Here is a 70349-nt window from a genome sequence, read left to right on the forward strand (position 1 = left end):
GTGGCTGAGAGGAGTGTGATGTCAGACGTGAAATTGCTGATAGATATCAAGAGTGTCCTCCACAGGTGTGAAAGCCTGAAACCCCCAGCTGTCTATGGCATCCAGTTAAGGAGAGAAGGATGCAGCCTTCCTCCACAGTTCTCAGCTCTGCAGAAAATTATACAGAAATTTAGAGAAGAAGTTACTCTGGATCCTGAGACAGCACATCCTAATCTGCTTGTGTCTGATGATAAAAAGTCTGTGACATTTATGAGGACAAAGCAGAGGTTTCTTAGGAATCCAAAGAGATTTACGGTCGATCCAGTTGTCCTGGGTTCTGAAGGGTTCGACTGTGGCCGACATTACTGGGAGGTCCAGGTGGATGACAAGCCCCAGTGGGCTGTGGGGGTTTGTAAAGATTCCCTTTCCCGGAAAAGGAAGCAGCCCCTGTCAGGGCACAACAGATGCTGGGTGATTCAGCTGCAGAACGGTGACTATGTGGCACAAGCGTGTGTTCCTGTCACTCTTGTGCTGAAGGAAAAGCCCAGAGGCGTTGGCATTTACCTGGACTATGAGTTGGGTCAGATTTCATTTTACAGTTTGAATGACAGGTCTCACATCCATTCTTTCACGGATACATTTTCCGAAGTACTAAAGCCTTACTTCTGCATCGGAAATGATCCTAAACCTCTTACAATCTGTGCCATAAGAGATTATGAAAAATGAGCGTGACTTTGCTTCATTTTCCTCCTGTAATTTATGGACAGTGGGTAGACTTTTGTGCCACTATCAGTGAATGGAGCACCAATATTTTTTAAATGCTTATTTGACTTAACATACATGAAGAAAGTTTTTCTTTGTTTTTTTATTTTTTAGAAATTGTGTCAATAGCAATAGAGATGTTGTGGGAACACATGGAGAAGTTCAGGATAACTGTAAAGTGATTCTGGAATTCTAGGATTAGAGTGTATATATTGTAATTTCACAGCTCCAGTAAATTTTGTGTACATTTCAGGATGTGAACCTCCTAGGCATAAGTACCTTATAGATTCCGGGTGGAAGAGAAGACAGTTGTGGGGAGACAGTTTTCAGTGGGCCTCTTATTTCTGCATGTGTTGGGAGTAAGGCACTGATTGCTTCATACGCTATTTTCCAGGATATTTTTAGGGGGAATAGCCTTGGAAGACACAGATGGTGTCTTTATCAGACTTTTAGAACTCACCCTTTTCTCCACACCTGGGAAAGCTGGTGAGAAAGCCCAGGTGCTCCATCCATCCTTTGGTGCAGGTGGGAAGTTCAAAGTGAAGCAAGCTACTAGTAGTGCCAGAACCTCCCACCAACACCCAGTAACCAGCATAAACACCCCCAAGCTAGTTTCCTTTCTCTGTACCCTCAAGCCCTCAAGTCATTTTGGACCTACTTTGGTAACCATCCTGATCTCCCTCATAAACCTCATTGCATGAGTATTAAACCTTTTCATATCTTTCTGGTGTGTGTGGCATCATCAATCCTCACACTGAAACACATTTTTGGGTGGGAAACGACCCTGTCTTTACAACCTGATCTTAACGTTTGGCATTCTGAGCAGGCTTATGGAGATGTTGACGACCATCTTCAGGGGGTTTCTCCCTCTTTCTTTAGCTCTGCTGTCAGAAGTGAGTGTGCACTTTGAGCATTTATGTTTTATTAGCAAATCAGCCCATATTTAATGCGGTCCTCTCCAGGAAAAAGCTAGAATCTATGTTACCAGGATCAGTAGGTAGACTATCCGTTTTCTGTCTATCCCAACCAAAAGATTTTGCTATTAAGCACATAGGGAAGCCTGGATTTACTCCCATCTCCATGCTGCTCCAGTGAATATCAATGCAGTATGTTCATGGGTGTAAGTGTCCAGTAGACCCTGTTCTGCCTGGGAGCCTTAGAATGAAGAACAAAGACGTCAAGATGTCAAATGAGAAGATAGCTAGAAAAAGAAACCTAGGAAACATGGGGGTGGAGAGTGGGGTGGGGAGTAACCTGTTAAACAGACTGAGAAGTTGCAGTCTGGACCAAAGTGCAGAATACAAGACCAACACTCAAAAATCAGTTGTATTTCTATACATTAGCAATGAACAATCTTAAAAAATATATATAAGAAAATAATTCCAAAGCCATAAAAAAAATAAAACACTTAGGAATAAATTTTTACGAAGGGGGTTCAATACATACACTGAAAACTATAAAACAATGCTGAAAGAAATTAAAGGCCTAAATAAATGGAAAAATATCCCACATTCATGGATTGGAAGCCTTAATATTGTTAAGATAACAATACTGAAAGCAATATACAGACTCAATGCAATACTTATTAAAACCCCAATGGACTTTTTATGCAGAAATGGAAAAGATGGTCTTAGAATTTATGGTATTGCCAGAGACACCTAATAGCCACAACAATATTGAAAGATAACAAAATAGGAGGCAAATACAGGGTAAAGATGTTTAATTTGACTAAGCTATACTGCTGCAGCAAGTAAACCTTGACATCTGAATGGCTTAGCACCATAAAATTTGTTTTGCTTTTTTGATGCGCAATACCGGAGCTGTGGCGCCATTGAGTCTGAGATCCATATTTTCTGACCTTGTGACACCATCATCACAGAGTTGTAACAGAGATCAAGAGAACACCATGACTTGTTTCCGAAGAGTAAGGTAACTTTTCCCCAAGATTACAGTATGGAAGAGTAGGGAGGGCAGGAGATATAAATATGCTTGTCAAGTGATCAAGTTTAGTATCCTGCACAGCGTTAGACAGGTTCTCTATGATGGAGCCTGGAATGTCACACTTGCAGTGTCTCACTCTGTGCCCTTTCCTCAGTCTTAGTTTGGTGACACGGGAGGTGTGAAATACGACGGGAGACTAGGGGCCCACTGGGTGGGAGCAGGGTCTACTGTGGTGGTCGAATGAGACTTAGGGGTGGGACCTAGAATCTGTGCTAGGTTGGAAGGTGGCAGACAGTGCAGCAGTCCCACAGGCATGGGGATGGGTGGCAGAAAACGAACAAACCAACCATCCTGGATTCCTTGAGACTGCAAGAACTTCCGGCCCCCAGGCCTCTGCGCCTCAAGCCAGGCCTAGCTCCTATGGCCCAAGGTGCTGCGGATCTTGCGCTCTGCTGAGTGCAGAGTGGAAGTTGGGGCCCGGGCGCGTGGGGCGGGGCTTCTAGGCCTTGGCTTCCCAGTGAAACAGGAGGTGGTGGAGTTTGACTGTGGAGACCACGCGCAATGCGAGGAACCAGGTACATGGGAAACAGGTACAGGGTGTGGGCTGAAGAGCTGTTCTCTTCACACTGGATTCAGCGCCTGGAGAGCTGGCCATGCATTCAGCTGGGCCAGCACTGTGTTTGCAGCTCAGGGCATTGTGTGGGTCGCCCTGACAGACTTCATGCTGAGGCAAGGCAACCCCGACTGTGCCTGTTTCTCAAAGACCCAATGACGACCATACCCACACAGCTGCCGTCCCTCTTGTAATTACCTGTCCTGGGAGAAGCTAAACGCTTTCTCTCCCTGCCTTGTCTGCTGCTCACTCTGCCCAGAGAGCAATTTTAGTAGCAGTACCCGGATAGATCACTGAAATTGCCAAGCATCTCCAAATAAGTAGTAGCAGGAGAAAAAGGCAGGAAGGGAAATACCATGATGCTCATCCTTTTTTGTGAGAACGACCTAAGGGTGTTTGTCTGCAATACAGAGTATCCCATTGGGCTCACCTTTCGTTGGATTGAGCAAGCTGCCTTAAGTGAAAACCATGTAAGGAGAAACACATTAAAGATACAGAATATTAGAGAGAGAGATTAAACTCTGGTTTTGAGCCAATTGATGCTCTTACTGGAACATGAACAGGCTGCAGTCTTGAAAGCCTTAAAGTATAAAGAATAGGATATTACACAAACTAAATGAAAAAAAATTCACATCATGTTTTCATACTCAAAGCTCTAAGTGAGAGCAAAGAAAATGTGTCAGTCAGATTGAAAATTCCTAAGTGATATTAAAAGTATCTACAACAGATATTAAATGATAAAAACTCCAGGGCATTTTTATTTTAACTAAGAAATGACTAAAGGCTTTTGTCACAACATTATGGCCTACAAAACTATCAATTCAAGTTAAATCTGATTCTGGATCCTGAAACAGCGTATCCTAATTTTATGATCTCTAAAGAGAGGAAAGACCACAAAACTATAGTCAAAAGAATTTCTGTCAGGCTGGCATTACTAGGAGCAAAAGGTGGAGGACAAAATCAAATGGGAATGGGACATGAGTTTGCCCAGGAAAAGGAGGGAGACACCATCATAATAGGATTCATGCTGTAGAATTCAGCTACAGAATTGTAATAGCTTTCCTGCAGTAGTGGCAGGGCAATCTTTTCTGCTATAAATAAAACCCAGAAGGACTGGCATTTTTTTTGAACTAAAATTGGTAAGGTTTAATTTTATAATTTGAAAGCCAGGTTTTATATCTATTCAATATTTTTACCAAAATATTTAGAGCTAATTTAATACTGGATGTGATTCATAACCTCTTACAATCTGTACAGTAGATTATGCATGATGAACTATTTAAAAACTATTGTGCATTCTGCTTTATTTTCTCACTTTTATTTAGGAGAGAAGCTATGTACTCTATAACTCAGCCAGTGAATATAGTCTTTAAATTCTGAATTCTGTCATCACCACTTATAAGTGGAAAAAAAATTGTTTTTGATTTTTTAAAGTGACATGTTTGTTGAAAGAAAAAAAACTTGACAACTCATAATTCTATAACCAATGAAAATAATTCTTAAAAGTGAAGGAGATATACTTATAAAAATAAAAATGAGGGAATTCATTGTCATCCCTTTACAAGGATTGTTAATCGAAGTTCTTCAGCCCAGGTCAGCAACTTCTATCTACAAAGAAATGAAATGCATCAAAAAATGGAATAAGGGGGCCGGTCGAGTGGCTCAGTTGGTTAAGAGCTCGCTCAAGAGTTTGAGCTCTGAGCAACAGCAGTTCGAGTCCAGCCCGAGCTGAGCAGCCGCTGAGCTGCCAACAGGTAGCAGGATGGCTCAGCTTAAAAAAAAAAAAAATGGAATAGGGCCGCTGAGTGGAGCATTGGTTAGAAGTTGGCTTGGGATGCCAGCTCTGAGCAGCAGGGCCCCGGTTCAGATCCCACATATAAGGGCCAGTGACACTGCGCCCTCTACAGCTAAGATGGTGAACAACAGCTAGACCTGGAGCTGGGCTGTCCGTGAGTCCCCGGCGATGGCGTAGGCTGCAGTGGGCAGTGGGGCTGGCCGGCAGCAGGTGTGAGTTTTCATGAGCTGCTGTGAGCGACCATGAGCGGCTGGCCAATGGCCGGCGAGCGACTGCCTCACCCGGGAACAGCGCAATGATAATACCAACATGGGCCAGTGAAGCGACCTCCTCCACAACTAGACTGAAGAACAAAAGGACAGCAACTTGTGTGTTCCCCCTCCCCCAATTCCCCAATAAAATCTTTTTAAAAAAAGGAATAAATGAAGGCAATGGCTCTAAAAGATAATTGCTGCCTAAAGCAATAATAACAATATATAGTATAGTTTTTAGCATATATAAAAGTGAAATAGGGCTGGCCAAGTGGCACATTGGGTAAGAGTTGGCTTGGGATGCCAGCTCTGAGCAGCAGGACCCTGGTTCGGATCCCACATTAGGGCCAGTGATGCTGAGCCCTCTACAGCTAAGATGGTGAACAACAGCTCAACCTGGAGCTAGGCTGCCATGAGTCACTGGCAATGGCGTAGGCTGCAGCCCCTGCTGCAGTGGGCTGCCATAAGCTACTGGGTGGCTGGCAGCCAGCATGAGCGGCCAGCAGCCAGTGTGAGCTGCCAAGAGCCGCTGTGAGTGGCCATCCAGTGGCTGGCGACCAATCTACCTCACCCAGGAGGAGCGCAATAATAATACCAACATGGACCAGTGAAGCGATGTCCTCCACAACTAGACTGAAGAACAAAAGGACAGCAATTTGTCTGTTCCCCTTCCCCAATTCCCCAATGCTGTTCCCCTCCCTCAATTCCCTAATAAAATCTTTAAAAAATAAAATAAAATGAATAAAAGTGAAATAATATGACCACAATACCACAAAGGATCAGTGAGAGGAATTGGGAATATACTATTGTAAGAGTCTTACACTAAAAGGGAAGTGGTACGTTATTTGAAGGTGGTCCCAGATTATTTAAAATATATATTGTAAACCATAGGGAGCCACTAAAAATGTTTTTAAAACAGTTGTAAAACAATAAGTTAATACTGAAAATAAAATAGAATCATAAAAAAATGTCCAAAGAAGTCCAGAGAAGGCATATATATATATATATATATATATATATATATATATATATATTTATTTATTTATGGGGTTTCTTGTGTTGTTTTTTTTTTAAGTTCCAACGGAACAATCACCATGATAGATCATATCATGGGCCATAAAGCAAGCCTTAACAAATTTAAAGAATAGAAATCACACAAAATATATTCTCAGACCATAGAGAATAAAAATAGAAATCAGTAACAGATAACTGGAGAATCCCAAATTGTTTAAAAATTAAATAATGAACTTGTAAATAACCCATGGGTCAGAGTTAAGTCTCAGGGAAATTAAAAAAAAATTTTTTTTAAGTCAATGATAATGAAAATATAATGCATCAGTGTTTATGGGGTTTAGTTGAAGCAATATTTTCAAGGACACCTATAGCATTAAATGTATTAGAACATAGCAGGATGGGTCAGCAAAAAAAAACCCCCCCACACACAAAATAAACATTAGAAAATAAAAAAAGATCTAAAATCAGTAACTGAAGCTTTTGTATTAAGAAACTAGATAAAAGAGCAAATTAAACATAAAGCAAGCAGAATAAAATTTGAGCAGAAATGAATTTAAAAATTGGAAACAATTGAGAAAATCAACCAAACCAAAACTGATTTTTTTGAAAAGATAGAATTGAGAGGCAATAAATTAGTATCTGGCACAAATACCACCAGTTTGGGATTTCAAATGCATGCTCTTTCCACTACCACAGCCTTGGTTTAAGTGAAGAAGGGTTAGAGAGGGGACAATTGGGAGTAAGTCTGATGATATGTGGGAAATGGGGAAAATAGATGATTTGGGGAGGACACAATGTTGGTGAGGGAATAGTTAGTAGCCAGAAACTGGCAGGGGCAGGACAGGGATGCTGGACATACACCATCAGATTTTTCAATCAGGAAACTTTTCTCACAGAAATGATTCTATGCCTTTGAACTGCAGCTGTTTTCTTGGCTAAGCTATTGAGCTTGGCTTTAGATATGAGAAGGAAGAATGGCTGAGCTGTGATTGGCTGCAGGCTTATGGGATCCTCCAGTTGCTTGTTGCAATTGTTACCAAAGGGTAAAGGCTAAATGGTATTTCAAAAGCTGCCACTTGTGAGGTGTATCACTGACATGCAAAGGATAGTTTTGTTTTCCCTGCTTGGACTAAAATATTGATGTTTTATTCATTAAAAACTTACACAATAAATCTAGAATGTAACCACTTGTTACCAACTCCACCACCACCTCCCTAATCTAAGCACCATTATCTCTCTTTAGATTATTCCAAGTCTCCTAATTTGTCTTGCTGGTTCTAACCTTGCTCCCTATGGTCTATACTCAACACAAAAGCCAGAGCGATCCTGTAAAATATAAATATGCCATTGTTCTGCTCAAAACACACAATGATTTTTCATCACTTGGAGACTCTTACAATTATATCCCAGGCACATGCTATCTAGGCCTCTATAGCTTCTTGACCTTATTTCCTTTTAGTCTCCCACTTATTTACTCTGCTCTAGCCACTCTAAACTCCTTATAATTCCTAGAGACCTATATAATTCTTCCTCATGGCTTTGCACTTGCAATTCCATAAAGGCAAGATTCGTCTAACATTAGTTATTATGAGGCTACCTGTGTCTTCAAAACCAATAGCTGGACATACTTTTTAGGGGTTCTAGGCTCACGTTTGATGAGGTACAGGCTGCAGGGTTACCTAGACTTTATTGTCCTACACATGCAAGTGTGGAGTGACTCAAATACTTCAGTCAATCCATGTTATGTCCAATACCACTAATTTCACCAATGTCATCCCATTTCATGTCTATTATAATCCATTATTTTAATTGTAGCCTCAGAATTTATGGGAGATTAAGATAACTGAAACAATTATAGCACCTGGAGCTTGAGTTTCTCCATTACAAAGCCAAATGGCCATCCCTGGATGTGAATTGCTGATTAGGGCAACTGACCAACTCTGTATAAGGTGTTAAAAGTTGCCCTTATAGCACATTGTCAGTGCTGATGTGTTTTAAAACACATTTTAGACATCATAACTATGTATTTCACAATAAAAATGCTACAAATATATAAGGGTAAATTATTTCAAAATTAGAATTCTATACTGAGAAGCTTTTAGTTAGGTATTGGGTTCTCGGAAAAGTCATGATGCATTTTTGCAACAAAAAACAGAAAAAATACGTCATGACTTTTCTGGCAACCTAATATCAGGCTAGCCTAAAGTCATTTTCAGACAAAGTTCTCAAAAAACTTGTTTCTATGCACCCTGATTAGGAAGGTACTGAAGGACATTCTCCAATAAGACACAATCTCCAAATGAAAAAACAACTCAAAAGATGCCAAAGATTTCCCCAAGATACCTGAGCTGCTGGCTTAGGGAACAACCTGCCTGCATTGGAGGTCAGAGGGCTCCCTGAGAGTAGTCTGCAAAATCAAAGTGGTGGAAAGCTAAATGTATTTAATATGAGAGTTGGACCATGGCAGAGGGTTTGGGGATGAATTTAGGATAAAAAACATGGAAAACAAAGCAAATGAGAAATATGACAACTATGAACTACAGGAAAAAAGTGGAAAAGCAGAATGCAATTATTGTGTATTACAAGTAAATGGTATTGATCTAGACAAAATAATGTATAGAAAATACTCTATACAAAAATGAAGGAATGTATTAGGAGGGCCAGTGAAAACTGCTCTAAATTCTCATCCTCCAAAGTGGACTTCCAAATGATATCTCAAGCTGAAAAATCCAGAAGCTTTACTATTAGCTTGTTAGTGACTATAAAAGTAAATACCCAAAGAACAAGACTTGGAAGTGGTTGGCTCTTACTAGCTGGCAATACTGGTTGTAAAGCAGTGGTTGGTATCTCTAATAAATCTTGTAAACAATGAACATGAATAATTGAAATGTTAAAACTAGATTTTAAAAATTCAATTGAAATCAAATGTGCTTCCTCCAGAGGCAACTTATTAACTCTTCAGTGTAATTTCAGGTTTCTTTCAGTCTATGGAGCCCACTCAGTTGTCAGTGAAGTTACACGATTTAGTGGCTGAAACATGCAGCTTTCTTTTTTTTTTTTACCTTACCTCCTCAATGTCTCATTTACTCCTATCTGAAATACTCCTGGATTTCTAAGCTATGTGGATTACAATAAGGATTTCCATGAAAACTTGAGAAGTTGCCTGCTGTTCCATGTCCTTCTGAGTAATCTTGATGTCAAGTGTGCCCTATAGAAGTCATGTTGAGTTCGAAAGTTTAGTTGTATGGCTGTCCGAGTGGCTCAGTTGGTTAAGAGCTCGCTCAAGAGTTTGAGCTCTGAGCAACAGTGGTTCGATTCCTGGCCCAAGCTGAGCAGCCGCTGAGCAGGATGGGGCTCAGCTTAAAGAAAAAAAAAGAAAGCAAGCAAGCTTAGTTGTACCTAAGGCAGGCAACTGGTGGATGCTGTACAAGTTATTAAGAAAGACTTAAATAGATGTAAAGGCATATTATGTTCATGGATTGGGGAACTCAATAAAGGTGTCAGTTTTCTCCGATTTGATTTATAGCTTCAATGCAATTTCAAATAAAATCTCCATAGTTATGTTTAATTTGGAAAACTGATTCTAAAATTTACATGGAAGAGGCCAAGAGTTGCCAAGCTAACCCTGAAGAGATGATGAAAATTGTCACCAGGTATCAACAATGAGAGAACTATACAGTTTGAGGGGTGTAAATGTCTAACTATTACAGTGTTTCGTACACCTGAAATTTAAAAAATCAAGAATGAGAAAGCTATGATATTTGAGTATGGTGTTGGCCCAAGGATAGACCAATAGACCAGCAGAACAGATTAGGTATCAAATACAGGTGGCATTGCAAATCAGTTGAAGAAATGGACCACTCAATAAATGGTGTTGTGACCACTGCTTATTTATAACATTATATATAATTAAATACAGAGGTAAGCCCCATCCTATTCCCAGACATAGAATCAATTCCAAGTAGATGTTTAAAACGTTTAGAAGCACCAAGTATTTTAATGGCCTTGGTGTAGGGGAGGATTTCTTAAACAAGAATCCAAATCTCAAGACTGATAAAATCAACTACAACAAATTTAAGAACTTCTGTAGAAGACACCATACGAGTGAAATAAACTTGGAAGATTCCTACAGTGACTATAACATCTACAGTTCTAGAATCCAGAAAAGAGCTCTGAAACAAATGATTGTCAAACTTATGAAAATATGCCCTATTAGAAAACATGGAAATAATTAAAACACTTAACATCTTGCAAATTAGTAAATTTTTAAAAATCAAGTACCGTTAGTGCAGAGCAATGAGAACATTTAAACACTGGGTAGGAATGTAAATTGGCACAATGCTTTGGAAAAAAATTTTCATTATCCAATAAAGATGCATGTCCAACAATTCACTCTGCAAAGAAACCAGATGTATAATTTTCATAGCAGCTGTTTGTAAAAGTTTATGAAACAAGTTTATTTATTTATTTACTTAGTATTTTTTAAAGTTTCTAGCAGAAGACAGTTTATTAGGGCAGAAAGTAACAGCTCTCAAAACGAGGGGGTCCCGACTGGGGTGCCCCTATGAAACAAGTTTATGAAACTTTCACAAACCAAGCATCCATTAATATGAAAACAAAGTAAAACCTTAAGCCAAAGCATGACAAATCTCATTAACAATGCTGAATGAAAAATAAAAATACAAGACAAAATAATTCAGAATCAACTTTATGTAAAATTAAAAAACATGGGGAACTAAACATATTATTTAGAGATACAAACATACATGGTACAAAGTTAGGAAACCAATGGAATATCAAATTAAGAATAGTGGAGGGAACTTAGATAGTACCAGGAAGGGAAGAGGCTGGGGCTGAGAAGGGGAACAAAAGTTCTAAGGTGATGTTAATGTTGTTAAATTAGGTCCTGGATACATGGCTGGCTTCATTTTCATTATGCTGTACAAATATTTATCGTACATTTATTTATTTGCAAGTTAGATGTGACCTAAATAAATATCTATCCATCAGTGGGGAAATGGTTAGGTAATATTGAATTGACAGTATTAAGTACATGAAGACTGGGAGCTATCAAAGTTAGATAATAAAAGTAACAATAGGGGGCTGGCCGAGTAGCTCGTTGGTTAAGTTTGCTTGGGAGTGAGCTCCAAGCAGCAGGGCCGTCTGTTCAGATGCCACATGGGCCAGTGACACTGTGCCCTCTACAGCTAAGATGGTAAACAACAGCTCGACCTGGAGCTGAGTTACCTTGAGTGGTCCAGAAGCCGGTGTGAGCTGGCGTGAGCTGCTGTCCAAGGGCCGGTGACTAATCGGCCTCTGCAGGGACGAGTGCAATGATAATACCAACATGGGCCAGTGAAGCAATGTTCTCCACAACTAGACTGAAGAACAAAAGGACAGCAACTTGTCTGTTCCCCTTCCCTGATTCCCCAATGCTGTTCCCTCCCCCAAGTCCCCAATAAAATCTTAAAAAAAAAAAAAAAGTAATAGGAAAAAAAGGATAAAAATTAAATAAATTTGAGCAGTAAAATGAGAGGTAAAGCCCATCATAAAATAAGAATCAACATTGTGCTGGAGGTCCTAGTCAGTGTAAACAAGACAAGAAAACAGGCCTGGACTGTAAAGGAAAAAATAAAAATGACTATTTACAAATAGCATGAGCATCTCTACAGAAAATCCAATGGACTCTACTTAGGGATAAATCTGACAAAAGATGTTAATGTCATGTATACTTAATACTACAAAATATTGCAGAGAAGTTAAAGACCCAAATAAATAAGTTCACAGATCGGAAGCCTCAATATTGTTAAGATGTCAGCTCTCCACAAGTTGATCTAAAGAGTCAACAGAGTCCCAAACAAAAGCTCAGCAGTCCATTTTGATTTAAATTGTTCTAAATTTTATATTATCTATGATCTACTGAAAGATGTGACTCTCTAAATAGAGTAAGCCAAAGGAGGAAAACAGAACTAAATCAACGGATTCTGACAAAAGATCAGTTACCAAAAGAGGTGAGGGATGGCAGCTGAATAGAGCTAGAAGGTACATTGTCAAAACAGGAATAGAAGGGGCCGGCCGAGTGGTGTGTTGGTTAACAGTTGGCTTGGGATGCCAGTTTTGAGCAGCAGGGCCCTGGTTCAGATCCCACATGAGGCCCAGTGACGCTGCACCCTCTACAGCTAAGATGGTGAACAACAGATCAACCTGGAGCTGGGCTGCTGTGAGTCACCAGGAACTGTGTAGACTGCAGTGGGGCTGGCCGGCAACGGGCGTGAGCTGCCATCCAATGGCTGGTGAGCGACTGCCTCACCTGGGAAGAGCGCAATGATAATACCAACGTGGGCCAGTGAAGCGACATCCTCCACAACTAGATTAAAGAACAAGAGGACAGAAACTTGTCTGTTCCCCTTCCCCAATTCTCCAACACTCTTCCCCTCTCCCAATTCCCCAATAAAATCTTTAAAAAAAGTTACTGGACTTTAATTGATAATTATTGGGACTGCTAAAGTAATATATTTTATAAGTATTTTATCTTAGAATTTCTAAACCATTTTCCAATTGGATCCCATAATGTATCTGTAAAGTAGATGGTAACGTTTTTAAGAAGTTGCTGAAACTGAGACAAAATCCACTCTGGTTGCCTAAAGGGAAAAAAAATACAGAATTGTTGAGACTTAGAGTCACTACTTTAGTTTTGTCTATGAACTGAAAAAAGAAACAAGAGTCTTACAATAGTTTATCATTCAGAATCTGTTACTGTACAGATTTTAAGAGGTTTTGAGTCAGTTCCAGTATCAAAATAAGGCCAAAGTGATCCTGTAAAATAATCATTAAAAATATAGAGAAGAGATTTATCACTCAAATTGTAAAAGGAAACCTCACCCAATTCGTAGTCTAAAAAAATGCCAATCTTACTAGGTATTACTTTTGGCAGAAGATTAATTTTTTTAGGACCCAATGCAATATAATTACTCTGACTACCTCGCCTGATACACCATAATCCATCCTGTAATAAAACTGATGGATTCTGACTCCTTCTTCTCCTGGGAATAGAGTCTTGACAGACACCCAAAACCCATTCGGGCTTGTCTTTCACTTCTACCTCCCAATACTGCCTGCCAGAATTATATCCCTCAGACCCCAAAACAGCTGGGCAAAGATAAAATCTCCTTGGGTTATGAATTAAGTTTTGCATTCTATTTCCACATTGCACAGTTTTTCTATCATGGGAAACAATAAGTTTACGATGTGCTGTGTCAGGATCTAGAATCACATCAACTTGAAATCGTTTGATAATTTTGTTTAGGCCAGAATATTGTGGAGGAAGATGGTAACCATATTCCTTTAATTGGAATGAAAAAGGTTCAGGGGCCTTTAAGGTGTTATATCTATGGTAGATACTTTTAACATCTGTCAGGAATTCTAGTTCTAACTTCACAGATTTGCTCTCTATCTCCTTTAACAGACATTTTAATGTGGAAACATGATCTGAAAATTTTGTTAGGTTTTCATTTAGTTTTGTTAAAATATCTCTCTCTTCATCTTGTAATTCCCGAAGAATAGACTCTTGCTCATTTTGGAGAAACAACATAAGTTGCTCAAATTCAGACCTTATTTCTTCTCTCCTATAGTCCACCTTCTTCTTCAGTTCCATTGACTTTCTGGTTTGCATAATTATCACTTTTTCAACTTGTTCCACTCTCTCCTTCCACGGCTCAATGCAATACTCCAATCTTTCCCTATGATAGGGGGCGGCCTTGTCTATGGGCCAAATGTAATGATTCCGGTGATCAGCGGACAAACTGCACTGTGGACATAAAACCTCTAAGTCCTTCTGACAGAAAAAAATCAACAACTGATTGTGCTTTTTACATACAAGCTTTTCTTCTTGTCTCTTTCTCTTGCTTCTTCTTATCTGGAGTAGCTTAGCAATTGCAGTCAAATTGCCCAGCTGGGGATTGCTTGCAAATTTCCTTTCTAGACAGCAAAATCGGCAAAAAGGGCAGGGGAAAGTATCAGTTAGATCCTTCCAGGACATAGTGATGCAGGAGAGACAGAAGTTATGCCCACAGTTAATGGTCACTGGGTCTTTCAAGAAGTCCATACAGATGGGACAGCTAGCCTCTGCTTGAAAGTCGGCCAGGGCTGACACAAACTCCATTGAGCAAAAGTAGTGGTAGGTAAGGTAACGAGTCTTTTAGTAAATAAGGCTTAGCTCTCTAGCCTCAAGACACAGAAAGGAGTGGATATCCTTCTTCCTCACAAACGGACCAGCTTTCAGTGTCACTGGCTTGGCATGTTGATGGCAGCCTCTACAAACTTGTTTGTACCTTTGCCCCTTAGCTCCCGAGTCTGTTGCCAAGAATACACCACAGGCTGCAGTCTATTGTATATTCGAACATATTAGCTGGGCTGCTGCTTCTCTTCCCACTCAATGGTATGAAGTCAAACTAAATGGCTCTCTTGTTTAAGTAGCCTTAGGTCCAAGACAAAGAATCCTTCCTATGGGGAGAAAAGACATTAAATAAAAAATATGATCCCAGTCACCAATGTATTAAAACATTCACACAAGTAACATCAATGAATGCTAAAATTATTGGGTGGAAGTTTTTGGAAAAACAAGAATTCATAGTTGTAGAGATTCACCTTACATATTTCTTCTTAATAATAATAAAAAAAGCAACAAACTGACCTTATATGCTTCCTGATATGATGCAATAACAAGCACACATTATCTATAAAATATTCTTGCCAAAAATATTCCATTTCACTCTAATCATGAGAAAAACCGTCTAACTTAGATTGTAGGACATTCTACAAGACAATTGGTATAGGTTCTTCAAAAATATATATGTTATGAAAAAAAGTTCTAGATTTAAGACTAAAGAAATAAGACAAATGAAATGTGCAATCCCTGATTGAGTCTGGAATCTTAAAATTAAGTTAAACAACTGAAAATATTTTAGGCTGGTTAATTTTAAGGAAGGGCAGACATTCAGAAGTTCTGAAAATCAAGCAGAAGTTACCCTTTGTAAAAGACATTTACATTTGTAAGGATGTCTCCCTTGGCTGTACCAGGAAGGAGATGACTTTATCTCTAAGAATTCTTATCAATACACAAAAGGCAATGGCTTAAATCTGCATAACAACCTTATTCTCGTTTACTCTGCTTTTCCAGGTACCATCCTAAAAGTCACTCCCCCTACCAATATCTTCTTTTGTCTTCAGCTGAAGATATGTAAGGTGGTGGTGATTTCTGTTATTTTTGTGATTTACTCAGTTTTCCTGGGTCTCTTCCATGTATACGGGAGGTACACATATTAAGGAAGACAGAAAGTGCACAGGATTGGAGATAAAATTGCACAGAGTGGTCAGAGATTAGAAAACTGAGGCTGAAGAAAGTTTTAAGAACATTGCCCAATATCACACAGCTAATGGAAGAGCATAATGGGAAAACAAAAACCAGTAGGAAAAAATATAACGTTTAAGAATGTAAAAAAAAAAAAGGATTCTAGTACAGTGCAAGGAACATGATAGGTACTCCGGGTATCATTATCGTCGTCCCCCCCTCCCCCCTTTTTCCCAAGAACATACACAAATCAGTCTTCCCTACTTTTCAGAATCAGGCCATTAAGCAAACAGATCATAAAGTAAACAGAACCAGCTTTGTAGCCACTGCGACCACCCTAGTTCAAGCACCCGTGTCTCTTCCCTGGAGTACAGTATGAGCCCTTTTCTACTCTAAAACAGTGGTGCCTCCAGTCAATTCCCTATCTGTAGCTTAATTGCCCTTTTCAAATACAAACAATCTCTTTATCTTCCAAACTTAAAATATTCCACTGGTCCTTTATTACTTTAAAAAAGTAGTTCTCAAACCTTAGCTTGCATAATTATGTGTAGGTCTTGGTAAAAGATTGCTGGGCCACACCCCCAGTTTCTGATTCAGTTGGTGTGTGGTATTTCTAAGAAGTTCCCAGGTGATGCTGCTGGCCTGGGAATCATACTTTGTGAATAACTGCTATAAAGAAAACAAAACAAAAAACACACAAAAAAGAAAACTGTGGTAGGTTCCTAGCCCTCAGTTTCAACCATGATCATACCAGATGATTCTTAACATGCCTGAGGCTAAACCAGCTCATCTGTAAATCTGTAATGATAATTCCTAACTGTAAAATCTCTGTGAGGATTACAGGATTTTAAAACTGGCCAGGAGGTGTAGGCAACGTAGGGTAGTAGGTTCTCAAATGGTGGCTTCCACTCCACTCCCTTAACCTCCCCACCTCTCCTCCCTTGTCCCCTACTTTCCTCCACCAAAACCAGAAAGTAACTCTTTGGAGATAATGTGGCAATTCTCAATTTTTTCTTCAGATCAAAATCTTGAAAATTTATTTAACTAAGGCCCACCACCCCCATTCTGATTCCACAGGTTTGGGACCTGGAAGTAACAGTGTTCACAAGATCTTTGCCTGAAACTGAAGAGACTCACTCATGGACAAGACGTGTCGCCCAAGTCGGGCGCACTGTAGACGTTCAGGAAGCCCCCAGGACGTGCTCAGCAAAGCCTCCCCTCCAGCCCCACTTGGTCCAGTTCTGCAGCCTCCCCACTTACCTGGAACTGAAGGCTCAGGACCGAGGCTGTGCTGGAAACTCAGAGCCTGGTTCACTGTAGCACCGACACCCAACAAGCCTGAGTGGCCAGGATCCTCAGCAGAGACGCATACCTGCAGATGGGGTGATTGGCAGTTCCTCCGGAAGTGGGCAGGTAATTGATATGCGCATGCTAAATGACCGAGTGGAGGGGGAAGAGCGGAAAGACACTGAGCACAGCTGGGGGGCGTTTCCCTCATTGATTAGGCTATTGTAGGCTTCAACTGATCATTCCATTCCCAGTGTTAGTCTTTTCAGATTCTTACTATTATTCCCATGAGCAACTTGAGGATCAAAGTATGATTTTCAGGTTGACTTTTAAAGCTTCACCACCACAACCTCTTCTCAAACACTAAGGGAACCGAGCTTGGCGGCGGCGGAGGAGGAGGTTTACTTAGTCAGTGTGTGATGGTTGGTGAGAAGGTAGTAAGAAAAGGAACAGCCTCTGGAACCGTTTGCATCTCAGTGGATGTGTGGGTGGGCCTACCCCACCCTATCTCACCCTGTGGAATGGTGCCACGCCTCAACTCAGGCTCCCTGAGATCTCCTGAGGAAGTGACGTTTAAGGTAAAATTTGAGGAATGAATTTGAGTTAGTTGGACAAAGTCAAGGCTGAAGGAAGAGCCAATGAGAAGGCCCTTAACTTGGTACATGAGTGACTGAAAGAGGTGGGTTTGGCTGGCGCCTCAAGGATAAGTAGGGAGGTGCAGGAAGTAGAAAAGATAAAGAATGGCTCTGTGAGCTGATGAGATAGGAAAGAATTGCTGCTGCAAGACCTTTCAGGCAAAGGTGAGGATTTTGGTCTTTATCAGAGTGCAATGGAAACGAGCATTTTAAACCGTCACATACGGGCATATGTGGGAGATATTGTGGGTTTGGTACCAGACCGCCATATATGGCAGATATGGCAATAAACCGATCTTTTTGCTGGTGGAGGGTTTGCTTTCAGTTTGCAAAAAACACAATGCCTGTGAAACACAATAAAGCAAAGCATGCCTGTAATAAAATTTGAATTTTGAAAGGATGACAGGCTACAATTCAGGAAACAGATCTTTTGGTGCCTTTAAGAGATCCAAGAAGTAGTGCTTGGTGAGCAGTTAAACACAGGTGTAAATTAGAGAATCCTCAACAGATACTGTTAAAGTTGTGGTCCCTAAACCTTTTGCATTGCTAGAGGCAGCAGCTTCCCCTCTCTGTTTGTTCTTTTACTGTGGAGTATATGGTTTTAATTTAAATACTGTAAGATAGAAAATATGAGTTATTCACTATCATAATTCATGGCATAAAAAAAATCACTTAAGACAGGAGCCTCTTCATTATGATATTGAATCCTGAAAGGCTGGCCATGCCTTGTAGGGCATAATATGCTTCAACAGTGTGGAGCCAGCCTACCTGCTAGATGCTAATTACCTTAATGAGCTGATTGGTCTACACTAGATTCTTCCTCTGGACCCAGTGCATTGAAGAATTACCATTTTCTTCCCTATAAGACTTGTTCAGAAGCAATCTCACTTTCACCCTTACTTCTCTTGTGTTAAGAATTGAAACTGGGACCGGCCGAGTGGCGCGTTGGTTAAGAGCTGGTTTGGGACTTCAGAGGACCCCGGTTCGGATCCCACATATGAGGGCCAGTGACACTGCCCTCTACAGCTAAGATGATGAACAACAGCTCAACCTGGAGCTGGGCTGCCATGAGTCGCCGGTGATGGCATAGGCTGCAGCCCCTGATGCAGTGGGTTTCCATGGGCTACCGTGTGTAGCCAGCAGGCGGCGTGAACGGCCAGCAGCCACTGTGAGCAGCTGTCCAGAAGCCAGCGACTGGAAGAGCACAATGATGGTACCAACTTGGGCTAGTGAAGCAACGTCCTCCACAACTAGACTGAAGAACAAAAGGACAGCAACTTGTCTGTTCCCCTCCCCCCAATTCCCCAGCACTGTTCCCATCCACCAATTCCCCAATTTAAAAAAAAAAGAATTGAAACTGTTTGGGCCAGCCGAGTATTGCCTTGTTTAAGAGTTGGCTTGGGACACCACCTCTGAGCAGCAGGGCCCCGGTTCGGATTCCACATGAGGGCCAGTGATGCTACGCCCTCTACAGCTAAGATGGTGAACAACAGCTTGACCTGGAGCTGGACTGCTGTGAGACTCTGGCGATGGCATAGGCTACAATGGGGCTGGCTGGCAGCTGGCGTGTGCTTTCGTGAGCTGCTGTGAGTGGCCGTCCAATGGCTGGTGAGCGACTGCTTCATCCAGGAAGAGCGCAATGATAATCCCAACATGGGCCAGTGAAGCAACGTCCTCCACAACTAGACTGAAGAACAAAAGGGCAGCAATTTGTCTATTCCCCTTCCCTGATTCCCCAATGCTGTTCCCCTCCCTCAATTCCCCCAATAAAAAAAATTTAAGAAGAATTGAAACTGTTCTAGTGATCTAGTTTCTCAGCCAAGGAATCTTTTTCATGCCTGCTACTCCGTTTTATAGTCTTGGTCTCTGGCTACTCCCTCTTGTTTTAGCAGTTTCCCTTCTTTCTTTCCTACTCTTCATGCATGTATGTAAAGGCCTGCAAGGGCACATGACAAACTTTTAATAGGTAACATGAAGCATGTATATGGATGTGTATATGTGTAGGTACACACATCCAGCCTATGTCCTCCTTCATGTATAGAAGAGGCTAAAGAGTAGTGGTTAAAGCTTCTTGGTTTTGGAACCAGGCTCCCAGCTGAAATCCAAGCTCTGCCCTCTCCTACTTTGTGTAACCTTTGACAGGTTATGTTTTTGTGCCTGTTTTCTTATCTAGTTAAAAAAAAAAAAGAAAGGAGGTGGGAGCAATGATAGTATAACTTACCTCTTAGAGTTGTACTAAATGACTTTTCAAAAGTTAAACACTTGAAACGGTGTCTGGCTTGGTAAATGTAGTGTAGAAATAGATATAATAAATAATGTGTTTGTGTTTGTGTGTGTGCCAGAGGGTGCCAAAAAATGTATACCCATTTTATTTTATTTATTATTATTTTTTAGTTAAAAAAATATATATATATATATATATATATATATATACATATATATTTAAGGGCGCAGCTCACAGTGGCCCATGTGGGGATCAAACTGGCAACCTTGGTGTTATCAGCACCACACTCTAACCACCTGAGCTAACCGGCCACCCTCAATGTATACCCATTTTAAGAAAGGAAAAAACTATTAAAATTGTAATACTCAATATATACCGGTAACAAAAGATGCACACAAGTCACGTTTGACTTCTGCAATTACAAAAGGTGTTCAAAGTGGTTACTATCAGCGTAATTTTAATAGTTTTTTCCTTTTTTTTAATTTTTTTTTTTTATTGGTGAATTGGGGGGATGGAAACAGTGCTGGGGAATTGGGGGAAGGGGGACAGACAAGTTGCTGTCGTTTTGTTCTTCAGTCTAGTTGTGGAGGACGTTGCTTCACTGGCCCAAGTTGGCACCATCATTGCGCTCTTCCCTGGTGAGGCACATCAGTCGCCGGCTTCTGGACGGCCGCTCACTGCGGCTGCTGGCCGCTCACGCTGGCTGCTGGCTACACACGGTAGCCCATGGCAACCCACTGCCACAGGGACTGCAGCCCACGCCGTCGCCGGCGACTCACAGCAGCCCAGCTCCAGGTTGAGCCCTTGTTCAGCATCTTAGCTGTAGAGGGCAGTGTCACTGGCCCTCATATGTGGGATCCGAACCGGGGCCCTCTGGCATCCCAAGCGAGTTCTTAACCATCGCGCCACTCGGCCGGCCCAGTTTATACCTTTTTTAAAATGCGTATACATGTTTTTGGCACCCTCTGTATATACTTGTATGTATATGAACATACACATTATCTATAAATTCACTAAAAATGCCTATTTGTTTCTCTCTAAGAACAGAAGAGAGATTTAGAGGGAGGTGTTTCACAGTTTATTTTACATCATTTGTAAAAGTTTCTTTAAAAGGAAAAGAGACGCTAAAATCTGTATTTTCTTTGCCATTTGAAAATAATTTTTTAAAGAGAAAAAGCCAAGCTCTTTTGATGCTGTTGTGGATTGGTTTCTGTGATTTCGTAGCTACTTGTTTATGACTTATGTGAAGGTGTTTTTATCTACTTGTTTATGACAAAGAAAAAGAAGTTGCTTTCATATAAGAATGAAGTGAGTCGCTCCAGGATGTCATCATTCTACAACTGCATCGTTGATAAGCAGTCAGCAGACCAGCTTAAGGGGCTCTGCTTGGGGCTTATGGATGAGAACATATGGAAAAGCCATTATGGCAAGGGAATATTTGGACTGTAAATACTGAGAGTTTGTGAGGTCGATTTGAGTACTGGTTTGGGTGAGGCGACTCTTGACTCACCCAAACACTCGCTGAAGACCCTTGGAGCATTTGCTCCTGTCTTGGCAAGGCACTGCTCAGAAGACAGTATGGATAAACCCACACTGGCCCTCTGAAAGAGACGTGCCTGCCCACCAACACTGGCGTCTTTGTTTCCTAGCAACGTGCTCTAGCATTGGGGCCTTTTTCTTTTGCGCTGGCTGCTGGAAATCAGCTCTTTGGTTAGTGGCTAATTCTGGGTGCCTCCTCATATGAAAGATACACCTCATATTAAATTTAGGTTTTATTCCTTCATCAACCCTTGCCTAAAAAAAGTGTGATTAATCTGTCGGTTGTTTGGAGTGTGTCATTTTTCTAGTTGTCTTACTAAGAGAGATTATTCTATATGCTTGTGAAATTATGATGCGCACATCAAACCTGCGCTAAATTAATTGCTGGCAAAGACAAAAAATAGTTTCTGGAGCATAATTTTGCTACCTCTTCAAAACAAAAACAAACAGCATTATTAAAACTGCTTAACTGTGATAAACAAAAAGGAATTTTATGTGAGTACTTTCTCTTTAAAAAATAGTTAAGGCAAACAATAATTTTCAAGTTTCCTTGAAAGGAGAAGAGAGAATGAAAGTTAGGAGGGGATGAATCTAAACTTTGTTCAATTAAGTGAGTCATACAGATACATGCACAGGCCTGGCTACTGGCTACGTAAGCTGAAGCAGTGATTCCTACACTGATCTTTCAAGAGCAGACATGAAACTGAACCAAAAAATTTTTTCCATTTTTCAGTTGCAGGCCAGGAAACTATTATTTATTCCATTACAAAATATGTGGCTTTAATAAATAATTTAAAACTCCTTATATGTCCTAGTAGTTAAGAGCACATTTTGGAAGGCACTTGGATTTGTATTCCAACTATATCAGTTTACTAGCTATGTAATTTTAGGTTATTATTCTCTCTCTAAATCTGTTCCCTCATCTAAAAATAGGCAAAATAATCTTTAATTGCACAGGGTTATTGGGAAATCACTTTGCAGAGGCTCAACCCCTTGTTTCCCTCCCTCCTCTCCCTTTCTTCCTAACAAGTGCACTTTTTAAATTAAACCAAAACCTGGATAATTAAAAAAGAGGCCCCAAAACTTTAAAATCAGAACTCCAAAAATCTAATAATATGAAGAACATCCAGTCTCATCAGAAGGAAGAGCATCTTAACAGAAAATACCTTGTTTTTGTGTTTCTTTGTCAAATTCCAATTTTAGATTTCTTTTTTCATTTTTCAAAGCTAATAATAATACGTTTACCAAATGCTGATGAATTGGAAGTATTTTTGTTTTGGTTTACTTGTAGTGTTTGAACTTTTCATGACACGGCTCAGTTTATAAAAATCATATTTGGTTAAGCATTAACTATTTGAGTTATGAAACACAAAAGCTTTGTCTAACACTGGAGAATAGTGTGGAAACTGACATACTAACACATACTACCAGGTAATGTTACATTAAAAATAGAAAAACTGAGCAATGACTGTATACCAAAATATTTTACTTTTACCTATTATAATTTAAAACTTTGAAGAATATTATCAATCACTTACATAGCAAGTGCCACAAAACAATTGATATAAGGTATTATGAGAAATTGCAAAAATAGTGGTTTTTTTAAATTTTTATTGGGGAATTGGGGAAGGGGGACAGTGTTGGGGAATTGGAGAAGGGGAACAACCAAGTTGTTGTCCTTGTCTTAGTTGTGGAGGGTGCAGCTAGCTTACTTAGCTCCAAGTTCAGTTGCCATCCGGCTGCCTGTTGGCAGCTCAGCTCAAAGTGCTGTGTGTTCAATCTTAGTTGCGGGTGGGCATAGCCCATCATCCCATGCGGGAGTCAAAATGGCAACCTTGTTGTTAGGAGCAACTGCTCTCACCAGCTGAGCCATCCTGCCACCTGTCGGCAGCTCAGCTCGGGCTCAGGTCACTGGCCCATGTGGGAATCAAACAGGCGATCCTGTAGCTCAAAGCTCGTGCTTTCAACCAACTGAGCCATTCGGCCAGCCCCCAAATAGAGTATTTTAATAATCTTAAAAGCATTGAGTCAGTAGATGGTGTAGGTAGTTCTTAAGTATACAACTGGATGACAAACTTCCAGATGAGACTGCTAGGGCTTTTCTGCAGAGCAATTGACAGGGGCTGGAACCTCAAACTATCGACCTCACTACCTCTTAGTACGACTCCTTGTAATTTAATTACATGAGTTATATAGTAGGATGAGAGCTTAGATGTAAAAAGTCAAGGCTAGAATCCAGTCTTCTTTCCATGAACACTCTGGGCAAGGAGGAAGCCAAGATTAAAAAATAGGATACAGATCTAGGGTTTTGGGAGTGAGGTCATTTTGGAAAGTGAGAAAGGAGGAATCGAAGGGCTGGAATTCAGGCTCCAATATGTCTAAAATAAGGCTCTCGGTACTGACAGAATTAGTATTTCTAATTTTTCCCTTTTGCCTCAGGCTCTAACATGGCTCAGCTGATCCTTTTTCAAAAAAAGTTTGGTATATTGTTCATCATTCTTTTTGGTGTTAATATTTTTTTAGGTGTTAAAATATTACTAATCTTGATTACTGAGGCTTTTGGCATACCCTTACATTCTGTACGCACTCATTTTGGTCCTGGCCCTGCAAAGGAGTGAAAATGATGCAATGGAACTAAAGACTGTTTCAGAGTTTGGAAGAAATTGAGCCAGGAAAGAAGGGATCAACATTTACAGCTGTTCTTGGGTCTACCTCTCCATCTGCTCTGCTTTACTGACTTTCCCCAAAGCCCCAAGTTGGAGTGGCACCATAACATCTGACCCCCTTCACCATCTTGATTAAACTACATAAAATCTCTTTTCATTTGTATTCAGAAAATGTTAGAAATTACAAAGGACTTTTAATAGAAAAATAACACAACAAACACCAATCATAGAGATGGTTAAGTTTAAACATATTTGACACTTGCCTAGTCTACCCCTCCACCTTGTCAGTGAATAAAATATGGCTCCATTGTTATGGACTTGTTCTGGTATTCCACTTTCAGCCTACAGGCCACTAGTTGTTGAGTTCTTAGAGCTTTTGAGAGAATCTTTGCCCTTACTCTGAGAGTCTTGAATTAAGTAAAAAATCTGCAGTAGCAGAGAATATATCAGGGCTGCTGAATCTTAAATGTGTCAATTAAAAGGAACAAACAACGGAATAGAGAAGAGTATCAGGAACATTTCTATCATGTTGCGTTCAGTGCTCTGAGCATTTCTTATACAAAACTGAGGACAACTAGACACTCAAATCACTAAGTGTTTTCCTGAACAATTATTGAAGTGGTATGAGCAGAAATCTATAACCACTTAATTATCTTACAATGGTATGGCTGGATTTTAACTTTTTCTGTCAATGTGGGAATCTGTACTTGAAAAAGTATAGGCTTGTATTCAATGAGATATATTTGAACTGTGTCAAGTATTATTTTTCTTTTTTGTACAAAACATAAACATGTCAACAAGTACATGTTTTAAACATAAATATAATTGATAATACCTTATGTTTCTATTGAAATGCATTTGTGCAAAGGAATTATAATTTATCCAGAAAATCATTTAGAATTTCCCCAAATATCAAATTTAAATAATGAGGTAACACATTTTATAAAACATCTTTTGTTTGTGTGTAAATTTAATTACAGTACTTTATATAAGCACCTTCCATCCCAAAAGACATCATTAATAAGCTATAAAAGGTAGACAAACTCCATGATGTCAGATTTTCTATGTGCAATTCTTTATATATTAATCCCAACCTTTCATTTTAGCAAAATAAGGGTTAATGACTCATGGCCTCTCCTACTCTATAATGTTTACAAAGTAAACTTTTTAGTTAAGACATGAATTTTTAAATTTTGTACTTGGAATTAACTTATAGTAAAATAATAGAAAGCTTTATGACACTGAGCTAACAATCTTTCAATAAACACAAATTAAGAACTTGGGAACACCTAGTTATCAATACAATTCAGATTTAGACAGGATAGTTTTAAATCCCTTAATTTTTTCTGATTAAAAAAAAAAAATGTTTCACTACCACAGGTCGAACAGCACCAAAATAGAACGTAACAGCAGAATGATGAGTCAGGTTAGAGATGTTGCCCCACGTGGGGCTTCATTGGCATGACTATATTTTAAATGTCAACTTTAAATGGGCCTAAGAAACTATCGACACAAATGAATGAAGGACATAAAACAGAACTTCAAAGGAAATCAAACATTAGCTTTTTGTAATTACATGATGAGAAAGATTCAGAAATGAACATTTTAGTTCTAAAATAAAATGAACTACAACTAGTATTTCAAACATTCTTTTACAACTTTAAATGAATATTATTCAAAATAAAAAAAGTACTTTCATAAACATTAAAGCCTGTAATATAAAATTGGCAACAACTAATAGTTTCTTTCTTAGTCTCTCTAGATAAATAATCAATGAACCAATTATTTTTTTCCAATTCTGCAAAGCGGAACAGTCAATGCAATTGATTTCAGATTTAGCATTTTTAAAAGAATAATTACTCAAACATATACATAGTTATCTTAATATTTTTTGAAGAATTATAAGAATATCAAACAAAAAGTTTAAATTCTTTCACTTTTTACTATTAGAGAGTTCTAAGACATTACAAAGTATTTTCCTTTTTAACCCATGTAAGAATTACAATGTGCAGAAAAGATGAGAGATGTTTCTTATAAAGGTAAATAATTGTGCTTCAGATTGTAATTGCTTGTAAGTGTATGTTATTTCCCCTCTAAAAAGAACACAAGAAAAGAACCCTGTGAAACTAATAAAACATCCCAGGTGCTTTCAAATGATTCCTTTTCATACAGGAACTTCTAAGCAAGCACACTATTGTGTTCGTGGGTATCTTTCATTCACTCCTCTTCATCTCGTAGACCAGGTGAAGTTAGCTAGAGAATATCTGTATTTGGAAGGCAAAAGAGAAAGAATGTATCATAAGAAGAAATGCTATCCAGCAGGCCAATTTACTCATGCTTAATTTTTTCATAGACAATGAATTATGAAAATTTCATGATTTCAATAGAATGAAGGACAAAAGAACATGAAAATCTCAATAGAAAAAAATAGTTGACAGAACACAATACTTTTATCTTCATGATAAAAACATTCAACACACTAGGAATAGTAGGGAATTCCTTCAAACTGATAAGGATATCTACAAAGACCCACGGCTAGCATCATACTTGGTGATGAAAGACAGAATGCTTTCCATCTAAGATCAGGAATTAAACAAGGATGTCTGTTCTCACCACTTCTACTGAACATTATGCTGGAGGGTCTAGTTACGGCATAGAGACAAGGAAAAAAAAAAATACTAGAAAGAAAGAAGTAAAACTATCTCTGTTTACAGATGACTTGTACTTGTAGATACCAAATCCTAAGGAACCTACTAAAAGCTATGAGAATGAATGAATCAACAATTTCATCAATAAATCAATAATTTTATCATAAGATCAATAACCAAAAATTAATTATATTTTTTACACATTATCAATGAACAATTCAAAAATGAAATTTAATTTACAATAGCATCAAAAGAATAAAATACTTAGGAATAAATTAAACAAGTATAAAACTTGCATTTTAAAAACTACAGGGAGACCGGTTAGCTCAGTTGGTTAGAGTGTGGTGCTGATAACATCAAGGTTGCCGGTTTGATCCCCACATGGGCCACTGTGAGCTGTGCCCTCCTTAAAAGAGTCAACTCTGCCATTGTAGCGTGAAAGCAATGTGTAACCAATGACAAAAATAAATTTAAAAAATAATAAAATAAAAATAAAAACTACAAATCGCTGTTGAAAGAAATTACAGAGGGTCTGAATAAATGGAAATATATCTGACGTTCATGGATTGGAAAACTTAATTGTCAAGATGGCAATACTTGCCACTGATCTACAAATTCAACACAATCCCTATCCAAATCACAGCTGGCTCTTTACAGACACTGAGAAGCTGATCTTAAAATTCATATAGAAATTCAAGGGAACCAGAATAACCAAACAACCTTGAAAAACTACAAAGTTGGAGGATTTACAGTCTTGATTTAAACACTTGCCACAATATTACAATCACCAAGACAGTATAGTATTAGTACAAAGATTGACATGTGAATCAAGGAAATAGAATTGAGAGTCCAGAAATAACCTCTTATATTTATCATCGATTGATTTTTGACAATGGTGCCAACAGAATTCAATGGGGGGAAATAATAATGTTTTCAACAAATGGTGCTAGATATCCAAACTAAATATCTACGTGCAAAAGAAGTTAGTCCCCTTCCTCACACCATGTACAAAATTTAACTCAAAATGGATCATAGACATAAAAATAACTGATAAAACTCTTAAAAGAAAAACATACGTGTAAATATTTGTGACCTTGGATTAGTCGAAAGTGGATGTGAGGAGGTTGGTGCAAATAGTTAGGCTGGGGTGGTGTGAATTGAAGATGAAATATGTTTGGAGCTGGGAGACTGAATATACAAATGGACAATGACTTCATGATATATTAAAATAGAACTCTGTCCCACAAGCTCTGTAACCACCATCCCAGGAAGCTAAACCTTACCCTCTACAGCAATTGGCCTCAAATGGTCAAAATTTGGTCAGTAACTGCCAGCTTTCCTAATACTTGCCTCTCCTTTCCCCTGAAGGGGGGAATGGGTTCCTGGAAGAACTGCCATGTCTTCCATGGAACCAAGAGGAAAGAAAAGGATGGGAGTGAGCAGGATGACAGGTAGATTAGATGGGATTCCTGTTTGGTACTGGGAAATTGAGGTATAAACAAAAGATAATTTTCCCCTCTGTGATAGGAGTCAAGGCCATCTGCTAAAAAATGAAGAAAAAGGTCTGAAATCTGAGGTGAGTAGTAGAAGCCAGAAACAGTTACCGTGGAGGGCAAGGCAGCAAGTTGACCACAGGAATATAGGAGTTTTGCTGGACACTGTGAAGAAGTGACCGATGGGAGATAAGGAACTTATAAGTGGTTCCAATGAGACTTCTGGTATATTCTCCAGTAGCAGTAAAATGCTTGGATGCAAACTTTAGGGTCCTTCCAGAATAATGAGATGAAGACAGCAGCAAGGAAACCTGTAAAACTGGCAGCAGTTATGGAATGAATTATAGAATCTTAGAAGGAGAAAGGGAAGACTAGAGCGGACAAGTCAGTGGGTATGGAGAAATGTGGAGGCTGATGAGGCTGGAAGAGTGGCCAAGCTTCTGGCATGACTATGGGTGTGCATAGCTGACACCTGGTGGAGGAGAAGGTCTTGGGAACGCCTGTGATTCTATCAATTTTTCTTCTGTAATAAAATGTTCACAAAGCAGAAGACATGTGGTTTGCATTATTAATTATTTTACTTATGAATAATTATAAACATTCTGTGCGGTAACAGATAAACTATCAAGGAACTTTAATTATAAATTAGCAATATTCTGAGGAATTATAGATGCACTGACAAGAATTTGAATGTTTCTGGTGATAATTGCTTACAATTTTATTATGATCGGGAAGCTTAAAATTCTTCTATATATTTTTATAGTGTTGAAAAAATTGTGGCATTCAATACCATACACCACTATTAAAAAATACATCCAACTATGAAATGTATTGAAGTAGTTAATTATGATTTTTTTCAAGCCACCTACAGAACAATAAATATCCTCTTGCTATTCTCTAAGAATATATTATCTAAGAATACATCACTGCTATGAAAAAATAAAGTTAACCTGATATCACTAGGTTACTAATTGAATGCATAAATGAGAAAAAACTAAAGACAAAAAGATTTATGGTAAAAAGAAATTTTAGACTCCCATACATGATAGAAAGCAGGTACTTTAAATGTCCGCACAAAGAATTATTACTGACGTTGTAATGGGAAATAAGTTCCCAAAATGAAGAAAATTCTGAAGTTATGGTTTAGTTCATCATACACATATTGTATATAGGGGAATATACATTTATTATTGTAATATATAATGTAACTAAATTTTATTATTTATATACTTAATACATAATATATATAAAGTATATTATAATTCAGGCCTTATGATCATTATAGAAGTTTTATTTCATCACTAAAATAGGAACATTTTTCTCTGTTTTATTTAGTTTTAAGCAATATACTGTGCAGATATGATAGTCCAGAGTAATCCCCTATAGTTAATTAAGGCTGCTCTCAGGCCATTCAAGCATTTTGAAGGTTTATATTTTAAACTCTAGGGGCCCAATCTTGTCTTCAAGGAGCTCACATTCCAATGCAGATAAAATCTGACAAAATAAAGCAGAATATGATAAATGGCTTTAAGAACCTACTGATAAAAATGCTGAGATTGTTGAAAGAATGGAGGATTATTTTAAGTTAATTGGATCAGGGTGGGCCTCATACAGAAAATGGAATTTGAGGAGAACCCTAGGAGAGGGGAAGGGTTTGAACTTAATGAGATGAAGGAAGCAATTCCTGGAAGAGAAAACACTTCCAAGCACAGAGATAGGAAATCAGTTTGATAGGAATTCAGTTTGTTAATAATAAAAAGTAAAGCTGAAAATGTATGGTGCGGGGCTTGGGAGTGGCGGGGAGGGTCTGATGATAGTAGGACTTAAATGCTAAGATAATAACTAAAAATTTGATTTCATTTCTTTTAGCAACATTTTGTGGAGTTCCTGCTGCACTCGAGGCACTTTTTTCGGCTGAAAATACAAAGATCACTACGACCCACTGTTGAGAATTTAGGTAAGCTACTCCATGGTATTGTTGTCTCAGTATCCATTTTGTTTGTCCAAGTGGGCTGCAAGGACCTTACATTGATAATAGCCCCTCCTGCAAACATATGCCATGGATAGCAGTTGTAGAGTCACAAGGAGATGTAAGTTCCTGATATGATTTCGCCAACAGCCCTTGTGATCAGTAATCTCCCTTGCCTCCCAGGGCCTATATACCTGATGTACCCCTTAGATAAGACCCCTATGGGGCTTACCAAAACCCAGCTCCTTTGGTTCGAATTTGCCAATCTCGCCTTCGTCCAGGAATACCAAAGCACTCCACTATGGACTCTCAAAAAAAATACAGGCATGTGTCCCAAGTCCCATCTCTGTCTCTGCCTCCATTCTGTTGACCTCCCCATGTAGGCCTCCCAGGCATGCCATGTATTTCCTCCAGGAGCCAGGAGTAATAAACTTCTCTATTGCAATTTATCTACAGTCAGTTGTTGAACTAAGGCTCACCCTTGGCTCACCATTCTGTACTCACTCCACTTAACAAATGCTAATTTAACAAAGTCAGAGCTCCACACCCTGCCTTCAGGGAATTTACAGCATGCTGAGAGGAAGGGAAGAGGACAGTCAGTCAACAGATCACTGCGATGCAGTGAGTCAAGTACTTTGACAAAAGGATGGAAATGGTGCTGAGAGCAAAAAGTGGGCATCTAGTTACAATTGGTAGGGGTATCAAAATCAGGAAATGTTTCTTTAAAATCAGAGGACATTTTTTATTTTTATTTTTTCTGTATCTCTCTGTGTTTTTATTTGTCAGATACAGAAAGGGGGGGGCATTTCTTGAAGGATGAATTGTTAGTGAGGAAAAGATGAAAGAAAGAATATTGCAAGTAGAAGTGTAGCTTGAGGACAACAGAGATGAAGCATTGACTGACTTTAAAATAATGGTATTAATAATAACTCTAGCTATTATTTATTTAGGTACTATGTGCTAGGGATGGTTATGACAAGTTAAATACCATTACTAGCTCCATCTTCCATGTCTGGAAGTGGAGGGAGGCTTAGAGAGGGTAAGTGAGTTACCAATGATCACCAGGGAGCAAGCTATGTGTGTAGTACTTGAATCCAGGAAGTCCAAAACAGTCTTAATTCTTATTCCCTCTGTGAGAGGGGAGGGGAGAAGTGACAGATGATGCTAAAGAGGTGTATTTTGTAAGGTACCATTTTGTTAAAATTATGGGAGTTCTCACTGTCCTGAAGGCTACAGGGACAGTTAAGAATTTTAATTATGGTGTGACATGTTTAGATTTAGTTTAGAAAAATCAGATGATAAAGCAAAAATGGACTTTCCAGAACCGGAACTAGAGGCTGCAGTGATCAGTTAAGGTGTTGAAGTCATGTTGGAGAGATATAACAGGTAATACTAACAGAGATGAAGAGAAGGGAGCAGATTTAAACAAAAATATTTCAAGGTAGAAATGACAGTTCTGGGAAACAAGCTAGAATAAACATTAGGGCACTGTGTTTAGAAATTTACATCGAAGACAGTAACATGTGTATTTCATAACACATAGTATCATACATAGTAAACATCTAATGCAATTCTCCAAATTTTGAGAACACAGGAGGAATATCTGAGTGGAAGGAATTGAAGTGTTTACTTTTAGGTGTATATTCATTCATCACATATTTCTGGGGAACTGACTATAGTAACTGGGCACACAGCTGTGATCAAAGCAAAGTCCTTATTCTCATGGAACTTACATTCTAATGAAGAGAGTCAGACACTAAACAAATAACAAAGTAAATATATGTCATATTGCATGACATTAGGTGTTATGGAGAAAAACAAACCAGGAAAAGAGAATAAGGGTTAGGGTGACGTATTGCTTTTTTTTTTTTGGTATTGCATTTTTATATAAAGGATCATCAGGGAAGTCCTTCCTGTTGACATCTATGATATTGGAACAGCGCTGGGCTACAGAAATAAGCTGTGCAGATGGCATGGTATTACTGTGCATATGCACTGAGATATGAGCTTGAATTGTCTGCAGGACAGCTAAAGTGATTCCATGGAAGCATTTGAACATCCTTACAGGTCCTGATAGGAACAGTGATTTATGCCTGGGATAAATAGTCAAAAGGGAGCAGGGTGTCATTGAAACCAAGCTAAATCCATTCTGTGATTTGACCTCCAATGAGATAACTGAGATCAGGACCAAAATGTGTTCACTGGACTTGAGAAGAAGAAAGTCACTAGGGACCTTTTTCAGAATGTAATGGGGAACAGTATGTTGAAATTAGATGGGAAGACAGGAAACAGCCACCTTTTTAAGAAAGTTTAAGAAAGTTGGGTGCGCAGAGAACACAGGTTGGTCAATAGGGGGCCAGCCGAGTGGCTCAGTTGGTTAAGAGCGCCAGCTCTGAGCAACAGGGTCACCGGTTTGATTCCCACATGGGCCAGTGAGCTGTGCCCGAGCTAAGCTGACAAAAGGTGGCAGGATGGCTCGGCCAGTGAGAGCATGTGCTCCTAACAACAGGATTGCCAGTTCAACTCCTGCATGGGATGGTGGGCTACACCTACCTGCAACTAAGATTGAAGGATAACAACTTGGCTGTCAACTGTTCCCCTTCCTCAATTCCCCAATAAAAAAATCTTAAAAAAAAAAAGAAAGAAAGAAAGCACAATGGGGTCTATGGTGCTTTTTATTATTATTATTATTATTTTTTAGATGAAATAGATCAGTTTTGACTGAGGGACATTCTGGGGAAGAAAGGAAGTAATTGTTGGATCAAGGTTCTTGAGGTATAGAGATTAACTGTACCCAAGCGAGGAATCTGTTAGTGACAATCCAGTGAGGGGCACACAGAAGTGTTGAAGATGTAGAAGTCTGCAGTTTGAAGGCAGAGTCTGACTTTGAAGCTTGATTATCTCTATTTCCTCCGGGAAGAGGAATTGTCTCTGGCTATGAGTTGGAAAAGGAGGTTAAAAAGTTTAAGGAAACTAGAGGTCATTAAAATTTGAAATATAGCTGCATCAGAACCGGAGGCACCTAAGAGTAAGGAGGGGAGAGTGCTTTGGGGAGAGCCCTGCTGAAGCTGGAGATGGAGCGCTCCATTGAAGTGGAGATTCTGTGCTGAGGGCAAAGCTGGCTTTCAGTTAAGGCAAAAAGGCAGAACGGAGTGAGAAGGGTCAAGATGGTAGGACACTTGAGGAAAGAGTTGGGAGGCAGGGCAGGGGGTTTGGTCAAGGCTGTCAAAAGTCCACGACTTGGAGGGTTTAAGAATGAGGCAGAAAATAGAGAATTGGAAGAACTTACATTCTGAATAGATCAAGGGTGATAAGAGAATATTAGCTGGTCTCAATTTGTAAAACACCTTCACCAAAAATCTTTTCATAGTTATTGCTGGTGGTAAGTGAAAATGGGCAACAGGGTAGACTTACTTTTGGGTTTACATTCTGCTGTATTGTTAGAAAACAATTTTATACCATGAAAAATGTAATAAGTTATTAAAAAGTTAGATAAAATATGTATTAATAGGGCATGTAGTTATCTAGAGTACATATTTATCAATAAAAGCATTAATAATTATAATGAGATTTTACTGTTGGAAGGGGGAAATCATTAGAATCTAAAGTCCCTACCCTAGTTTCTACTCTGTGGCCTTATATTAACCTGTAAGTTTAGACTTCCTGACACCCCTTCACTTGCTTTTCTTCCACTCTAATTCGGTTAGGGCTGAATGTGATGCCAAAATATTTCTGTGAGGAAAAAAGAAAAGTAAGAAAATGAATTGAATACAGCCTAGATTTTCTATTTAATTGTTAGGAAACCTTACTGAGGATCATTGAGGAGGACTCTAGGAGCTGCAAAAACTGACAGAGTAAAGGTAACAGAAAGTTCCTACTGAGTGAGTTAAAAGTCTAAACCACTCTAAAGAGTTTATCTGGAAAAATTCCAAAGTCAACTGTTTATCTTACCTATCCTTTCACTGTCTTACTTGACCCTAACTGCATCAAATACATACATGTGATTTTATCTAAAGCGTGCAAGAAAACAGACGGGGATACAGGAGAAGGAGTTTTTGCCTTAGAGTTTTCCTACGTAGGTCTCTAGCTCCTTACCCAGTTTGTCAAGTTGTTTCGTTGCAAGACATACAACAAATGTGCAAATATTCAGGACAGCGAATATTATGCCACTGAATTTGAAGGTAGCACTTGTTACTATAGCCCTGGTTCAGCAAGATCTTGGAAAATTATCTTAATGTTTATCTTGCATTGGTGAGTATACTATCTCTGGATTCCAAAATGTGGCTTTTTACACATTCTTCAAAGAACTGGAGCTGGAATGCAGAACTAGTGTAAACACTGAGAAAACGGATGCTGTAAGCTGAGCAGTTCTTTAAAAGATCAGCCTAATTTTGTCAAGGATTGCTATTATTAAGTGGTTTACATGGCCTTTACTAAATTTTCCCTTTGGTTTACAAATTTGGTTTGTAGGTCAAATTTTTCCTTCACTTGGACAATTCAAATTTCATGTTTACTTGCAACTGTTAAGTTTTACCGCAGGTGGTTTGTGGAGAAAGCCAATAAAACCTGCAGCTAAGGGCTTTTATTCACAGTTCTGTAAAGGCATCTCTCTCTGTATATGCAGGAATTCCCTTGCTATTGTGAAATGCCTCCTCTCCTCTTTGTTATTTGTGGAGGAGTGCTGGGAACATCTTGAACTTCTCGACTGCTCCTCAACACAGATTTTACCCTAATTTATTTATATGTGAGACTGAAATGCATTAACACACAACAAAGGATTTTTTAACATATAAAATCCTTTTAAAGCGTGTTTAGTCCCTACTAATTGTCTTCTCAAGAACTTCATATTGCTCTCTTTGGCTCCCTCCAACAAAATTTGTTTTTCATATTTTCATAGGAAAGAGTAATTTGTTACAGAGCCAGGCATAGAGAACTTGGCTTTTTGTCTTAATCCTTGTGATAAATGCTTATTACTGAATTGCTCTTCCTGCTTTTCATGTCCTACTCAGGGCTTTCACTGGGTTTGAAAAGCACATATTAAACAATGGATATAGCAACCATTCTTTCCTCTGAATGAATAGTGCCATAAACACTACAGCCTAGAGGCCAACTGAACAAGCTAATTTAGCAATTGCCTGTGTATGTTAACCAGGTGAGGAATATTTCTACGGCATTTTTTTTTTTATGGAAGATATATTTTCTGACTTAAAGAGCTTAAAATAATTACAATGGAATGCCAAATTTATGTTTAGTATGAAATAACTTAAACTGGGGCAGTGTTTGAAGTTAAATGATTCAGGCAGCATCACTGGTAATAATGGTGGTGTAAAATCATTGGCCTTTTCAATCACCTTTTTTTTTTCCCCACAACAAAAGGGGAGGAGCAAAATTCTATTCAGGATTTATCCTTAAAGATGCAACCATCAAGACCAATTCTATGAGTGAGGCTGGAAAGCTGCCATGCCATGAATATTGTTGATTTTTTATATTAAAAGAAATATTTTCAGGAGAAGTAAACTACATATTGAGGCTAGCACATCATTCACATGGTGTTGTTGAGCCAATATGTCCAAATGCTTTCAAGCACACAGTGGTCTTAGTGGGAAATGTGCTTGTTCTGGATAACACAGGGAGCTAGTCAGTGTTTCTCAAAACACATGCTTTAAGATACTTTCATAATTATATTCTGGTACCCAATTTTTAAATTATGGTAATTGTTAAACACACACAATAGTATTAATCCCAATATAACTATCACTCAGATTCAACAATTAAGACTTTCCTACATTTTTCTCATCGATCCCATTAAATTATTTAAGTAATTCCCAAACATCATGTCACTTCACTGTTTCATCTGTTGGTATGCATCCCTTAAACTGACATTACCATAAAGCCATTATCACACATTACAAAATCCGAATAGACACTCTTTGGTGTATCCAACCTGGAACATTGTCTAAATGGGGGAAAGCTATTTTCCGTCAGAAGTACCTCAGGGGAAGGGCACGCGTGAATGGAGAGGCATACATCTCCTCTGATGGCAGCTGAGTCTGTGAAGTTTTCTTCTCATTGCCAAATTAGCTGAGGAAACAAGGAGCAATATTAGGAGCTAGGAGCACTTTTCAGGAAATTAAATGTTGTTTAATCTGGAGGGCATAGGCAATATATAGGATTCAAGCTATACTGTGATTATTTGCTGTTTGCTTAGAGGTGATTATGATGTAAAAAATTAATGTGATGCAAATGCACAAGGTATATTTCTAACAATTCACGTTAATAGCAGGATCTAATAGTAATATCCTCCTCCTTCTACCTGGCTTCTTCCTAAATGCTCATATTTTATTTTATGTACTGAATTAATAAAAAATATCGTATAAGAACATTGTCCAAAGTGTTCTAGATTTCAGAAAAGTAGAAATGGTTTGAATAGCAACTGCTGTGAACAGTGAGAAGGAATGCTTTCCGAGTTGCTAATTTGGAACTTTTTTCTTATTTGTGTAAAAGGGCACACCAGCGGACTCCATTTGAAATAACCTCAGTGATCAGACTTCTGATTACCTAAAAGGCAGAAACTGAATTTTTAACTAGTTATGCACCATTTTGTGTTCTAAATGGAGAAGTGTATTATCAAGTAAATAATCTTATGTATTTGGATATGTGTATAATCACTTTTTTATTTAAATTTGGGTTTGAGTTTTTCCCGGAGTCAGAAAACTCTTTAATTTTTTTTACTTGCCAGTGCTTTGAAATCTTAGTATTTGGTTTTAAGGTAAAAGCACATTAGAATAACTGATTACTGAATTCCAGTTGGATAAGAACAACACAACTGATATCGTCTTTGAAAAGTAAATATTATTTATCTTAACCATACATATTCTTGACATTTTTTTGGCTTTATAAGCACAATACTAAAAATTGTGCTTTTTAAAGTGACACGTCTAATTATATATAACTAGAAATCACAGCTATTGACCTGTTTTAAGATTTCATCTACAATTTGTTACATTATGATTTTTATGTTGTTAATTCAGTTAATGTTGTCCAGTCAGCAACATACTGTTTTAATACACTGCTTTGGATTTTGCATTTTACCTAAAAATCTGTAAGTTTGTTTACCTCCGTAATGTACAGACCAAGCATTTTCATTTCTTTTTGCTTATAAGGACAACACATCTACAATAGCTAAGGGATCAATATTCTTTGAAATTAGAAAAATAGTGGTAAAATATATATCATTTTAATATCCAGCTTTTTTTTTTCAATGTTCCAAATAAGAAGAGACACAGTATTGCTAGCGTACTTCTGAAATCCTACTCACCCTTACACCCCCAATCACTGAGGTGTTTTCAACATAAACACAACCATGCTTAGAGGCCCACGGACACAAACAGGCATTAAAAAACAAGTTACTTGGTATAAATGTACCCAAATCTTACCTGGTCTCTGTCCATTGATAAGAAGAAGACTCATCATAAAAATAAAAAACACAAAAAAGAATTGCTGGAACCTCATTTTTCTGTCACCCTGAAGTGGAGCAATAGCTCTACAAGTCAACCAAACTTCTTTGAACAGTCTTGTGCAAAATCTGTGTGGCTCTTCTCACATTCTAATGACAAACCTCAGAGAACTGCCAGCTGCGTTTTCTAGAAAGGTTAATGATCACATCAGACAAGGTTACTGGTGCGCTGTGCTGTGGTTAGAGCCTCCCCCGGCCTCAAACCCCTCCTCCACTCCTATCCTCCTCCCACCTCTGTCACTCCCCTTTATTTCCATAAGCAAATATTGGTGAAATGAAGCCTTCAAGTGTGCTTCGACTGCAGTGGAAGTGTACTCGGGAAGCGTTTAGGAGAGATTTAACTCAATCTGGATTTGCAGGAATATGTAAAACGAGGCATGGCTTTGCCTCCTCCCCTCACTATTTGCATCTGTTTAAACTTTGCATTGCCCATATTGGTCCCACATGCAGAAACCAATTGAAATGACAGGAAGTCTCTCTTTTGTCCTTTTCAGAAGGAATTCTGAAACCCTAACCCAAGACTCTCGAACGCTTTGTGGCAGAGCTTGTGCTGAAATGCTTTTTCAGTACCAAACCTACTGCGAAATGGTGCCTGTTTATCCTCAATCTCTAAATTGCTTAATCTATATGGGTTTGTATCAATAAACATTCCTGGGGTTTAGGATGTTCTGAAATAAATCTGAAAACCATTTATGTTTTTATTTTGTAAAGTGCAATTTAAAAAGTAACGGGGATCATTTTTATCTGCAATATGTCCAGAATTTTTAAAAAGGAAGTGTATGCAAGCCACAGACTTATGAAATCTGTATTCTGCTAAAAAAAATTATATGTGGTGGAATGCCAGGCTAACATATCACAGACACAGAAATTAGAGATGGAGAAAGAACTTCTCAGGTCATCTCCCCACAAATTCAGAAGACACAAACATAATAGTCTAGTGTTGTCTTTGCACACATGTTATAACATCTCTTTTTGTTTTAAGTGCTTCCGTCTCTGTGATATGTAGCTGTTATCAACAGAAGTTACTGTACTTATTATAAAGTAATCCAAAAGGATAGTGTAGATGCACTTTGGAAACACATGTAGAGCCCAAACACCAAATCTAAAGCATGTGAAGCTTTTATACACTGCCAGGAATTTTGTTGCATTTGGCGTCTCTAGGTTCAGGTAGATGTTACACCACCTTGGGCTTCCTGAGGTTTGAAATTAATGCCTAATTTGTCTTGGTCTTCCTAGTCAGTCTGTAACATTCCCCGCCTGCCTACTTATGCATGCACCTTATAACAGGCAATAGCATACAGGAATTCTTAGAATCACTTCCTTAAAATCCAAAGAACGTTTGCCCATTTTGGAACTGGAAGCATATGTTAAAGGGTCTTACATCACTGTGCTGTATTCGTACATCGCTCCAGACAATCAATTGAATACAAGAGTTTGGACTCATAAAATGCTTCATGAATGGTGAAGGGGTTGTTCAGATTTTTGCTTCCCCTGCAAACTTCTCACTCTAGCGCACTGGAAAACAGAAAGTTACCGTGGTTGAGTGTTTAAATCAAGAAAACCAACAGGAGATGAATATAGATTTTGACAATATAACTTTAAGCAAAGTTATAAGTCTATTTAAAGGTATAGTAGTGAGTTTTCTTTATGGATAAAAGAGTGACTACCATAGACTGCATATAGAGATTAAAATTTTTATATTTTATAATCAGGTGATCAACAGTGAACTCCTAGAATATGGCCAATATGCGCAAGTACTGTGGAAGGTATATGACATCTCCACTGATCAGGATACAGCAAAGTGTTGTATTTGTCCTATAACCACTTTGAACATCGTTTTTCTCATGAAAAAAATTGAGATGTAATATCTGGTTTTCCACTTAACAGAGTTATAAAGGTTTAGCAAGATAATGTATTAAATTTATGAAGCTTAAAGCATTATTTATTTATATATTGTAAAATGATTCTTTCAAAAAACAACTTAAGGAAGATGACAATGATGATCATGTTTAAACGGTTGCTTTTTGGAGTACAGTAATGAAGTGTTAGAGAGTTGATGGGCAAACTGAAATTTTAGACATTGAAGGACAATGACAAATGATCCAGCATTTCTGTGGAATGTGGGTCAACAATGGTGGTAAATCATTCACGTGAGTGTTGACCAACCAGGCATGGAGAAATCTTAGTAGCAAAGTGGTAAGTCAGAACAATGCAAGTGGCTCTTCAACTAGATGAAAATGATAAATCATCTTTGTGTATGTGAATGGAAAACCCCACTTCCACCCCACCTACAGCACAGGTGGGCCTCTTTGAGAGCCAAGCACTGTCCCTCTGAGCCAGGTACCATGCTACATGCATTACATATATTATATCACTTAAACCTCCTCAGAACACTCTGAGGTATTACTCCCTGTTTTGCCAAATGAGAAAACTATCAGCTAAAGAGCTCCAAGGCCACCTGGTTGGGAAGAGGAAGAGATGGAATTCAAATCCCATAACATGAACTTTCAACCATTTTGCTATCCTCTTGATTAAGGTCCAAATACTATTTCTTACAATAATAGCCTATTGAAGCTATTATAAAAATAAGAATAAGTTAGGAAAATACTTCTTATACTGGGTTGAAAAGTGTATCCCCCAAATTAAGAATGTGACCTTATTTAGGAATAGCGTCTTTGCAGATGGAATTAGTTAAGATTGAGGTCATGCTGGAGTAGGGTGGGCTCCAAATCCAATATGCCTGGTGTCCTTATGAGAAAAGAAGAGACACAGAGACATACAGGGACATACAATGAGAATGCCATGTGACAGCAGTGCTAGAGATTACAGTTCTAGTGCTACAAGGCAAGGCTTGCCAGTGACCACCAGAAGTTAGAGAGGGGATGACCAGTTAGATCAGTTGGTTAGAGTGTGGTTCTGATAATACCAAGGTTCCCAGTTCGATTCCCATATGGGCCACTGTGAGCTGTGCCCTCCTTAAAAGAGTCAACTATGCCATTGTAGCATGAAAGCAATGTGTAACCACTGACCATGGCTGTTCCCCAATTAAAAAAAAAAAAAGGTTAGGAGAGAGGCATAGAACAGATTCTCCCTCTGAGTCCCCAAGAAGGAATCAAAACTGCTGACCCTTTGGTTCTGGACTTCTGGCTTTCTGAGTGATGAGAGAACAAATTTCTGTTGTGTTTTTTTTTCAGCTGAGCCATCCTGCCACTTGTTGGTGGCTCAGCAGCAGCTCAGCTCAGACCGGAACTTGAACCAGTGACACTGTTGCTCAGAGCTCGCACTCTTGAGTGAGCTCTTAACCAACTGAGCCACTTAGCCAGCCCTTGAGTTTCTGTTGTTTTAAGCCACCCAGTTTGTGGTACTTTGTTACAGCAGCCCTAGGAACCCAGTTCACGCCAATATATTTATATATTATATAAGTAGATATATTCTCTATATAATTCTTAAAAGATATATTTATTTTTATAGTGGTACACTGTATATGACAGGTATTTAAAAGAAGTTATTTTAATAGACATTATAATCGTATGATGCAAGTTTCATCACCATTTTAGAGATGAGAGAACAGACTCAGAGGATTAAGTGTCTTGCCCAAAATTAAATGAAACACTAATAGCAAAGCCAAGATGAGGCCTGTCCATCTGGTTCTGGGCCTCTTACGCCTTTGATTTTTCATTCTGTGCCCTCATTGGCCCTAAGAGATCCTGCCCCACCTATCTTGTCTTCTTTCCCACTCACATCTTCATCTTTCCTTCCATCTCTCTCTCCCTACAAACGTGCTCTCTCCAACCTAAAAATTCTCTCCTTTGGCTCATTTTCATTCAGACTCTATTCAGCCAGATACTGAAATAAAGAGTCTCCCCTGATTGTTCTACTCCCTCACCACCTTCTCAGGATATACATCTCGTTGATATCAGACTCAACCTTTTACCACACTGCTGACCCTGGTGTGTCTCACATAAAATCATTAAACTTTCAAATAGGGCCTTTTCTGCGAAAACTTCAATCCATCCAAATTAAGCCACTCTCTGCTCATGATTTCTTCTTTTCTTGTTTTTGCTCATGCTGTGTGTTTCTTTTCTTTGGAAACATCTGCTCTGTTTGTCCCAATTTTACCTCATTAAAGTCCTACTGGTTGTTCAGGGTTTAATTCAGTCATTCAAGGTCAGTTCAACAGGCATTTGTTGTACACTTAAATTACTACTATGTTCTGGGCTGTGCACTAGGTACAGGAATAAAAGGAGGAATCAGGCATAGTCCCTATTCTTTTATTTATTTTTTTTAAAAGATTTTTATTGGGGAATTGGGGGAAGGGGAACAGACAAGTTGCTGTCGTTTTGTTCTTCAGTCTAGTTGTGAGGACGTTGCTTCACTGGCCCAAGTGGCACCATCATTGCGCTCCTCCCGGGAGAGGCAGATCAGTCCCCGTCTCCTGGAGGGCCACTCACGCTGGCTGCTGGCTACACACGGTAGCCCATGGCAACCCACCTGCCGATGTTAGCTACTCACGGCAGCCCATATCCAGGTTGAGCTGTTGTTCAGCATCTTAGCTGTAGAGGGCAGTGTCACTGGCCCTCATATGTGGGATCCGAACCGGGGCCCTCTGGCGTCCCAAGCCAGCTCTTAACCACAGTGCCACTCGGCCAGCCCCATAGTCCCTATTCTTGAATTTACCGTTTATTCATTACATTTTATCTAATGTAACTTAATTTTAAAGTACATTTCCTAGATTTTCTTTATGAGCATTTCCCCATTCCTGCCAACTAAAGGTGATTTTTATTTTTTCTGGAGGTCTGGAAAGTTTCCTCTGTTATCATAGCCTTTTCACCACCGTAGCACTTAATTTCTCCCTTGTGGGCCATAGTACATTCATCCTGGTCTGACAGTTTCTTGAGGACATATGGACTTTTACAGAAATAAAAACCCTTTGAACGGAGAGACTTGTCCTTTTGTCCTTTTGATGTCTTATCCAGAACCTAACAATACTGAATTGCTATTGAATTGAATTGAATATGAAAATCATTCAGTTCTTAAAAAATGAATGGGTGAGAACTTAAAAACAGTGTGACTCCAGAAGTGAATATTGGATAAAGTAAAGGAATATGTAAAAAATATTTCTCTGGAAAAGGTGAAAAAATTATGAGATAAGTTCAGGAATTAATTAGAACAAACATTAGGATAGCAATTTATGCAACTTGACCTAGATGAGGATAGAAACTAGGTTACCTTTCAAGCCTGAATGCTGGGTCTGTAACTAAGCTTTATAACCTGTGGTTCACCTACCTCTATGGAATGTAAACTCTATGAGGGTGGGAAATTTTGTCTGTTTTCTTCATTGCTGTTTCTTCACTATCTAACTTATTATTGACTAAATGAATTAGTAAAATTTCACTCGAAATATCCTATTATAGCAAAGTAGATCTTAATATTATTAGGATTTACTCTTGATTCTTGGTTAACTACCTGTCTCTCTTTGTTGTGGTGTTATATCCTGCCCACAGATGGAAACATTTAAAACTAATCTGGGGGAGACAGATTATGGCTTAATTTAGTCTGTCTTCCCAAGCATATTTCCTATTTGATTCCTGATTTCTTGGATGGTGTTGACTACCCCTCTCCAATACCTTGCTTTGATTTCACTTATCCACCTGAGGTCTTATTTCCTTCTGGCTTCCCGTTTCTTTATTTCTCTGCTTTCTGACTCTGAATTTTGAACCAATACATTGATTGACTTCTGGTTTTGGTATACATTTTTCTTTAGATCCTTGGTTCCATTTTGACCACTTATAGGTTTAGATAAACCGCATGCTTTTAGTTTTTATTTCCAACATTAGTTCTCCTGGGCCTCCCTTACTTATCTACTCCCATTCTTGGGTCCCAAATTAACACCGAAGAGGAAACTAACAACCAGAGTTATAGGAAATAGAATCATAGTAAATAAAAAAATTATTGGTTTTGAAAATGTGTGACCAGAATTGACATTCTCCCTGCTTTGAGGAAATGGTGAATTAGACATGTTGGAGATATCAAATTTACAAAATTAAAATATTGAGTGTGGTAAAACATTTATTCAGTACAATGCTCACTCAAAAATTTTCCCAGGATCTTCTTGGGCACATGTGCTGGTTGAAAAAACATTACTGATCATAAATGCTACATCAAGCTAATATCTGAGCCAAAACATATATTTTCACAAGAAACCATAACTCCAAAAAAGGCACACACTTTTGAGAGTATGGATATCTTCCTAACCCTCATATGCCTGGCAAACCTGAAAAAAATAACATGTTGATGGGAGTAGTAGAATTTCATTTATATCACTACAAAAATAATAAAAGTCACAACATACGTGGACCATTTAGACAGCCCCTACATTGTGGTGATTCTTACCCAGGCTACTGGGTTAAAGTGATTGACCAAATGGCATCAAGAACACTTTTGTTATTGATTAAAAGGGGTATAGGTGATCTTTACATATATATATATTTTTTTGGCTGAGCCATCCTGCTACCTGTTGGCAGCTCAGCGGCTGCTCAGCTCGGGCTGGACTCGAACTGCTGTTGCTCAGAGCTCAAACTCTTGAGCGAGCTCTTAACCAACTGAGCCACTCGGCCGGCCCTTACATATTTTTCTAATGAAGAACAAATTAGGTAAGAATAATTGACATAGAGAAATCCCACTTAGTAATATTTCTCTTTAAGAAAAGAAACAAGTGAGACATTTTGGGTTCATCTTCTCTACTCCTACTCAACTTTGTTTATATGCTTATTTTTATCAAAATAGTCTCAGGAATTTTTATAATAAATCTGAGAGATTTCTGAGAAAGAATTATTGTATACTGGATGAATTATATATGATATAAAACTGCTAATAAGCCTTGTGTTGGAATTCTTTAAGGACATATTTAAGAATTTGAGATTCATGGAATTTTGAATCATATTTGAACTACAGGGCTTGAATGGTTTAGAGTTTAACATTAAACTGATAGAACAGAAACTTGGTATTTGAATCTTGGCTTATGATGATTTTTGTTCTTCACCAAAAGTGAAGGTAGTTTGGTATAATGGAAATAGAATGACTGCAGGAGTCAGGCAATTTGAATTTTTATTCCTGCTCCTGTTACACAGTCATATGGTTTTGGTCAACTTATTTTTTTTCAGACCCTTCGTTTAAAATATGAGATATTTAGTCTTTACATCCACAGATTCTTAAATTTTCTGAAACCCTAACTTTTGGCTCTACTTCAATTTCCTCTTGCTAAAAATTTAAGAGGGTTCATTAATTCATTTAATAAACATGAAATGAACACTTAGTGTGTGCAGAGATTTTGTCACATGTTATGAGAAAGAGAAGTATAAGCCCAAAGCATCCATATCTCAACTAGAACACTAGGGTGGTAGCATGCTAATTGATGTGTGGTTGACGAAGTACAGATAATTTTGACCAGTTTCCAAGCATTTCATCCTTTCAACCTTGACCCTCATTTTACTCCTCAGTAATAACCTACAAAATAAAATTTCTCTTTCCCAGAGAATCCAGCCCAATTACTGTTATCCCAGGCTGCTCAGTCCAGTTGTCTAGCATTGCTATACTTTGCTTGAATTTTTTCCTGATAACTAGTCAAGAACAATGTTCAACTCTGTCCTTTCTACAGGGGGTGCCCACAAGGGATATTTCGTAAGAATGATGGATAAAGTTCTCTGTCATCCTTCTTGACCTGGTTGGAAGGGGTATTTTATTATTATTTATTATTATTATGTTGTAACCTCTGCAGTTCCCAAATTTGGCACCTGAACTAGAAATGTTTGTGACCAATAATTACTCAATTGCTGGGACTGTTGAGCCCATATCACACACAGCAATATTTAAACTAGGATATGTGCTATTGAAGTCCAATCAAGGTCCTAGAAATATACATATATAATGTTAGAGATGAAGTCCAATATGCTTCCTCTATACAAATGAGGAAAATGGTATTAAATGGCTTGTTGAAGGCCAAAGCAAGTAACAGGACAAATGTGCACCAGTAATGGTTCTTGTCAGAAGCAAATTTAATGTGAAGGAGCCTTTTTGTATCACCTATTATATCCCAAGCATTATTGTAGGGACTTTACTTGAGTTAACTAATTCAATCTTCATAACAACCCTCTTATGCCTGTTATACAAATTAGGTAACTTAGGTATAGAGAAATGAGATGGTTTGCCAAGGTTACATAGCTGGTAAACATATATAGGGTTTGAACCCAGACAGGGAGACCATAGACTTCCAGTTCTGAGTTGCTAGCTGCCTCTCCACAGCTGTAAGAATAAAACAGTTCTTATCATATGTTAAACTTTGTGGAGCCTTCCTTAATATTTACAATGAAAATAATCGTATATTTGTAATAAGGCTTTATTTGAATTTTAAGTGTTATTCAATGCTCTTGTCTTCAAATAAACTAATCATATTGAATTTCTGATTCTGCTGAACTCCCAGTCAAATGTTATTTTTCAGAAATATAATGGTTATAGAGTTATAGAATATGTATGTGTGTATGTACTTATAGAAATTTAATTTTTTAAGGTTAGGTTACTACTTTCTTGTGAATGGCTTTAAAACATCCAATTATTCTGTAATGCAAGCACACAAATCTATGCTATAACACAAGCACAAGTCTCTATAAAAAAGATTGGTATACTGACTTGCCAGGAAGTAAACTAGACAAATAATTGTAGGTGTGTCCTTTCTTACTGAAATCAGAACTGCACATTGAAGCTAATTTCTTTTTAAAATCCCGTAAGCCAGCACATATGGATCCAATTACTTAATTGTCTGCAGAGTTGTAATGACAGTTTTACCCATTTCAGCTAGTCTAGCAGATCTCTCCATGCAAACTGAAGGATGGCTCCTCTAACTGACCCTTTGTCCTTTGGAAGAAGCCAATCAGTAGCAGATGCAGTTGGGTGAATGGGGTGTGTGTGTGTGTGTGTGTGTGTGTGTGTGTGTGTGTGTGTGTGTGTGTGTGTGTAAAGGAAAAAATGTTTATGGTAATCTAGTCATTTGAAAAGGAAAAGAATAAAGTGGAAAGTGAAAGGGAAAATGGGAAGACGTAAAGAAGTGGAGGAAGTAAGACAAAGGGTAAGCTAAAAAGAGAGAGCTTGAGAGTTAAGGAATTTCAATAGTATTTGTTTACTTTTAGGAAAATCTGTTTTTGCAAATTTAATTATCACACAACAGGATTGTTCCTGGTAAAAAGTGATATTAAAGTCATGCCAAATTAAATTTTAAGGAAAATCGTACATTTAACGATTTAAGGAAACCGTAGAACTGGAATTACTATCTCATGGAAACAACTTTAAATTTTGAAAATGCTTTGCTAATCATCTAATCACACCTCAGCAGGAGAAGTAAAGAGGGTAGTTAACATATCAATGTTTCCTTCTGATTGTAGCAGAGGACAATGGAGGTTTTTTTCCCTTAAACTCTTACCTTAAAAATAAAATTGACAAAGGCGATCAACCTCCTCACTTTGTTTTCTGTTGAATCTCTGCTTTATTACTGATTTCTTTTCAGTCTTTGTTTTTGGTTTTTTTCCCCCACCTAATTCAGGAGGATTTTTATAAGCAGAACAGGATGGAAGGAAAATTTCAAGGCAGAATTAACAAGGAGATGGCATTCTCCTTTACACTTCTGGAGACCACATTCCTTTATTTTTAATGATTTTTCAGTGCTACCTACAGGTTAGGAATGAAGGATAGATAATTGCTAGGTGTAGCCCAGATAAAGTGTCCCTCAAACTGTCATGAAGGTCTGTATTAGCAAGATGCTTCAAGCTTTCATATGCCCACTGTTGATTAATGAAAGGTAATAAGTTTTTTATTCCCATACCAAAGGTTTTTTCCTTTCTCCACCTGAGTGTGAAAGTTGATCAAATACTAGCCAGCCTCTCTTGAATAGACCAAGACCTATTAAAGTACCATATTGTACATGATACACACATTGACATATAAGAATGCCAATGTGACATTATAGTTTAACTTCAATAAGGACTCAACAAGAAAATGGGCTTTCTAATTTATGTAGTTATAAGACTTTCCACAGGTGCTGCATACAGCTTTTTGAGAAATTAAATCAATCTTCTTGATATTTTATCATTTGGCAGAAAAGTTTAGTTCACCAATAACAAATATTTTAATAATGAAAACAGTAACCATTTACTAAGCTTATGGTATGTGATGTTAAAGAGAAGATCATAGGCCCAAAATGGTGTCACTTATACTAAAGCCATGATCTAAATTTAATAATACCTAACCTCATTGAGAGGTTTCAACCTCTCCCAGAAACAAAATCTTTTTTTTTTGTAGTTGATTCATCCTGCCACCTGTTGGCAGCTCAGCTTGGGCTAGGACTCAAACCACTGTTGCTCAGAGCTTGCACTCTTGAGGGAGCTCTTAGCCAACTGAGCCACTTGGCCAGCCCAGAGAAACATAATCAACCAGTATGGAATTTTCTGAGCAAAGCCAGTGAGGTAATCTGATACCTGGGCCCCCTCATCCCCCATAGAAAGAAGAGGCAATCTGCATGATAAAACCCTTACCATTCCCTTCCCCCAAAAAGAAGATGTCCAGGTTGTCCTTTGTTAATATAGCTCCCTCGCCTTACCCTTCTTCCTATAAAATTCTTCCATTTTGTACAATCCTTTGGAGAGCTCATTCCAGTTAGATGGGAAGCTACCAGATTCATGAATCACTTAATAGCTAGTTAGATCTTCACATTTACTAGGTTGGATTTTATTTTTTATCAGAGACTAGTAGCATGAGTACATGCCTTGTTCCACATTATCCACAACAACACTAGGAGGTAGAAACCATTGTTTCCCCATTGTACTAGCAGTAAAATTGAACCACAGAGAGGTTAATCATTTGCCTGTCTCACCTAGAGCCCACATTCCTAACCACTGTGCTCACCTGCATTTTCCAACTATGTAGATGATTTATCAATATGGAAATTATTTCTTGAAGCAACATGGTTCTGCTATGCTGAATATGTAAAAGGATGGGTAAACATTAGGAATGTCAAAATAAATGTGTCATGAGCTCAGGTGAAATAGAGAATTCCATGGGAAGGGGGAGAAGAGTAGAAAAAATGGCTTAACTGTTGCCTAAGCTTCCAAAGTAATGTATGCAGTTTGAGCTTACCTTGACAACAAAAACAGAAAACAAACATATAAGAAAAGCTACACCCTATATATATGTATATATGAAGAAACAGAAAAACAAAAAACCCAACCTGGAAGGAGATGGAGCCTTGTGCTGTGGTTATTGGTGGCTATCTCTATGTAGTGGAATTGTAAGTGCCTTTTCTTCTTTGAGTTATTTTCTATTATCGTCAGAGAGCATGGTTGCTTGGGCAATTAAAAATAATTTGTTGATCATTGTTGAATCTTGGGGCTTGTTATACTATTCTTCCTTCTTTTGTGTATATCTAAAATTTTCATAATAGAGAGTTTAGGAGTAATTTTAGAAAATAAAAATAGCTTGAAACACAGAATAAAACTCCAAGTGGCTGCTGGGGCTTATTGGGGAAAAGTGTGGCTAAAGGAACAGCTTGAAATATGCTTATAAAAAAATGCCCTTCTTGAACAAAGATTACATTGTGTCTCAGAAGAGAAGTCATAAAAGGTGAGAGGCATTTTGGGATAGATTTCCCACTGAGAAGAAAATCAAATATGGCACCAGTTCCTGCCAAGTTCTTTGTAGCATGACCGATGTTTGTCCTTACCTCCTCCTCCTCCTCCTCTTCTTTTGCTGTGTTCCACTGCTTATGAAACCCACACATTTTCTTACCATAGGATTTTGCACCTGCTATTCCCCCCTCTTTGGAATTCTGCTCCTTGCATCCTCATATGGATAGTAATGGGGTTAAGAACATGTTATCTCAAAATGTGGCACCTGGGCATATTGAATATTTTAAGCTAAAGAAGTTTGACAAAATGACAGAAGCAGGAGGATCACTCTGATCTTCCCTCCTCCCATCTCCCGTGAAACAGGTCATAAAACCCTCCTGTGAGAGGGACCCTCCCTCTACCTTGAGGAAAGAAGCATCCTTATCTACTAAAACAAAGGGCCACAGAGAGAAGAATCCAAACAAACAGGACTTGCTGAGTATCCCAGTTTACTTATCTCAGATTTTCTAACCTATCATATTTCTATACAACTACCCACTCGTCATCAAACCTAGCATAAAAATACTCAGGGTCTGACTGTTTCTTTGGGTCTTCATTTCCTTCAGAGGGCTCCTCTGTTAAGTAAAACGTATATTAAATAAATTTGTATGCTTATTCTGTTATTCAGTCAGTGTAATTTTCTGACCCAGCCCAGAACCCTAAGAGGGTCGAGGAAAACGTTTTCCTTCCCTACAATAGCTTTTCCTTCTGGCTTCAGCCACCCCCTCTAGTTAGATTCTCTTATAGTGTTCTGTTTCCTTATCTTTGGAACATTTCATGCAATCTTAAATTTTTTAATGTATTTGTTTAGTGGGTCTTTCCCCACTAGAATATAAACTTTCAACCTTGAAAGTGGGCGTCTTGTCTCTTGTACTCCTTATTCTACCCACAGACCCTGGAACACTGCCTGGTACATAGTAGGCACACTATAAATCACTGATAGTAATTGAATGAATGCAGACAGTCTCACCCCGAGCTCTGCCAACCACTCTTCTGGGTTCACCATTTTAATCAGACTTGAGCACTCAAGCTTCACTGTAAGAACAGAGAAGGGGAATTAGAAGACCTTGTTGTCACTGCAGGAAACCTTTCAGCTTTTGCTAATATGCTTATGAATAATATTGCATGATAACACCTTAATCTGTATTATAAATGTTAACCCTTGTAAGTCCCAAAAACCTAACTCCAAGTAACTAAATTTAAAAAAAGTTATATATGTACATGAGGGAACTAATTTTTGTTTAGTGAGGCAAAAAACAAAAAAATGTCAAAGGATAAAGAAAAGCAATATAATTTATCATTTCTTCAATAAACAGCTAAATTTGAGGGCCTTTACCAGACTGGGAAATGATATTTTCCAGAATAAATTCCATCTTCCTTGTATATGCTTTTATATTCTGACCACCCATGCTACAAAAGCATTTTTATGACTCAACTACATTAAGTAGGAGAAAATGTTTATATTGTAATGTAGCTGGGAAGTTATTTTTCTTATTTTGTGAAAGCATTTAATTTGCACAGCCTCCAGACAAACAAAGGTAAGGGTTATATCCCACAAAAGTACTTTGTCATTGTCCACACAGAGCAGAGAATACAGCCCAGGGCTGACTCATTGTATGCTGTAGACCTGTGTGGTGGATCACAGAATGCCAGATGGAGGGAGCAACTCAAATATACTGTGTACTCCCTTTGTGTTCAGAGAATCAGAAAACATCCGCCAACTGACAAAGGTCACCTCTGGATTAATGACTGGTAGGTTTAATTTATGCAAATGTATAAAACTTCAATCATGTGCTTTACACATTAGATTAATGGTACCCATTTCAGGGAGTTTTGTAAACCCTGAGAAACTAAAACATCTTGGTGTGAAGGAATCAACTACTTGGGCTTAAAAACTGTGTCCAGGTTTTCAGGTAATATATTACAGAAGGGGTGTTGGAAAAGCCCTTACATATTATTTTTATTTCCTCTCAAATCTTAGGGTTTAAACACAAGAAAGCACTTTAATTGAATTGTTATTTTATCAAGTTGGCAAAACTGACTGTATTATTCTCCATGAAGTTGCCTCACCAAGAGAAGCGCCAAATATAGAATGTGTGATAGTAACTTACCTTAGTAGTTTGGCACAGCTGCCCCCAGCCATGACATCTGAGTCTCCTTCTTTTTGATTTGGAAATATTAAACCTTAGGTCTTTCTTTACTCACTTCAAACTTAAGGATTATAGAATGTAGAAGTACAAGAAAGAAGAAGGAAAAAAAAACCCCTCATAATCCTATGCATTTGGAGGCAGCTACTACTAACATTCATTTGTGCCTAGTTTTTAGATTTTCTTTTCTTTTCTTTTTTTTTAGCTGAACCATTCTGCCACCTGTTGGCAGCTCAGCGGCAGCTCAGCTCGGGCCGGGCATCGAACCGCTGTTGCTCAGAGCTTGCACTCTTGAGTGAGCTATCTTAATTAACTGAGACACTCGGCTGGCCAGATTTTAAAAAATGATAGCTCAGAGTAATTTGTAAAATAAATATTCTGCTATAAAATTTTATTACTTTAAGAGTCTCATGTTCTACTGACTGAGCTAGCCGGGCGCCATTAAAATTTTATTACTTTAAATTAGGGCAACATTCTGTATTTATTTCTAAAGAGGGAAACAAAAATTTGGGACAGAAAAGGAACAAACTTAGGAAAGGTTTCTCCCAATTAATAGAGCTCCTTTGGGAAGGAATCCAAGTTTTGAGTAAAGGAATTAGGAAAGCACAGTCAGTGGTTTCCAGCTAATTGAAATTGGTGCTCAATAGAAGGCTAGCATTCAACTTCTCACTAGTTTTCATTTGTTTGTAAAAATAAAGTTGTGAATTAAACTATAAATCATGGAACAAGAGTAGACCAGACTGGCTTTAATGTCACATGCATAGCTCAGTTGCAATTTGTTTCTATTTTTCTTGGTCCTAGTATATTCTAAGATAAATGTAAGTACCTTTTAATGTAGTTGTGTTAGTTTCATTTCTATTAAAAGGAAATCTTTAGGGGTGGCCAGTTGGCTCAGTTAGTTTGAAACAGCTACTTGACTTGGAGCTGATGGGTCCTGGAGGGATGCACTTTTCACCAATAAAACAAAACAAAACAAAACAAAATGTGTTACCCTGATCTTATCAGAATATGTTGACTGTATAGTGATAATGGAGAAGACAAGAGTGCTTAGGTGTGTGTGTGTGTGTGTGTGTGTGTGTGTGTGTGTGTGTGTGTGTGTGTGTGTGTGACAATAAAAGGAGCCAATACTATTTCTATTATTTTAGGGGACATGGAGTAGGCATAGCCAAGACTTTATGCAGAAGGGAAAGTTTTTTTATTACTCACCCCAGGTAGCTTCTCACCCTGGGGAATGTTAAAGTTAGATATTAAACAAAGATCTAGCTTTCAAGGTGTTTTTTATACTTATGTCCTTATTACTTTTTCAGTGTTTTCATGGGTTGTACTTAAACATATAGATTTATAATTTTTCTTTTAAAAGGCTCGTCCAGTAAGTATAATTGAGTAAAGCATTTTGAAATAGACTTGGCTATTGTCACAAAATAGTCAACAAACATTAACTTTAAAAAACAACACAACAAATGACTTTATACCTCTTAACTATCTAAAATGCTTAATAAGTCTACCTGCAGTTATTTTGTCATCAGTTACTTTCAAGAAGCTCAACTCATAAAGACATTAGCGTTTCATGATTTAGAATAATCCAAATAAATTTAGCCATCTGTCAATGGTTTTATTTCCAGAACTTTTTCATTTGATCAAACGGGCTATAACTATCAATCTAGAAGTACCTAGTTATCTAACTGTGGTAGTCAAACTAGAGAATAGAAACGAATCACTTTGCTTTTGCCAAGGCCGTCTCATTCTCCCTGCCATCAAATCAAGTTATCCTTTCAAGGAAGACTTCCATACTCCATAAATACTCTTTGAAAAACAGCACTTTTCCGCTTTTGAATGTTGAGAGTAATACATATTTTGATTTCCCTTCCAAAGGCTAATTAATGCCTGTACCTTTCTATTCATTCTTTGAACATTACATATTTTGATTCTTGCTCCCAAATCATGAAATGTTAAAAATTGCAATTTGCAGTGAGAAGCCAGATATTTATTTCCAGTGGAAATCCAGTCAGGGATTTCAGTAGTAAAGAGTCCTCAGCTCCTCCAAGCCCCCTGTGGCAGGGGTCCCAGCTGGACAGCACATTCACTAAGCTGCTGGGGCATACATGCATGTAGTGTAGAGAATGTTATATTGATGTCATTTACAGTGACAGCTTGTGTGTGTGGCAGGAAACATCATCTGCATATTTCACATGGGAATGGAATTTGCCTTTCTAAAAGAATGTGGATAACGTCTCCTCATGCATTTCTTCCTTTTCTATTCCCCCCTCTCTTTTCTTTATTTTCATTTTTAGATACCCCAATTTATTTCAATAAAGACAGCATAATGTAGAAGGTAAGAGCCCTATCATCTGTTATCAGAAAGATTGGGTTCAACGTTTAGCCCGACCACATGTTAACTGGGTGCTCTTAAATTTTTTCTCTGTAAGCAGGGATAAATTCTAATAAAGGGATGAGGAATAAATTAGCAGGCAGGTGAGGGTCTGGCCGAGTGGCTCAGTTGGTTAAGAGCTCGCTCAAGAGTTTGAGCTCTGAGCAATAGCAGTTCGAGTCCAGCCCAAGCTGAGCAGCCGCTGAGCTGCCAACAGGTAGCAGGATGGCTCAGCTAAAAAAAAAAAAAAAAAAAAAATTAGCAGGCAGGTGGACCATAGTGCAGGGCCTAGTGAGCGAAATGCTAGCTATTTTTTTTTTAATTTTGTTGATCATTGGTTACACATTGTTTTCATGATACAATGGCATAGTTGACTCTTTTAGGGAAGGCAGAGCTTACAGTGGCCCATGTAGGGATTGAACTGGCTGATAACCTTGGTGGTATCAGCACAATGCTCTAACCAACTGAGCTAACTGGTCACCCCCTGGACTCAGTTTAGATGATCCTAATTTTGTTGGCAACATCCAAAGCATCATAGTCAGGAGCCAGTTGAATATTTGCCTTCTTCTCTCCATCAGGCCTGATCAGGGTGTTGACCTTGGCCATGTCAATGTCACAGAGCTTCTTCACAGCCTGGTTGATCTGGTGCTTGTTGACCTTGACATTCACAATGAACACAGGTGTATTGTTCTTTTTTCTTCTTCATGGCTGACTTGGTAGTTAGGGGGAACTTGATGACAGCTAGTGGTCAAGCTTGTTTCTCCTGGGGGTGCTCTTCCGAGGATATTTAGTCTGCCTTCAGAGCTGCAGTATCTTGGGCCTTTGGAAGGTGGGTGACATGTGAATCTTTTTTCTGTGGCTGTGGACGCCTTTCAGCTCTGCTTCCTTTGTCATCAAAACCTTTGCTTTGGTTTTGGCTTTGGGAGGGGAGGGGCTTACTTCTTCACTTTCAGGCCATCTTCGTGAAACCAGTTTCTTTAATTCTTGATAACACCACCCATTAACCCCATTTCCTGCTGCCTGCTTCACTGCTCCAGGTATGGGATGTGTGAGGAGGAACAGAAGATTTGATAAACAGAGGAAGGAACAAAACAGTCATTTATGTTTGTTTGTTTATATAAAACAGAGACATTTTGGGGTGGCCGGTTAGCTCAGTTGGTTAGAGCACAGTGCTCATAACACTAAGGTTGTCGGTTTGATCCCTACATGGGCCACCGAGACATGCCCTCCACAACTAGATTGAAACAACTACCTGACCTGGAGCTGATGGGTCCTGGAAAAACACACTGTTCCCCCCCCAGAAAAACAACAACAAACAAACAAAAAACAGAGAAGTTTTACCAGGTGGCAGAAGCTGGGGGAGGACGGCATCTCACACCGAATTGAGTACTGTTAGGTTTTTCATGGTTCCTCAGGCCCTTAACAGCCTTAGCACTTGGACTGCAAATATCTCATGATTATCTTTCCAGAGCTCTGACTTCAGCTGTCTACCAGAAATACACTGTGTCGGAGCAAGTGATGTCTCTTTGAAACTCAGCAGTGTGATTTCCACTTCCTCAGCCCCCTGCTCACTGAAACACCCAGCTTCGCCCCATCCTTCCCCGAGTGACGGATATTGACCTCTGCCTTCTCCATTTAGTGGGGATTTGAGGCAACGACAGCAAATAGCACCTCAGTTCCTACATTTCCTTTAGCCCCTCTTTCAGATTGCTCTTCCTAGTTATGGAGGGTGCCCAGTAAAAATACCGAGAGCCTTGCCACGTATGAAAAGTAAGAACCTACTGAGTCATGGTGGCACAAGTACCTTATTAACAGAAAATGTTGGTAATTGTCTCAATGGTGTCACTTACCTGCTGAGACAGACCTAACATCATTTTCCTCTATGACTGCGAGAAAGTCATAAAATCTCTGTAAGCCTGACCTTCATTACTTATCCATATTCACCTGAAGGATCACTGTAAAATACTGAAAAAATGAGAAAACTGATTTAACAGAATTCTGTTGCAAACCTATTAGGTGTCATGTGTTAAGACAGTTTACACAAAGGGATCCCAAATAACCATAAATATTAGCTAGTGTTTTTATTAGTGTGTGTGTGTGTGTGTGTGTGTGTGTGTGTGTGTGTGTGTGTGTGCATCAGTAAGATGCAGAGAAGTAGCACTTGTATGTTGGAATAGAATTTGAGTCTTAAATCCAAGGAAGGAGTGTGGCTGAACCTAGGAGGAAACACCCACCTATGCCTTCCACATTTTAGTATGTGGGGCTGGCTGGATTGGGCTCTCATGAATGCCTAGGTGGATTCAAGGTCATGGTGGACCCCTGCTTCCCTCTCTGCTGATACAGCCAAAGTTCCAGGTTCCAAGGAGATGCTGATGCTATAAATTCCAGGGCACAAAAACCACACTTTTCATAATCGGTTTCAGGCCCATTCTGGTAATAATTTAAAATGGTTTGCATTCATGGGTAAAGGGGGATGCTTCTGCTTTTCATTAAATGTCACCAAACAGGTGCTGAGCTCTGCAGTCTTTAATGCCTTCCAGCCTTTGCTAAGTCATATTTAAAAGTAAAATATTTGAATTCCTTCCAATTGTTAATAGTCACGTTAGTAAGAGAGTTCAAAGGAGCACTCGTTTTATAACCTCTATTTTGCATCACTTGGTTCAGATTTCAATGATAAAATTCTCCTCTTGTGGAATATTGAATAATGGTTGGAAAAAACCCCAAATTTGTCTTTATTACAGAAATGGTTGCACAAAAGTTCTGGGAACATCATGCCTTCTTATTCTGACTGCACCAAGATACACTGAAAAAGGCTGCTCTGCTAGGGATGTTTGAAGCAGGATAAATGTGTGCCTAGGAAACAGGACGTAATTACAAGACAAATGACTCGCACATCCGGTAGATACACGGAGGGCTAAACTAAATATTTCAAGCTGTTATTTGGTCTGTTTACTCATGTTTATATGAGGCTAACAGCTTCCACAACTGCCTTTCAGGCAGTTGTTCCCAGGTGTCTTCTGTTTAGCTGTCATTCTCCTTTGAATTACTTTATGAGGAATATTTAGAATAGAGAGACACGGGGGCGGGGCAGGGGGTGATCAAGAGGAACTTGGGCTTCTCACAGTCTAGGATCAATGCACTGGTTCTACTATTCTTCACTACAGTTGTGGTGCGAAGATCGCTGTGGGCCGAAGTAAAACCTTCTGATTTTTATTGACGCTTTTTATAGATGCTCATAGACTCACTAGGAATTTTACGGGAATGAAAAAACTTAGTCGCTGAAAGATCTCCTTTGATTTTGAAGACTTTACAGGCTTATTTATTTATAGAATTTTAATGAGACAACTGAAAACTTCTCTAGTACGTGATATTAGAGGTGATGATGATGTTTGTGGACATATATGAGAATGCCTAAGTTCTTTGGAGATGCATGCTAACGCATGTAGATGTGGACTGATAGGATGTCTGCAACATATTTTGGAATGTTTCAGCCAAAAAAATCCCACAAAATAGAAAGATAAAGGAAATATGATGAATTGTTAAAATGTAGTTGAATAGTTGTTTGGTAAATGTGCATTCCATATACTGTTCTTTCAACTTTTCTGTGTGTTGGTAAATTTTCATAATAAAAAGTTGAAAAAAATAGCCTATTCATAATTTAAAAATGCTAAGTTAAGACAACTGATAAACTTTGACAGTATTTGCTAAATATATGTCATATATAGAATTATCTTTAAAATATAAATCGCTCTTATGAATCAATGATAACAAAGATGAACACTTAAGTAAAAAAATAGGCAAAGGAATAGTCAATTCATAAAAAGAAAAAAACAGAAATGCAAGAAATATACAGAAAACTATGTATTTATATAATTGTATATTGATCTCACTATCAATAAAAATATAATTTAAAGCAGATAAAAAGAATAATAACTATCAGGTGGTTATTCCAAGTCAGGCATTATATGAGTATTTTTGTACACACATTTAACTTGACAAAAGCCCTATGGTTTGGAAATTTTTTTATCTTCATTTTATGGAAAAAGAAACTACCCAGGGTAAAACAGTGAATATTTGTCATGATGAATTTTTAAAAATTTTATTGTGATCAGAACAGTTAACATGAGATTTACCCTCTTAACAGATTTTTTTTTTTAAAGATTTTTATTGGGGAATTGGGGGAGGGAACAGTGTTGGGGAATCAGGGAAGGGGAACAGACAAGTTGCTGTCTTTTTGTTCTTCAGTCTAGTTGTGGAGGACGTTGCTTCACTGGCCCATGTTGGTACTGTGATCATTGTGCTCTTCCCAGGTGAGGTAGATTGGTCGCTGGCCATTGGACAGCCGCTCACGGCAGCTCACTGCAGCCTACCCCGTCGCTGGCAACTCACGGCAGCCCAGCTCCAGGTAGAATTGTTGTTCACCATCTTAGCTGTAGAGGGCACAGCGTCACTGGCCCATGTGGGATTTGAACCTGTGGCCCCGCTGCTCAGAGCTCCCTCTCCCAAGCCAACTCTCAACCAACGAGCCATTCAGCCGGCCCCTGTCTTAACAGATTTGTAAGAGTACAATATAGTATTGTAATCTACAGGCACAATACTGTACAGCAGATCACTAGAATTTACTTGTCTTGCATAACTGACATTTTATACTTATTAATTAGCAACTCCTCATTTCCCCTCCCTCCAGCACTCGGCAACCCAATTCCAGTTTTTTTTTTTTTCCGTGAGCAAAGACTATTTGACTGTTTTATTTATATTTATTTATTTATTATTATTTTTTAAAATATTTTTTTTATTGGGGAGTTGGGAGAAGGGAACAGCATTGGGGAATCGAGTAAAGGGAACAGACAAGTTGCTGTCCTTTTGTTCTTCAGTCTAGTTGTGGAGGTCATTGCTTCACTGACCCATGTTGGCATTATTGCACTTTTCCCGGGTGAGGCAGTCGTTTGCTGGCCATTGGATGGCCACTGAAGGTGGCTCAGGAAAGCTCATGCCCGCTGCTGGCCAGCCCCACTGAAGCCCAGCTCCAGATTGAGCTGTTGTTCACCATCTTAGCTGTAGAGGGCGCAGCATCACTGGCCCTCATGTGGGATCTGAACCGGGGCCCTGATGCTCAGAGCTGGTGTCCCCAGCCAACTCCTCCTAACCAACGTGCCACTTGGCTGGCCCACTTATTTATTGTTTTAAAGATTTTATTGGGGGGCCGGCCGAGTGGCACGTTGGTTAAGAGCTGGCTTGGGACGCCAGAGAACCCCGGTTCGGATCCCACATATGAGGGCCAGTGACACTGCCCTCTACAGCTAAGATGCTGAACAACAGCTCAACCTGGAGATGGGCTGCCGTGAGTCGCTGGCGATGGCGTAGGCTGCAGCCCCTGTGGCAGTGTAGCTACCATGTGTAGCCAGCAGCCAGTGTAAGCGGCCAGCAGCCGCCATGAGTGGCCATCCAGAAGCCGGGGACTGATCTGCCTTGCCCAGGAAGAGCGCAATGATGGTGCCAACTTGGGCCAGTGAAGCGACGTCCTCCACAACTAGACTGAAGAACAGAAAGGACAGCAACTTGTCTCTTCCCCGTCCCCAGCGCTGTTCCCATCCCCCAATTCCCCAATTTAAAAAAAAAATGTTTAAGATTTTATTGGGGAATTGGGGAAGGGGAACAGTGTTGGGGAACTGGGAAAGCGGAACAGCCAAGTTGTTGTCCTTCAGTTTTAGGTGTGGAGAGTGTAGCTAGCTCAGCTCCAAGTCCAGTCAGTCACCATCCGGACACCCGTAGGCAGCTCGTGTCCACTCAACTCAAGGTGCCATGTTCAATCTTAGTTGCGGGTGGACGTAGCCCACCATCCCATGCAGGAGTGGAACCGGCAACCTTGTTAGGAGCGTGTGCTTTCACCAGCTGAGCCATCCTGCCACCTGTTGACAGCTCAGTTGCAAGCTCAGTTCGAACATAGCTCGCTGGCCCGCTGGCCCCTATTTGACTTATTTTATTTTATTTATTTATTTATAAAGTTGCAGGAAAAGACAGTTTATTAGAAGAAAAAATACATTTTAAAAAAGTAGAAGCAGGCCTGAGCAGTAGAGAATGGCTCAAGGGCCATTATTAGAAGAGAAAGTACACTCCAAAGAGTTTGGAGCTGGCTGAGCAAAAGAAGCTCAAAAAGCCTATTTGACTATTTTAGATACCTCATGTAAGTGGTATCATGCAGTATTTGTCCTTCTGTGACTGACTTATTTTGCTTTGCATAATATCCTCAAAGTTCACCCATATTGTCACATATGGTAGTTTTTTCTTCTTTTTTAAAGCTGAAAATATTTTATTGTATGTGTACTAGTGTAATACATTTTCTTTATTAATATATCTGTCAATGGATATTTAGGTTGTTTTGCCATCTTGGCTATTGTACTTAATGCTGCAGTGAACAAGGAATGCAAATATCTCTTCATGATCATTTTTTTTTTTTTTTAGGAAAGCATCTAAAATTATAATCTACAGGTTAAACACTGTGTAGTCCAGAGGTTATTTACTATAGTATGAGCGATCAGATTTGATATTGCATTCTTTCCTCAACTCAGCTATTTGTTACTCTGTTTCCTCATTCATAAAGTAGAAATACTAACTGGAAAATAGTCAAACATGAAAATATATTAAATTAGAATATAGGGAGGATAAATAGAAACAGTATTTCAAGAAAAAAAGAAAAATGTAAATTCTTCTGTTAAAGAAGAGTCAACTTATTTTTAAAATGAATGATTCTGGATATTTGAGTACTATGTTGTTTTGATAAGAAATAAAACATCTGAAACATGCAAACAGGCAAAACGATAATCACGTGGCTTTTCAATGTAAGACTAAAGCATTGCCTAACAAGCTTAAACATGTATTACCTAATTTCTTAGGGCTATATACCTGTTTCGACTTAACTATTTACTATTGATCAAAATATTTCATAATTCTCTAAGGGCAGATGTTAGATTGTAGAAAACTAATGGCAATGCGAAGATTCTTTGTCCAATAGCATTGCAAATTAATTTTGTCCGGTAGAGATAGATGTGAATAAATATTGTTCAATAAAGATGTGAATGAGAAAAGATAGCTCAAAAGTTACACTTTTATTTCCCTGTATGACGTTAAAGAGTTTTATATCTAGTTGAGCAATCTAACTTCATCATACTTCTTTTTAGAGACTATGAACACTTTCTCTATAATCCTTTAAGCCCACTTTACCATTCTGCTGATTTCATTAATGACTTAATCTTTGACACATGTTCATTTTATATTTGTATAAGTCATGTTTTGAATTTTTGTAAATTATATGTTGACTGATCCAGTGTCTATATTTTTGAAAAATAATAGAAAGGTTTTATTTAAGATATCTATATTTACAATGTACCAAACATTGTATCTGTAGCAACTTTTAAAAGTCATAATGGGGCCGGCCTAGTGACTCAGTTGGTGAAGAGCTCACTCAAGCGTGCAAGCTCTGAGCAACAGCGATTCGATTCCCGGCCTGAGCTGAGCTGCCAACAGGTGGCAGGATGGCTCAGCTAAAAAAAAAAGTCATAATGAAGAATTTTAAATGTCATCTTAAAAATGTGTGAGGACATAGTTTAAAAAAATTATCTTAGAGGTTATTTGAGGGAAAAAAAAAGTCCGGGGTGATTATTTTATTACTCTTTTCCCTCTCAAACTTTCAACACCTTTCCTCCTTCCTTCTAATCATTCCCAGTTTTAACCTTGCTTATTTACTATGTCACTAATTACTGTGGGAGCGATTAGAAGAGAACTTCTGCTGGATTTATTCACCCACCATCAATAGCCCTTGTGTACTCTTCTTTTGCTTTCCAATCTCTCCAACACTTGCTCTGGACAGGTTAGTCTGTTGATGTTTATCATTATGTTCACATAACGATAGTAATCTTCGTAATCTAGAACTAACACCATCCATATTTGTCTATTATACCTTTTTAAGTCCCTGGAATCCTCCTTATGTAATAATACTCATTTATTGATAAGTTCATTAACATTTTTTAGACATGACAGTTAAAAGGTCATGAATTGGAAGATCCATGAGTGTGGGCATGTGTTTTAAAGTTTGTTGGTGTATGTGTGAGAGACACTATGCTAGGGAAAGGACAAATGATAGCAAATAATATTTGTTTATTTCTAAAGACAGGGACCAGACACATAGAAACAGTCTTTTATTTCAGATTTCACTCTTTCTCCTAAAGGTCTATTAGAACTATAAAATGAAAACGAAAGGCAAAATTGGCATAAATAAATAAGTTTCACCAGCACTTCTTGTGTCTCAGCCCCATTCTGCCATTAGGTTCACCAGACTGTGAAATTTCCTGGACAGGTATGTTATCTTATTACTCTTGGTGTCTGTCCAGTTTCCATGCCTGACACACAGTTATTCAGAAAATATTTGCTAAATGAATAAATTAACTTATTTAAATTGCTTTCATACACTGTTTTATAAAGTGAGGGAATTTACATATTTTTATTGATTGAACACATTTATTAAATTCCTACTATGTTTCAGGTACTTGTCTAGATCCTGGAGTTGGAATCATTTGTGACCAAAGACAAACATGGTTTAGTAATGTTCTGTCTACTCAGGACTAGGTTATATAAATTCCAAGAATATAGACTAGCTTAAATGTTTTATGCTGTAAATCAGTAGACTTGATAAAAATGCATAGCTGGAAAGATGTTTAGGTATAATATGGTCTAATGACCTTATTTATCAATAACAGTAGTTAAGAAAGGTTAAAAGATTTGCCCCAAATCAAACAGCTAGCTCATATCAAAGCTGTAAACTCTCTTCCCAGGGCTTTGTCCACTACCATCATCTAACAGCCACATGGATGCATAAATATAATTAAAGGCAACCATTTGAATGTTAGACAAGGTGTTTTTTGGGTTTTTTAAAATAAGTTTTTTTTCATAAGGGTTCTTGTGAATTACTTGCATGATATTATTTAATACTGCATTCAACTTTCAGGCACACATGGTCACCTGCTCTTTGCAATTTGGCATCCAGTCTGTAGCATTTATGATACTATCTGTTACAGCAAAGGCAAACAAACTTCAGACTATGGGCGAAATCTGGCTGATGTCTATTGTTGTACAATTCATGAATAAAGAATGGTTTTTACGTTGTTAAATAGTTGGAAAAAAGTAAGAATAGTATTATATATTTAGTGACATGTAAAAATGATATGGAATTCAAATTTTAGTGTAAATTACTACAATTTTATCAGAATACAGCCATGCTTAATTTATCAAAATACAGCATTACTTTTAAGTAATATCTGTGGCTACTTTGTCCATACAACAGCAGAATTGACTAGTTGCAACAGAAACCATGTGGCCTATTAAGCTTAAAATATTTGCTGTCTGGGGCCAGCCAAGTGGCTCAGTTGGTTAAGAGCTCGCTCAAGAGTTTGAGCTCTGAGCAATTCCCGGCCTGAGATGAGCTACCGCTGAGCTGCCAACAAGTAGCAGGATGGCTCAGCTAAAAAAAAAAAAAAGAAAAAAAAAAGTGCTATTTGGCCCTCTATGGAAAAAGTTTACTCATCCCTGCATTACAGCAACAAATATTATATTGTATTTCCCTCTCACTCTCAACAGTTGGGGAATATTTAGATAGCTATTTAATAGGAACCAGTGATTGCAATATGTTTGAAGACTACACCAAAGCTATATCCCTAAATTGCAAATAACCCAAAATAGGTCCAGATTTTTTCTTACTTTCTCTTCTTTCCTAATACCATGTCCATGGCTGTATATTCTTTTCCTCATAAAAAAAAAATTAAAGCTTACAAGTGATGTTTCCATCTGGTAGTCATAAAAAGCTTTCTATAGCCTACCAACAGAAGGTGCATATTGACGTCATTTAAATGGGAAAGCAAGGAACGGTTTCCCATGGGATCTGACTACGTTGCCTTCAAGAGAGGGAGTATTTTCTTTAATGATCACTGTGTTTTGAGCCCCTTATATTCTATGTCCAGAGAGATAAAACCAAATATTGTACATAGACTTAAAAGCTTAGGGTTCTTTGAGAAGAAAGTTCTGAGCTGATAATAGAAACTGTCAAGAAACAGTTTCTTATTTTACTTGAGGAGACTTCTTGAGTTATTAAAACACATTGTATAACAACTTCACCTTTAACCCCAATAAAGTTTACTAACAATGCAGTAAAAAAGAAATATACAAAACGAATGTACATATGGAAATGTTTAGTCTCAAAAGTTAAATAAATGCAACTTAAAACGGTGATGAAATGCCAATTTTCCTATATTAAATTACAAAGAGAAATGATTACACTTTCTAATATTGACCATTGTGTAGTGACATAATAAAGTCGATATTCTTTTGTGAGACAAATTTTATTTGTTGACACTCAGACGGTTTCCAAAAAGATGTAAAATGCCATCCAAAGAATTCACTTGAACACTGCAGATTTTGGTGTGCTATTAATAGCAAATATTAAAAAAAAATATATTGAACAGTAGGGGTCAATTTGCATTCTAAACTAAATTCCATTTTAGATAGCTGTTGCTGTCTAAAGCATAAACCAAACATGCCACTCCCCTGCTTAAAACCCTTTGAAGGGTCCCAATAATCTGCTGAGTAAAACTCAGCCTCTTTCAGGAGGATTTAAGGCTCTGTCATCTTGGCTCAGACCTTTCTGTCTCTTATTTCCTGCCATTCTATCTTCTAATCTTCTCCTTCCATAACCCACTTAAACTTATCCCTCCAGCAGTTGGCCCCCAATCTCTTTTGCATAGTTAATCCCTCACCCCTTTCCTGTATCATTTGCAAATGCTATACTTTCTCTAATCTAACAACAAAAAATTCTCTCTGGAACTCAGATACTCTCCAGATAGCATCCCATTTCCCTCCTTTCCTTTAAAACAAACTTTTTGCAAGAGTTGCTTATGTGTTTTTTTTGTGTGTGTGTGTGTGTTTTTTTTTAGCTGAGCCATCCTGCTACCTGTTGGCAGCTCAGTGGCTGCTCAGCTCAGGTTGGACTCGAATGCTTATGTGTTTTTGATGATCTGTTCCAGTTTCTCTCCTCATTTTTTCTTGAAACCATTCTTTCTTTTTTCTTATGAAAAAATTTAAACATAAACTAAAAGAGAGTTGTGAAATGAACACCTTTATAGCCAACCATTTAGCTTCCACGTGATTTTTTTTTTTTTAAGAAATTTTATTGAGGAACAGTGTGTATTTATGGGACGCATCAACTCCAAGTCAAGTAGTTGTCTTCAATCTAGTTGTGGAGAGTGAAGCTCCTTGGCCCATGTGGGAATCGAACCGGCAACCTTAGTGTTAGGAGCCTATGCTCTAACAACCTGAGCTAACTGGCTGTCCCCTTTTTATGCATTTAGAGTCAAAAGAGAGAATGTAAGGAAATTACATTAAGTCCATTGGTGATAGTTTAAGGAGGCTGGAGAAAGCCAAGCAGGGAAATCTCTGCAAAATTTGAAGACATATACCTCTTTTACATTGATGGGTATTATAGGATAGATAATAATGAACATTAATAGCATGTAGAGATGGTACTCGGAGAACCAGATAAGAGTGAGGGGTTCTATGGTACGGTGCTCTGGTACCCACAGTTATGACTTGAGGGGTCTGGAAAAGATCACCCTGGCATTTCAAAGGCATGTTATTTTAGATGCAAAAAGACAATAGACAGGCTTGATAAAGGCAAAGATTGACCTTTCTCAAGGTAGCTACAGACCTAACACCATACTACCCTCCGTGACCAGCTTTTAGGAATTTTTATGTTCAGCCCATACAAAAGTATATGGTACTTTTGTTCTCTGAGTTTGTAAGGCCCACCATACAGGCATCCCCTGAGTTTGCCAGGTTTGGTATATAGCCCCCTTTTTTTGGTCCACAGTTGCACAGCATTGTAGACAGTATTATAATATTGTATAAATTTACCTTAGGTTATTTAAACAATGATCGTCTGGTGGACATTAATTGAACTCTCAGTGGTGTGCTGGACATTGCTTATACCGCTCATAAGTGCTGATGGTCATACCTCTTCCTGACTCTGTGCCCAGCTGACATCATGTGGGTAGCTTGAAATCAGCCATGGTAGGAGTATTTACACCATAGAAAATGGCAAATGCTGCATGAGGACTCTTTCCTTACCCCCGCCCACATACCACTTACTAGAATGTCACTGTGCAGCTCTCAATTTGTTGTTATAACATATAACATTCTGGATTATATTTGTATTTGCACATTGGTGAAGGCATTAAAAAAAAATCCTTGAAAGAAAAAAGAAAACAAAAATCATTCAAAACCAAAACAAAATTTCACATAAAACATTTTCATTTGTTCCTTGTAGCAGTAACTTCCTTCCCCCAACCAGGAAATAAATCAGAAACGGAGGGAAAATGGTCTGATTTCCTTTTTTTTTTTTTAATTTTTTTATTGTTAGTTTCAGGTGTACAGAACAATGCAATAGTTATCCTTTTCACCCTCACAAAGTAACAACCCCCCTCCCCCCATGTATTGCCCTCCCACCCCCAATATCATGCTTATCTACTGCAATTCCATTGACTCCATTCCCCCTCTCTATTCCATGTCCCGAGACTATATGTATATATAATTATAGTTGACATACAATATTATTCAACATCAGCTTCAGAAATACAGTGCGGTGTGGTCAGGCCTCTACACGGACTATGAGGTGGTCTCCCCAACAGGACATGAGTCCATCTTATAGAGCATTCTTACCCTCCTCCCTTGTTGGATGTCACCAATGCTTGTCCTTGTTTCAAGAAATTATGGTAACTTGGCATTACTGTCATTACTTTTAATTATTGTAGTGCCATATATGCACAGAAAGGTTTGATTGAAATCTTCTGGCTTTGGAAGTAACCATTAGATGCTCACTGGGGTGGCGGAGGGGGCCAATGCTTTTCCAGACATCTCCCTTCAGTTCTTTCCTAGTGAATGGATCACAGAGGGGAAGGTGAAAGGAAATGTAAATTTGAACCCGTACTGAATTCCATTCCTATTCTTATTATAATGAAAAGTTGCTAATCACATCACAAAAACAAACTCCTTTTAACTTATTCTCTGAACACAAAGTGGGCTTGTAAAACGCAGATTAGTTCTTAAATGTACATAGAGATACACAATAGAGAAGCTCTATCAAGGAAACATCAGGGGGGCTAATAAAAGATGAACAAAGAAGAAAGTAAACTAATCCCCTGAGTTCATTGTTGTTACATCTCCCGTCCTTTCACGCCCTTCTGGGAAGGTATTATAAGAGCAGCATAGAACTGAATGAGAAACAAATGGCTAGTTTCTGCTGAATGGTTTTGTGCTATTTATACATGCCCTACGTTTTTTGGAAAAACTCAATTTATTTGACAGTTTTAGATAAGCCTGTCACTTAGGAGTAAAAAGAAGGAAGAAAAGCCAGAATCTAGATCTAGGGTAAGCCTGACCAAGTAGCCTGAAAGGAAAGGGGACCAAGACAGAATAGAATACAGATAAACCTCATTTGCATATGAGCTGCATTGTACAGTTGATTTAGCTACAACCTAAAGCACATACAGAAATTTTAGTAAGATCACAATTATATATTTAGTTGATAGCAAAAATTCCAAATTTTTGAGAACAAAAATGAACATGACTGTGAGTATATAGTCTTATTTTAAGTAAATATTAGAGCATCTAGAGGAAAGAAATAGAAGAAAAAAAGAGTAATTCCACTGAATATTTCTTAACCTTGTAGAATATTGCTACAAAAATATCCCAATGTTTAAATGAGAAGTTAAGACCTTATAATTTTTCTCCTATTTTTATTTTGAAATTGATGTGATTTTTTGTTCTCATAAAGTGAAAATAACAGATTTTGCTAAGAATTTATGACCTCTGCTTGTAATTGTTTGGAGAGCAAAAAAGTCAGTGTGTTTACTCTGGGCTGGGGTGAATGTGGATAAAAGAGTATTGCTAGAAAGATTGAAGAGATTGGAAAATTCATAAACCTTAAAATTGTGTTTTTCTCCAGGCAATGCTAATTAGGACTGGGCTGTACATAGATTTGGGGAGCAGAGAGTAGGGGTGAATGTTGGCCTGAAATACTAGTTAAAACTTAAAAATAGCAAAGCATTTTTTGTTTGCATTTGTAACTTTTCATACTTTTCTTTTGGTTCCAGTCCATGAAGTCTCATCCCTATGACCCTTTAGCAAGCTGAATGACTTCCAACAAAACTCAGTCATGGGTGATGTTTAATTAAGCATGAGGGGACAAACAGAGGACAGAGAAGTAGGGCTGTAGTTGTCTGACAAGTTATATTATCAGTATCTAATTCTTGTGTAAATAAATGTAAAAGGGTGCTTTGGCCCATCAACCCGACCATTCGCCATACTGATTCTGTAAGACATACTGCTAATAACTTCACAGGTATGTGTTGGGATTAGGACAATTCTTACTAAATCAAAGCCTGTAAAAACAGAGTTGATGCCAAACATAATTGTGGAATATCACCAAAAGTTTTCTTCATTAGCTAGTTACAGTGACAATTCCTGAATGATTCTCCTATATAAATAGGACGTATATACAGTCCTGTATGGTTGCAGGAAAAGAATGGTTGCATCATGTAATTAGCATGATTCTTTTAAATAGGAACTGCTTCAGCTGTTTTCTGACTAATGTATATTATAGGTACTTTTTAAAAATTTTCTTCCAAACCCCTCTGGCATTGTTTTCTTAGATTTTGAGGTGTGCTTATGTATGTATGTATGTATGTATGTATGTATGTATGTATGTATTTATTTATTTAAGATTTTATTGGAGAGTTGGGGGGAGGGGAACAGCATTGGGGAATTGGGGAAGGGGAACAGACAAGTTGCTGTCCTTTTGTTCTTTAGTCTAGTTGTGGAGGACGTCGCTTCACTGGCTTATGTTGGTATTATCATTGCGCCCTTCTGCGGTGAGCCAGTCACTCACCGGCCATTGGACGGCTGCTCACAGCGGCTCATGCCCGCTGCCGGCCAGCACCACTGCAGCCTACACTGTCGCCGGAGACTCACGGCAGCCCAACTCTAGGTCGAGCTGTTGTTCACCATCTTAGTTGTACAGGATGCAGCATCACTGGCCCTCATGTGGGGTATGAAACGGAGCCCTGCTGCTCAGCTGGCATCCCAAGCCAACTCTTAACCAATGCGCCACTTGGCTGGCCCAAGGTGTGCTTATTTTTAATGTGAATAACAGCATCCACGATGATAAAAACACTGCAGGGAAGGCATGAAAACAGCCAAAATAAAGAGCCATGGTCTTCTCCAGTGGGATAATCACAGCTAATAAAATTGCAGTCCTATAACTTAGGCTGGGAATCTTGCAAACTAGTTAAAAAGGCATATTGCTCCTTTCTCTTTCTGTCATATAATCTGCGATATAGCTGTCCTGATATATAGTGTATTCTTGAGCACTTCAGTCCTTTGAATAGTACTCTCTTGTTTTCAATAAAGTGAAGCTTCCCATCAGCTGTTCTGCCTGGTTTTCATGCAAACTGCTCAAGATTGAATGCAACTGATATTAGTATTGGTTGTTGAAGTTGTTGCTTGCATGATGTATTTCCATTGTGCTTTTTAGCTGCTTTCATATATCCCAAGTCTTAGAAATAATATCACTTAACAAAAAAAAATAATAATAAGAGCTTTGCTCACTGCCTACAGTGTATGGGAGTGGGAAAAGGAGTTTGAATTCTCTGGCATTTGAATGATCCTAGAGGTCCTTTTGTGTGTTCACTATGTATAAAAAAGGCTAAAGGCATTTTATTGGAACAATAGTGGGATGAAGAAATAGCTCTAAAGGTCTTTTTTTGGTTGTTGTATAGAAGTAATAAAGAATTTAAATGACACAAACAAAACTGCCATGGAGACTAAATTGAAACTGTAGGGCATAAAAAAACTATCAAGATATTTTATAGGATAGATGTTGATAATAGCTACCATACTGGCCCGATCTTTTCCTATGGGCCACTCACTGTGTTTTTTGTACATTACAGCTTTTCAACTTCCCATCAGTAGTAGGAGCTAGCTAGGAATTACGATCTCCACCTTCCCCCATGATAAAACAAAGATAGGCTGGAAGGGATTCAATAACTTGTCCATAATCTTAAAGACAATAAGTATTTAATAATTTACTTATAAAGTATAAGTATAAAATGATAAAAATAATAAAAATTATTTAAAATAATAAAACACTCTGAAAAAGTTTTTTTTTTTTTAAATTGGGGAATTGGGGGATGGGAAAAGTGCTGGGGAATTGGGGGAAGGGGAACAGACAAGTTGCTGTCGTTTTGTTCTTAGTCTAGTTGTGGAGGACGTTGCTTCACTGGCCCAAGTTGGCACCATCATTGCGCTCTTCCCGGGCGAGGCAGATCAGTCGCCGGCTTCTGGACGGC

General features: G+C 38.4%; 3 protein-coding genes across 3 annotated transcripts in view; 1 reads left to right on the forward strand and 2 right to left on the reverse strand.

Moving 5' to 3' along the window:
* Positions 1-705, forward strand: part of LOC109386944 (putative tripartite motif-containing protein 75) — a 1413-nt gene extending 708 nt beyond the window's left edge. Inside the window, exon 1 of the mRNA XM_019650572.1 lies at positions 1-705. This exon is cut by the window's left edge and continues 708 nt beyond it. Within this exon, the coding sequence (XP_019506117.1) occupies positions 1-705 (705 nt within the window).
* A 12160-nt stretch (positions 706-12865) lies between these two features.
* Positions 12866-14579, reverse strand: LOC109386948 (tripartite motif-containing protein 60-like). The gene has a single exon (XM_019650577.1). The coding sequence runs from the start codon at positions 14514-14516 to the stop codon at positions 13095-13097; it is 1422 nt and encodes a 473-aa protein (XP_019506122.1). The 5' UTR covers positions 14517-14579; the 3' UTR covers positions 12866-13094.
* An 8678-nt stretch (positions 14580-23257) lies between these two features.
* APELA (apelin receptor early endogenous ligand) lies at positions 23258-37863 on the reverse strand. The gene is made up of 3 exons (XM_019650570.1): positions 37602-37863; positions 36157-36246; positions 23258-26319 (listed from the first exon to the last, which is right to left on the reverse strand). Exons 1-2 carry the CDS (start codon positions 37675-37677, stop codon positions 36158-36160), a joined length of 165 nt encoding a protein of 54 aa, XP_019506115.1. The 5' UTR covers positions 37678-37863; the 3' UTR covers positions 23258-26319; position 36157.
* Positions 37864-70349: the final 32486 nt, after the last annotated feature.

The sequence above is a fragment of the Hipposideros armiger genome, unplaced genomic scaffold (assembly GCF_001890085.2).
Source record: "Hipposideros armiger isolate ML-2016 unplaced genomic scaffold, ASM189008v1 scaffold_142, whole genome shotgun sequence".
In the NCBI taxonomy this organism is placed as follows: Eukaryota; Metazoa; Chordata; class Mammalia; order Chiroptera; family Hipposideridae; genus Hipposideros; species Hipposideros armiger.

What these genes read in the sequence shown, in the direction of transcription:
- APELA (XM_019650570.1), bottom strand. Translation starts at nt 37,677, where the DNA reads ATGAGGTTCCAGCAATTCTTTTTTGTGTTTTTTATTTTTATGATGAGT. An exon ending in TATCAATGGACAGAGACCAG is followed by an intron (nt 36,247 to 37,601) that starts GTAAGATTTGGG and finishes TTGTTTCCTCAG; the next exon opens with CTAATTTGGCAATGAGAAGA.
- LOC109386948 (XM_019650577.1), bottom strand. Translation starts at nt 14,516, where the DNA reads ATGGAGTTTGTGTCAGCCCTGGCCGACTTTCAAGCAGAGGCTAGCTGT.